General features: G+C 33.7%; 4 protein-coding genes and 2 long non-coding RNA genes across 11 annotated transcripts; 4 read left to right on the top strand and 2 right to left on the bottom strand.

Annotated features, from left to right (window-relative positions):
- The first annotated feature begins 8,461 nt into the window (after positions 1-8,461).
- LOC107490058 (glycosyltransferase BC10) lies at positions 8,462-13,134 on the top strand. Its single transcript, XM_016110823.3, has 11 exons — positions 8,462-8,684; positions 9,860-9,973; positions 10,330-10,430; positions 10,612-10,683; positions 10,854-10,935; positions 11,019-11,099; positions 11,368-11,406; positions 11,550-11,615; positions 11,767-11,916; positions 12,475-12,603; positions 12,763-13,134. The coding sequence occupies exons 1-11, from the start codon at positions 8,490-8,492 to the stop codon at positions 12,784-12,786; spliced, it is 1,053 nt and encodes a 350-aa protein (XP_015966309.1). The 5' UTR covers positions 8,462-8,489; the 3' UTR covers positions 12,787-13,134.
- A 25,675-nt stretch (positions 13,135-38,809) lies between these two features.
- On the top strand, positions 38,810-43,923 carry LOC107490057 (probable galactinol--sucrose galactosyltransferase 5). Its single transcript, XM_016110822.3, is given in 6 exon segments — positions 38,810-39,443; positions 39,446-39,658; positions 40,337-40,830; positions 41,516-41,693; positions 42,084-42,451; positions 43,129-43,923. Coding segments are annotated over 6 exon segments (2,283 nt in total). The 5' UTR covers positions 38,810-38,989; the 3' UTR covers positions 43,705-43,923.
- A 9,483-nt stretch (positions 43,924-53,406) lies between these two features.
- Positions 53,407-55,692, top strand: LOC107490033 (villin-4-like). 3 transcript variants are annotated; one of them, XR_008009578.1, is made up of 5 exons: positions 53,407-53,821; positions 53,928-53,993; positions 54,211-54,537; positions 54,652-54,838; positions 55,060-55,692. XR_008009578.1 is itself a non-coding variant. In XM_052262298.1 (4 exons), the coding sequence occupies exons 2-4, from the start codon at positions 54,495-54,497 to the stop codon at positions 55,100-55,102; spliced, it is 273 nt and encodes a 90-aa protein (XP_052118258.1). In that variant the 5' UTR covers positions 53,879-53,993; positions 54,211-54,494; the 3' UTR covers positions 55,103-55,692. The 3 variants fall into 3 exon arrangements, 1 of the variants encoding a protein (XP_052118258.1); XR_008009579.1 differs by having other exon boundaries at positions 53,423-53,476; XM_052262298.1 differs by lacking the exon at positions 53,407-53,821 and having other exon boundaries at positions 53,879-53,993.
- A 640-nt stretch (positions 55,693-56,332) lies between these two features.
- Positions 56,333-59,599, bottom strand: LOC127747751 (uncharacterized). Of its 2 annotated transcripts, XR_008009598.1 has the most exons (6): positions 59,227-59,599; positions 58,072-58,236; positions 57,433-57,625; positions 57,166-57,329; positions 56,858-56,969; positions 56,333-56,768 (listed from the first exon to the last, which is right to left on the bottom strand). It is a non-coding gene; the product is annotated as an uncharacterized LOC127747751 (long non-coding RNA). The 2 variants fall into 2 exon arrangements; XR_008009599.1 differs by lacking the exon at positions 59,227-59,599 and having other exon boundaries at positions 56,336-56,768; positions 58,072-58,276.
- Positions 59,600-61,929: 2,330 nt separating this feature from the next.
- On the top strand, positions 61,930-65,250 carry LOC127747755 (cellulose synthase A catalytic subunit 1 [UDP-forming]-like). Of its 3 annotated transcripts, XR_008009623.1 has the most exons (6): positions 61,930-62,304; positions 63,339-63,503; positions 63,950-64,142; positions 64,246-64,409; positions 64,605-64,716; positions 64,806-65,250. XR_008009623.1 is itself a non-coding variant. In XM_052262339.1 (4 exons), exons 1-3 carry the CDS (start codon positions 64,026-64,028, stop codon positions 64,635-64,637), a joined length of 306 nt encoding a protein of 101 aa, XP_052118299.1. In that variant the 5' UTR covers positions 63,832-64,025; the 3' UTR covers positions 64,638-64,716; positions 64,806-65,246. The 3 variants fall into 3 exon arrangements, 1 of the variants encoding a protein (XP_052118299.1); XR_008009622.1 differs by lacking the exon at positions 61,930-62,304 and having other exon boundaries at positions 63,110-63,503; positions 64,806-65,243; XM_052262339.1 differs by lacking the exons at positions 61,930-62,304; positions 63,339-63,503 and having other exon boundaries at positions 63,832-64,134; positions 64,806-65,246.
- Positions 65,251-65,881: 631 nt separating this feature from the next.
- On the bottom strand, positions 65,882-68,410 carry LOC107490030 (uncharacterized). Its single transcript, XR_001592325.3, has 5 exons — positions 67,753-68,410; positions 67,581-67,646; positions 67,037-67,363; positions 66,736-66,922; positions 65,882-66,514 (listed from the first exon to the last, which is right to left on the bottom strand). It is a non-coding gene; the product is annotated as an uncharacterized LOC107490030 (long non-coding RNA).
- Between the last annotated feature and the right edge of the window lie 3,679 nt (positions 68,411-72,089).

The raw sequence follows: 72,089 nt of genomic DNA, 5'->3' as shown, positions 1-72,089 counted from the left end.
TAGTTTATTTATTAATGAGTATTTATTATAATCTTGATGAAGTTATGTAGGCGTTTAGTATTTATTTTTAGTTATTTAGTTACTTTGTATTTATTTAGCTAATTAGGATTTATTAATGAGCATTTGTTATAGTATTTATTTTTAGTTGTTTAGGTGATTAATAATTATTTTTGGTTATTTAGTTAATTTGTATTTATTTAGCTATTTAGTTAATTAGGGTTTATAACTGATTGTTTATTACAGTATTTATGAAGTTATCTGGAAGATTAGTATTTATTTTTAGTTATTGAGCATAATTTGTATTAATGTGTTTGTATTTTTTGTAATTGAGTTTTAGATGATAACGTAATGTAAACCTTAGCTATATTATTATTGATGATGTGAGTGATGATTTAATATTTAATTTTGGTCATTAAACAATCATGTATTAAATACTTATGGTATGGCTACCTTCACGGCAGAAGTTCCTTTTGTTGCAGATGGTGAGATCATCGTGGAGATAGAATTCAGTTCCAGGGAAGCTGTTATTAAGGCGATGAAGGAGTATACCCTCTAAAGATCTGTAGACTACCGTGTGTATGAGTCGGAGCCGTTGACATTTTATGCGAAGTGTACACAGTACGGGTCAGGGTGTGATTGGCTTATCAGAGTTAGCATGATCAGCAGAAAGCACTGTTGGGTTATTAGGAGGTACAACGGCAGTCACACTTGTACCAGAGCAACCATTTCTCAGGATCATTCGAAGCTAGATTCAAATACGATTGCCGAAGCCATAAAGCCGTTGGTTGAGGCTGACCCCTCTTTAAAGGTAAAATTAATTATTGCAGAAGTGCAGTCGAAGTTCAATACACCGTCAGCTATCGGAAAGCATGGTTGGCAAAGCAGAAGTCCGTTGAGAAGATATTCGGAGGTTGGGAAGCATCCTACGAAGCGTTGCCCATATGGTTCAAGGCCATGTGTCATAAGGAGCCATCAGCTGTCGTACATTTTGAGACAATGCCTGCATATCAAGGGGATGACTTGGTAACTGATATCCGGGTATTGCATCGAGTCTTTTGGAGCTATTACCCGTGCATTAGAGTGTTCAAACATTGTAAGCCAGTTGTCCAGGTGGACGGGACTCACTTGTACGAAAAGTACAAAGGTTGCTTGTTAGTGGCCGTTTCGCAGGATGGTAACAACAATATCATCCCGATTGCATTTGCTATTGTCGAGGGAGAGACCTCTGATGCTTGGCACTTTTTCCTTAGTAACCTGCGTTAACATGTTGTGACTCGGGATGGTGTGGGGCTTATATCGGACCGACATGAGTCCATAAATGCTGCTGTGGAACGTAGTCACAGAGCTTGGTCACCTCCTAGAGCTTTCCACATGTTTTGCATCAGGCATATAGAATCGAACTTTTTGAGGTCAAGGCACTCTACCTACAAAAGCTTGTCATCAATATAGGTAACATTGATTCCTTCAAAGTTTGTTATTAATGAAAATGCGAACAATCTATACATCCTGAAACTTATTTGGTGTTTGGTATATGATATTGTTTAGGATATTCGTGGACGGTTTGCGAGTTTGAAGTGCGTTACCAACGTTTACGAGAGCGGGACGAGGCGTACACTAACTGGTTAAACCGTATTCGCCGTGAATAGTATGCGTTGGCCTTAGACAGTGGCTACCGATGGGGTCACATGACGACTAATCTAGTAGAATGCGTCAACTCAGTCTTGAAGGGTGCACGCAATCTCACTATCACTGCACTTGTGAAAGCAACGTTCTACAGACTTAATGAGTTGTTCACACAGAAAAGAGCAGAGGCGGAGGCGAGGATTAATGCAGGCCATGTTTTTACTGAGCATGTGACCTCCAAAATTCATGGAAGTCAACTTGCATCAGGAAACATTCAGGCTGATTGCTTTGATAGGCAGAATGAGGTATTTGAAGTGCGTGAGATGCCAAGTGGAGTAGAGTATGCGGTTGACCTCCGTCGTCAAAGATGTGACTGTGGTGAGTTCTAGGTGGACCGGATTCCTTGCCGGCATGTCTTTGCACGTTGTGCAAATCAACGACTAGATTGACAGGTGTATGTGCATGACGTTTATAAGATGGACTAGGTCAGACGCGTTTATCGGGCTAGGTTTAGGCCATTAGGGAATCCTACTACTTGGCCTTCTTACAATGGTCCTCGATTTGTACCGAACTCGTACCTGAGACGCGTTTTCAAAGGTCGGCCCAGGATGACGCGCTTCTTGAATGAGATGGACACACGTATGTTACACTGTCCGAGGCGATGTAGGCAATGTGGAGCTGAGGGACACAGTCGTTGTAGATGCCGTCAGGGAGGTCGTCCAGGTACCGACAATAATGCCCAGTAGATGTATATGATATTTGAATCATTGTAACCTATGTGAATGCCTTGTATGATAAATGAATCATTGCTACCTGTGTCATTGAACTTTATGGTAATTTTTCCATCGTAACCTGTGTTATTGTACTTTATGATAATTGAACCGGTGTAACATTTGTGAATGTACTTTATGGTGATCAAATCATTGTAACCTGTGCCAATGTACTTTATTATATTTGAACCGTCGTACATAGTTGACGGAACCGAATCGGTGATTGAACCGGTCAGAGTACTTTATGGTCCAAATGCCAGATCGGATCGATATAGGGTCTGGTTCATCGGTTTTCCGGTCGAACCAGTCGGTCCGGTCCGGTTTTCATAACAATGCCATCATAACCTGCTTCATTGTACTTTAATGAACATAAGGAACATCAACAGAAACATACAATACAATACTTAGTTGGTACTTATGAGACTTTACTCATAAGTAAATAGTTAAAGTATACATTAAGAAAGATTACTGATACATAGATAAAACTAACTACACAACAACTACTTTCTCACTGTCCACTTTCCAAAGTTCACGATGTTCTTGCATTTCTTCGCGGCCTTTTTGAACACAGACGGAGTGTATCGACTCGCGCTATGACGCGGTGGATCAATCCTGAGATTGTAGCCTTTGCCTGTCTCAGCTGGAATACATGTGTCACCTGTATATACAACCATCAAACCAAGCAAGTATATAGTATAATCAACTGAAACCAACATGAACATAATATCATCAATTGAGACAGCAGGTATATAGTATAATCAACCTTACAAAAACATACCATACATAAACATACTATCATCTATTGACCAACCAGTTATATAGTAACATCAACCTTAACCAATGTACCATAAATAAGCATAATATCATCAATTATATAGTTTAATGAACCCTACACAACACCCCATACAATACTATGATAACATCAACTAACGGGAAAAGCTTATATGATAATTGTACCTACATCATTACGGGATTCTTCATCCTGGTCCATGTCCTCATCATCTTCCTCCTCCATGTCCTCATCCTCATCCTCTTCGTCTTCCTCGTCATCTAGCTCATCCACTAAGTACTCAGCAGTCTCATGCTCAAAATTCTTAGCATTTTCTTCAATCATAGTCATTGAAACACGCTTCGGGTTTTGACTATTAAGCACTCCTCGACCACCGTCACTCCTACTAGAATCACCAGATACAAACCCTCTAGAAGCACCCGAGTAGGTATAAAATGGATACCTCGGTTCAAACGAATACCTACCCGCCATGAAGTCGGCCTGGTGGCTATATTGTGCTTGGCCAGCATCTGAGGCCATGAACCCAAGCAATTGGCTAAAAGAACCTCCTCCTGAGTCAAAATAAGGCTGATGTATCAGAAACGACGTAGGAAATTGTGTCTGAGGTACATACTGGCTTGTGGAATGAGGTTGTTCATCTGCCGCTGGAGGTGGAGGTGAAGGTGGAGTTGGAGGCGGTCGTGACTGTGGCTCCTGCTCTTCATTATCATTATCCATAACCTGGACCCTCAACATCCTCTTGGACCGCAAGATCCGACAAGTTCAAGTGATCGCCATACTTTGAATGGTACCAGTACATATAAGTATCTAATGGCTGCTGCGGAGTCATGGGGTCCTCAGTAAGAACGTGATTATACCTGTTTGTCCACTGCATCACCCAAAATGAATGAGTTGTGGCTGTGGCCCAGTTCAAATTCTTAGGACCTGTTAACACTTCTCCGTGTGCGCGATCTAGATTCCGTTTCTGATGAGGAACTCCCTGAACGAAACTGAACTGACGTCTAAACCTGTAGGTAGCATGCCATTCAATACACTCAAAAGATACCAGTGGCACTGTTGCACTCCAAATCACCGAGTGCATGTAGATGTCCGCAGGAATTATGTCCGGATCAACACGATCAACAGAATATGCAACCCACAAAAACTGGTAAAAGTAAAGCAAGCAAATAATTAAAATCCAAATAAGTAAATCACTAGACCTGACCCACATACAATGTCAATTCAAACACACCTGGCCTTCCTGAAGTTCATCCAAGGCCTTCCTAAAATGAGCAAGCTTAAGATATCTATAGACTCGGTCTCCACGCTCCCAGTTTCGCCACCTAATATAACGCATCTCATTAACACAATTGGTTTCTAAACATGAAGATACCCGGTAAATGTAAGATAGTCTAACCTGTTTGCAAGCGGAAAACTGCGAGGTTCTCTAGCAACCGGTGATAGATATGGTAAGCGCATCCATGCCCAACATAGTAGAAGTGTCAGCGGACCATCGATTTTCTTACAATCAAAACGTGAGGCCTTGCATAAACTCCTGTACAGGTGTGCTAGGCAGGCTGATCCCCAGCTATATTGTCCAATACTAGCAAAATCACTCAGCAGAGGCAGAAACTTCCAGTGGACAGATGCCCCAGACTTGTCTCCAAACAAGATCGTACCAATCAACAACATGATGTGGCACTTAACGTACACCTGTATACTGTTCTCATCAGTCAACTGTGACCGTTCTTTTAAATCCCGTAGCCACGTCAGTTTTATGCCACTTCCTCGACAATCCGACTTTCTCGGCGCCACCCCAAATTGATGCAGACACTCCGTCTCTAAGGTCTCAAAACTACTCAAAGTCATGCCAGTCACTGGAAGGCCTTCGGTCGAAAGACCAAAGATCATAGCCACGTCTTCCAGTGACACGACACATTCACCAACTGGAAGGTGGAAGGTATGTGTGTCCGGGTGCCACCTTTTCACTAAAGCATTTACCAGTGCTTTCTGACATTGAACTACTCCAATCTGACTAACAAGATAAAACCCAGTTGATCGTAAATACTCCTCCACTCTCTCATCGTACCGATCTGGAGGGACAGGGTGATCACATGTCATCATCCGTGAAGCTTACAAAAACACAGCAAAAGTACGATTCAAATTACACAACTATCATACATAATTTTAAAAAGCTAATTAAAAAATATAATTTTATTTAATCCGATTTACTAAGTAATAACATTTTCATCTCTAATTATAATTAATGTACATAGAGCTTATATCTAAGTTGCTACAGAAAATAATTACTAATACATAGTTTCACTTTCTATGTAACTAATAATGTTCTAATGTAATAATAATAAAATCTCAACTAAAATAACATACTTCTATACATTAAAAGGCTAACAAGAAACAACTTATTATTACCAAAATCGCAAATAAATTATACTTTACAAATCCTAATTTATTATTTAAAATTATCAACATTGTTCCAAAAAAATATACACCAAAAGTATCCTAAAATTATAATTTTATAATTAATTATAACAATTAACTAATTAATTATTAAATCTAAAACTATTATAAAAAATTATAAACAAGTCATTCTTAATACTAATCTATTATATTGGAAAAACGTCTAAACAGCAATTACTTATTTTTAAACACACATGTTGCTAACCATTATTTAAACATATAACCATAAATTCTTAAAATTAAACATAACAGTTAACTTCTTAGCTCTAATTACAAAAATTTATAAACAAGTCCTGAACTATTCATAACAAATCCTATTCAATACCGAACTATTCATACACTCAAAAAATTTCTAAACAAGAATTAATTATATTTAAACCCACTTATCTAACTATTATTTAAATACATATTTCTAAATTTTGGAATTTAATTACAACAGTTAACAACTATAATTTCTAATATTATTACAAAAAATTCTAATATTAATTTTTTTACTTCTAATCTGATATTAAAAAAGAATCTAAACAACAATTAACCACATTTAAATACATATATATTTCTAACTATTATTTAAACATATATTCCTAAATTTCTACAATTAACCATAACTTCTAAAATTATTCCAAAATTTTTTAAAAACTATTTTTTTTATAATTTATTATATTACAAACAACTCTGAACAAAATAGAAGTACTACACTTATACCTTCTTTATTTAAATATTTATTTTTAAATTTCTATCAATAAATCTATACACTAATTCATATATGTGTTCTTCAGATCAACTCCTAACAACCATAAATATCCTAACAACCATAAATATAACTAAATTTAAAAAAAATATTAAAAATCTTAAAAAATAAAAAAGATTTAAAAAAACTTACATAATGAGGGTAGCTCAAATATTTTACAATGTAAAATTCTGGACGACCAATATTTCTAAGTTTTGATTTTCTTGACATTTTAACTTTTTTTCCTCACACAGCAAAAAGTTCAGAACGTTGAGGGAGGAAGAAGATGGAGTTGTGTGTGTTGTGTGGGGAAGAAAAGGAAAGTGAACTCGGTTGGTACACATGCAAGCAATAACTCGGTTTGGTTGTGTTAAAGGGGCACCGTTTGTGGGGAGCAAGCATTCAGCGACGCGTAGCTTGGCTATACACAATTCGGATGGTCCGTTTTTGGACATAGAAATCAGAGGGTCCGAGTTCCCCTCACCTACTCACACGGTCCGATTTTTTTCTCTACTGACACCACTCAAAAGTAAAGCTCCCTCCTCTTCCGTAACTGAGTCCAACTCAAACTTGTCCTCCATATAAAAATTAAAAAACGATCTATAACACCTCTTTATAGATAGAAGTTTAGACTTTAGATCAAATAATAATAAAATATTATTGACCTAACTCACATTATTTAGTGAAAATATTGCACCTTTTATATATGGCTACTATTATATGCCCCATGTTATATTAGGGATGATAGGACATTCACGTTCATCATTGTTTTTATAAGAGTGGGAGTGTTTTAAGTGCATTTTGAAAAAAAAAAAAGGATCATGGGAGTTATGAGTTGTTTATTTCAAACCAAGTTCCAACATTGTCTTCATCTTTCTTTAACAAAACCCTTGACAAATTTCTGATTTAGCCTACTCCTTCGAATTCAGTCATCTTAAAATTTTCTTTCATCAAATCTATGGGATATAAAATAATTAGTATAGATCAAAGAACTTGAGAATTATAGTGACTACTTTATGAATAATTTGCATGTTCCAATACTCTATTCTTAATTTTCATGATGGGCACAAATCATATCATGTGGGTAGGCATTGTATTTTGATCAAACGTGTCCCAACAAATTGCTTATCATTGTTTTTATTAGTTGGTTAGAAACAACCTCCATTAGGTGTTATTCCCTTTTCTAACATCCACTTCTAATGAGTCAACTTATCCACCACCCACAAAATCCACCTTAATTGCTATTACAACCTAGCCATATGTAAATTTAACACACAACAAAATTGCTTCCTAACTATAAGAAAAAACATTTATGTTTATTTTAATTTTGAATTAGCTATTAATATATAAATTATCTTTTCAGACTAATTCACTTTAATTTAGTTGAAGTTTGTATAGAAAGTTAGAAACTTTTATTTTTGAAAGCTTGTATAGGAATTTATCTTCTTACTATATTCACCAAAATATATATGAATAAAATTTTATTATACATATTCTCAAAAACAAGAAATATTTTATAATTTGCTGACTACTTTCAAAAAAAAAATTTTAATATTATTTTTTGAAGTTTGGCAGCTGAAACAGCTCAAACCTCAGCAAATGAATCTGGAATGGGAAATCCCAATCATAGTACTTGTTTAATCGTTTTAGTTCCCCCTATTCTCACGCAAACACAAAAAGAAGAACAGAACTTGCAACTTTACGACACCTCAACTGAGATATAGGCGAAGGACAAGCATCACACACTTCACACATTTTCATTCCCAAAACTTATAAACCAAAGTACTTCACTTCACTTAACAAACACACTAACCCCCCTTCTCTCTCTCTCTCTCTTCTTCATCTTCATAGCTCAGTTTTTCATAGTTTCAACTCCAAAAATCACATGCTTTTTTCTAACACCTTACGAGAATCTTGAACCCTTCTTTGTGGACCTGTATTGCTTTCTGGGGTAGGGAAATTTTGGGGGGATTTGTGAATGTTGGTTTTGCCATGGATCTGGTTGGATCTTCAGTTCCAGATAGATTCCTACTTGGTTCATTGATTTGAGGCAAAAAGTTTTGTTTTTTATGGTTTGATTTAGCTTCTGAACTGGTGGAAGAGGAAGGTTTTGACTTTGATGTTTGTGGGAATATTTTTTGGAGGGTTGTTGTTTATGCAGACAAGGTGGTACACTCATGTTGTTGGGTTGGTTCCATTGAATCACCATCAATTCCTTGTTTCTCAGCCTCATGTTCAGAGCCCCAAGATTGCATTTCTCTTTATTGCACGAAATAGGCTTCCTTTGGAGATGGTTTGGGATGCATTCTTTCGGGTACAATCTCTTTTTTCTATTTTTTATTTGTTTTGAATGTATAATTATTGTTTATCTCTATGTCTTTATGTGTTTTTGTGTGTGGACTGTGTAAATTAATAGAAGACTAGGAGAGGGTGCGTCAATTGGAGCTTAGTCTAAACTACTTACTTAATAAAGTTACTTTTATTTTGGTTTCCCACGGTATCCCCAGTTCGGCAGGCCTAGGACTAATCCTTTGCGGATCGAAGTGGGTTGCTGCATGTATAAAGTTACTTGACAAAACCTTTTTCCCACTAGGTGTGTCAGCTACATGGATAGACATCATTGCATCGTGCCCATGCATTGGGATAGTCGCAGGCCTAACATAACCTTATATGGATCCAAAGACGTCATTGCATCGTCGCCATGCATTCGGATGCAATATAGTTTTACATTGGCTATTGCAGGCCTAACAACCCTCCTCGTTTTTTCTGGGATTGCGACTGGCTATGTAAATGCAGGCCGAGTTTGGAGTCAGTCTAAACTTTCAATGGTTAATTATAGCTTTGTCTAATCTTTATAGGCGTTTCTTAGATTGCTTAATAAGATTACTGGTAATCTAGATCACCACATTTTAAATTACCGGTAATGTTATAATGCAATGGAATGTTTGGAAGATCAATGATTCAATGGTAATCTAGATAGACACCTCTCACACGTGCGTGTGGGGTGTTGGGGGAATGTATTAATGTAGATTAGCTCTTGGAAGGTAATGTGGTTGTTTTGGAAATTTGGATTACCAATAATGTGTCTTTGGCAATCATTATTTGTGTCATTTAGCAATCTTGTAGTCCGAAATTTGCTGGTTTCAAGCTCCAGTGATGAACAATAAAATTGTTGACTGATGGTAGTGTAACATGTCTACTTGGTATGACACGGTACTATAAAATAGAGTTTTTTCCTCCAGAAATCGGCCAATATTATAAATGTGTGGTACTGTTATCACCAAAAATAGACAATGACTCCATTCTCTATGACATTAAATTGAGCAAGAAAAGTGATTTATTTGGAAAGTCATATTCATGTATAAGTGTTGTTATTTATGCTTCAAAAAGTCTCAAATGATGAACATATTAGTTAATTATTTGCATTTGAGAGGATGCTTATTTAGGGTGTGAATAATACCTAAAGAAACTGTTTCATTGTTTCTTCAGGGGGGTGATAGCAAATTCTCTATTTTTGTCCACTCGAGGCCGGGGTTTCTGTTCAACCAGGCAACAACTAGATCTACATATTTTTTGAATCGTCAAGTCAATGATAGCACACAGGTTGCTATTCTCTCCTTATTTTCAACAGTTCTCTTTATTTTAAGCTGTTAAACTTAGACTGCTCGATTTCAAACGTCGTTACCTGTTTTATGTAATTGCAATTCAGTGCAAGTGCATCTTTTATAAGTTCAAGTTTTAGGAAATATGCCTTCCATGCTGGCTCAAAGTTGAATTCTAAATATCTCCTGTTCTTCCGATTTCATTATGAAACATCTAGGCTATCTTTTGCTTTTATTAATGTCTAAAAGTGAACTTTGAATCATTCTGTTCTGAATTATATTATTCAATTCTTATAATCAATGCTTGTTATATCTTTCAGCTTCATCATAATTTAGTTCATGTGAATCTATTTCCAGGTAGACTGGGGAGAAGCAAGCATGATAGAGGCCGAGCGCATTTTGCTTAGACATGCACTTGATGATCCTCTAAATGACCGTTTTGTTTTTCTCTCAGATAGGTGAGGGTTTAATTTTGTTAACAGATATAAGCTTGTAATTCTAATACAATTTTCAAAGCATGACCACCTTTTTTCATTGTACTTCGGTTTGCTTAATTATTTGATAGAAAGAAAAGGTTCTGATTTTATTCAATTCTTGAGCCTAGCCTCACTATATTTCAGTTGATTGATCTTTTTTCAGCTGTATACCTTTGTACAACTTCAGCTACACTTATGATTACATCATGTCAACATCAACTAGTTTTGTCGACAGGTGAGGAGTCGCACTTATGCTGTTGCACAGTGTGTCTACTTTCCAGAAAAGAATGTATCCACCAACACTATATCAATTGATTTTTTTCTAGATTATCATTCTTAATTGGTCTAAATTAGTAGCATGATCTTATATTATTCTGTTATTTACATGTATCTAAATGTGAGCAGCTTTGCCGACACAAAAGAAGGCCGTTACAATCCAAAAATGCATCCTGTTATCCCAGTTCATAACTGGAGGAAAGGATCTCAGGTAAAGGTCTATTACAGTGCCGAGTTTAGTATGAAAATTCATTTAGAAACCTAAAATACTTGACATGATGTATTCTCTTGCAGTGGGTTGTTCTGACAAGAAAGCATGCTAGGATTGTAGTGGATGATGAAACGGTCTTGCCAATGTTTCAACAGTACTGCAAGGTAACTCATTACAAGGTTCATGGTCTTTGACGCGTGTGTTGTCGCGAGTATCACATAACATATTTCTTATCTCACCCTGAAATTCTTCTACAAGATGAAAGTTGTAAATCAATGAGGTCATGGCCTAATTTGCCGATGGAAGTTTTCGAAAGTTTTTTCTTTCTATGTTAAGTGTGACTGATAGATACAGGATCCAGGGTGTAACTTTAAGGTAATTTTCTTAAGCCAATCAAATGCATTTCTCTGACCTGTGGATTCAATAATGCAGAAAAAGCCACTACCAGAATTTTGGAGGGAACAACACATTGTAAGTGCTTTATTGCCTTGCTAAAATTACTTAGTGTTCTCTCTTTCTTGTTCTAGATTAGAATTAATTTAATATTTTATTGCAAAATGAGGTGATAATTGACAAAGTGATAATATTTAATGAAAATTATCTTCTTCATGCAGCCTGCTGACACATCAAAGTTGCATAACTGTATACCAGATGAACACTATGTCCAGACATTATTGGCTGTAAGGATCCTTTTGTCTTTTTCTTTTTCCTCCTTCAAACTCTTCGGCTGACGAGAATTGAAGCTGGTTTTTGTCACATCCACTTTTAAATTTACAAATACTTGAATATGTTCACTATGTTAGTTTTAACTCAGATTTTGTTTGTGTTCAGCAAAAAGACCTAGAAGGAGAATTGACAAGGAGATCACTGACACATACTTCCTGGGATCTTTCGAGCTCCAGGGAACGTGAACGCCGGGGATGGCATCCGGTGACTTACAAGTTCTCGGATGCTACACCTATGCTTGTAAAATTTATAAAGGTTTGACCTTCACTATGCTGCAACTGCAAAATCACTTCTTTTTTTAAAACCAGTAAACTTTAAATTTCTTATTCTAGGACTACTTTCTTTCTTCCAAAACAAGCTTATATACTAGGCATGATAATATTAGGAAATTAAAATGGAGGCTCTAAATAGAATCAAAGGCTTAAGTGACTCGCTTACCATGTTATATAATCATACTCCAAAGCTACACTAGAAACTCGGTTCGCCTTCTTCTGCAAGGAAATCGATGACTTAAAGATAGATGACATCTTAATCTTCTAATTCATATTATTCAACTAATGAAGCTGGTATCTCTAGAGAGAAGTTGCTTTTATTATTGCATCATTAGTTCAGATCAGCAAAAGATAGAACACTTCCTAGAAGAGCCGATCGTTGGTTATGAAATCAAGCTGAATATGCAGTAAAATTACAATGTTTGAGCTAGCCAGAAGGAATTTGCTGAATAATGAGAAGGAAAAGTGCATGTATCTTAAACTTTGATGAAAGAAAATATGTATAAGTTATATATATTTTTATATTTTTTTATTTTTGCAGGAAATAGATAATATTTATTATGAGACTGAATACCGAAGAGAATGGTGCAGCAGCAAGGCTAAACCATCCACTTGCTTCCTTTTCGCGAGGAAATTTACCCGGCCGGCCGCGATACGGCTTCTTAACATGGTAAGTACATTTGTTTTACAAGTTTTTTTCCTGAAAATTGATACTGAGCTTCTATATAATTTCAAGGGGAAACTTAATTTTCTGTTGTAATGTATGTATTTGAATATTTCAAGTCTTCTTGCTAATTTTATTTTATTTTATATTTTTCCTGTTGGACAGTCTGTTCTGGAATACTTAAATTAAGAGAACAAAAAGGCTCAATAATAATTATATCAGAGGTTGGTAGAAGCACAAAGGAGAAAAAATTTACTTGGTAAAGAAATAAGGTTGGGGGAATGAAAATAAAGCAGAAGCAGCTGAAAATGATTGATGACCATTCTGATCATATTGTACAATGAATTTTGTATACCTTAGAAATTGTGGCTGTGTGTGAAAATATTGTACTACATTCTTTTATTGGCAGAGTTGATGTACAATGTTTGAGATATGCTCTTAGTAATTAGTATAGTGAAATGAAAAAAGGGTGAAGAGAAAATTGAGTTATGTATACCTGCATGAAATTAATGATTTTGGTCCTCCATATTCCACATAGTTGTTTTCTCTTTTATTTTTTATTTTTAGTTAATAACTCAAATTAGTCTATTATTTGATTTCTAATAAATATTTATTATTTTGTCTTCAAAAATTATTCGTCATATGTGCATTAAACAAATAATAATTTTTTTTATGAAGGAATAATTTGTCTAGAGAATTTCCAAAATATTAAAAATTTGTTTAGAACCTAAATAAAATTCTTTAGGAATAATTTGGATTTTACTCTTATTTTTTAGTATAACTACTATCATGAATAAACACATTTTGGCACATTTTTGGGCCATTCAGTTGAACTTGGGCCAATGGGCTTGTGGGCTTTTTTGTCCTTGCCTATGTGGGATAGGCTTACCCATTTCATACTGTCTATTCAGATTGGCCGTTAAGCAATTTTAATTTGGTCCTAAATCTTTAAACTCTAAATTCTAATCCCTTTACTTAGATGAGCTAATTTTTAAATTCCAATAAAAGTCCAGTCTTATGAAATTATGCATTTCTTTGTTTGGAGTTTGGACATCCATTCCTGAAATTAGGGTTCATGAGCACACCTGATTCTTTGGAAGATTAGTTAGAATTGTTAATTTAATTTTATTCTATAAGCATTTCTAATCTATGAGATCTTTGAACCAAGAATATTACATTACTAGTTAAAAAGAATATTCTTCTAATTAGATTTAGTACTTGTTTGGGTATTATTAAATTATTTAAAAAATTAATAAAAAATACATATTTAAAATTTTTTTTATCACATAATAAATAAATAAATATTTTTATATTATTATATCTAAATATAATTATTAAATAAAAAATATTTAAAAAAATTTAAAAATTCAACCAAACAAGTTTCTACAATTTTCTTATGAAATCAAAAGAATGGAAGCCAAGTGGAGAGTAGTTACTACTTACTAGGTGGATGTCGGGCCCACCTTGAAAGACTAGAAGTTTGGTCCTTATTTATAGTTGGTCACCGTCCATCACTTTATGCCAACGATTCCCTTTGACCGCCATTAAAAACCAAGCGGTTAAAGCTACACTCCAAAATAATGATAATATGTATGAGGATAGGGAGACACGTTATTAGCGAGGACTTCAATTGCACCGTTTGTTGAGTACTAATGTTTAATTAGCTAGGGTCATTAGATTAATTAACCTTTTCCACCGACTATAACAATAACAATATTTTATGTTATCCAAATTGAGAAGTAAACACATTTATTAACCGCATCACTCTTTCAAATTTCATCTGTTTAGGACCCATTTGAATAAATAATTTAATAAATATTTTTAAAAATAATTTATAAATAAATTATTTTATATGCAATTTTTTATTTTAAAAATATTTTTTTAAAAAAATAATAAAAAGGTTTATTATAAAAAAATCATTTTAAACTTTTTTATAAATACTTAAATAACTTCTTTAAAAAGTTATAGGTTGATTTTAAAAATTATGCTAAATATTAATGGTATAATTTTTTATAAGTTAAAATAAAGAAAAAAGTTACTTGAGAACCTATTCGAATTATCTTTACTCTTATTATTAGAGGTTATAAAAAATAGATACTTTTTAAATTATTATTTGTATGTATCGGATATATTTTAGATACAATATTGATTCGATATTTATTTGACAAACATATCTTTTATATTTAATTAGGTTTTAATAAAAAATAAAAAATATTTTTTTAGACATATTTAAATACACGTAAATACTATATAACGTATCAATTGTATTTAATTTTATTCTTAATCTATATTTTTAAAATAAATTTAAAAATAATATATAATAAATGCATAAAAATATTTTAAATATTTTATATAATTAAAATTTATTAAAAATAACTAAATATATAATTATATTTTAACATAATAAAATATTAAACTATTATTATAATTTATTTAAAAAATACGTTGTTATTTTTTCATCTCTTATAAAAAAATTAAAATTTATGTATTTGTGTATCGTATTATATTCTTTGTTTGTGTCAATATCTTTAATTTAGGTAACATTTGTTTTGATGTATTGAGGTAGAGACTGAAAAACTGAAATTCAATATCATGTTTGTTGGCTCAGAGATTGGTATTAAAATTTTATTTTCGTCTACAAAATTTAAGTATCTCTAAAAAATAGGGACACATGAGACTAAAATTTTTAGGGACGAAAATTGAAATCTAACTAATATTTTCTGACTAAAGTACCCTCATTCAAATTAATTAATTCTAAGTTTATCTTTTGTGCAAATCAAATTAGGACTTTTGACAACTTCTCTTCTCATTCGTGCATCTTTCATACGCCAGCACACTACTGCTGCGTCATCGTCGTCGTGCATGTTCACCTTGGTAGGAACCACATTCTTAGCTTCTCCTCTTTTTTAAAGCAAGACAAGTGTCGAAGACCTCTTAACTACAGTCTCTACATCGCCGATGATAGGTTTGCCACGTCGTCGTAGCTATCGCGAGGTATAGAGATCGATAGCATCGAGACACAGATCACGAAAGAAAACGCGACAGAAAAAGATGAGATGAACATTTTCGTAAAAACTGTGACAAACCTTTCTTATCGAAAGCGAAAGCAACACCAAAAACAATATTGGTGGCAATATTGAAAGAGCCTAGCAGCAGAAACGACACAAATATCCAACACAAGAACAATATGGAAGCACTAACAATTCAATATGGCAGCAACTATAACAAGCAAATATAGCAAGTAAAGCAATAACAAGAACACACCGAGATTTTAACGTGAAAAATCCCCTCAATGTGAGAGGTAAAAACCACAGGTCGTCCAGAACAATGAAATAGCTCCACTATAATCAAATGAGGTACAAGAGAGTCTCAAACAAAGCACAAAAAGTGCATATAACCAACCAAAACATCAATGCACCAAAGCTCACAAATAATAGGCAAAAAGATGAAATGTACCCAAAAAAACAGAGCTTCTGTCGAAGCCAATTTCTCCCACTGCAGATCTCCAATTAAAATCTCCACCGTTTAGAATGAAGAAAAAGATGTGAAGAATCCACATTCCAAATTTTACGTCAATCCAACGGTGAAAAAATGAGAAAATGCTGTTCCAAAATTGCTACTCTGTGTAAAAATGGGAAACCTAATTTCTCTCTTGTGAAGCCAATTTCTCTCACTGAAAATCTCTAATCAACATCTCCACCTAACGGTGAACAATTGAGAAACTGCCATTTGAAATTTACTACTTTGGGCAAAAATGGGAATTCTGTTTTCTCCTTTCTTTCTCTCTTTTGGTGGCTACTCTATTTCTCTCAAAAGACCTCAAAAAACTGAATTAGAGTTGTGACACTAAGATGCAAGAATACACCCCTAAAAAAAGTTGGGCTTGGGCCTCACAAAGGAGAGAAAAAAACCCAACAGATCTTCCCCTTCTCGACTAGGTGGAGGCCCTCGCCATTCCGGCAATCAAACAACATGTTTCAAACTTTTCTCTTGACAATGCTTTTGTCATCATATCAGCACCATTGTCATCAGTGTGAACTTTCTCAAGTTCCAACAACTTGGAATCTAACACATCCCGTATCTAGTGATACCTAACATCAATATGTTTTGATCTTGGATGAAAAGTAGAATTCTTGGCAAGATGAATAGCACTTTGGCTATCACACAACAACACATAACGGTCTTGCTTGAAACCAAGTGCTGTAAGAAACTTCTTCATCCACAACAACTCTTTACATGCTTCATTTGCTGCAATAAACTATGCCTCTGTGGTAGAAAGTGCAACACACTTCTGTAACCTTGACTGCCATGAAATAGCCCTCCTGCAAACTTGACCAAATAACCTGAAGTAGACTTTCGAGAATCAATATCTCCTGCCATGTCTGCATCAGTAAAGCCAACTAGCAAAGGTTTCTTACCCTCAAAACTCAAACTCAAGTTAGTTGTACCTTTGAGATATCTCATAATCCATTTAACAACATTCCAATGTTCTTTACCTTGATAAGAGAGAAAACGACTCACAGTACTAACCGCATGAGCAATGTCTGGTCTAGTACACACCATAGCATACATCAAGCTTCCAACAGCTGAGGCATAAGGAATTTCATCCATTGCTTGTTTCTCCTCATCAGTGGTTGGACACTGCTTGGTGCTCAACTTAAAATGAGGAGCAAAAGAACTAGCTACACATTTGGCATCATTCATGCCAAACCTTTGAAGCACCTTCTTTATGTACTTCTCCTGTGACAAATAAAGCTTTTTGGAATCTCTATAACGAGTAATAGTCATGCCCAAAATCTGTTTGGCAGGACCCAAGTCCTTCATAGCAAAGAACCTGCTCAACTGTTTCTTTAACTCATTAATCCTCAAAGCATTCTTGCCCACAATCAAAATATCATCCACATAAAGCAAAAGAATGATAAAAAAATCAAGAGATGCTGCTAATCCAAGCACAGCACGAATGGATGACATCCTCACAACAGGAGAAAAGATCTCCTCATAATCAACACATTTTCTCTGGCTAAAACCTCTAACAACCAATCTAGCCTTATACCGAGGCTTAGAATTGTGTTCTTCATTTTTGATTCTGAATACCCATTTGTTCTTCAAAACTCGCATACCCTTCGGTAGCTTCACCAACTCATAGGTATCATTCTCAAGCAAGGATTTCATTTCTTCTTGCATAGCTTCAAGCCATTGAGCTTTGCTTTCATCTTCAACAGCCTCTCCAAAGCATTCAGGTTCTCCTCCATTAGTCAACAAAATAAACTCATGTGAAGAATACCTTGACGAAGGCTTCCTCTCTCTTGTAGACCTTCAGAGTGCATTTGCAGGAATTTCTAAAGCTGGTTCTTCATCTTGATCATCATCACCAATTTCATCAAGTATCGGATCAACTGTTTCATCTTCACCTGCACCTGTATCATGCTCATTATTTTGAGCTTCAACTATACTATCTTCTACCATAGGCATAGAGGGAGTAATATCCAAGTCAGAAAAATCATCACTAGGCTGAACCATTGGCTTCTCCGCATGATCAACATCCTTCAATGTTTGATCTTCAACAAAGGCAACATCTCTACTTTGAATTACCTTCTTACTAACAGGATCATAAAATCTGTAACTAAACTCATCCATGTCATAGCCAATAAAAATACACTGCCTAGTCTTTACATCAAGTTTAGATCTTTCATCTTTGGAAATATGAACAAAAGCTTTACATCCAAAGACTCTTAAATGATCATAAGAAACATCTTTACCTGACCATACCTTCTCCGGCACTTCAAATTACAAGGGAACACATGGTGTCCAGTTCAAGACATGAATAACAGTGCTCAAAGCTTCACCCCAAAAAGATTTTGCCAATCCAGATTGTGACAACAAGCACCTAACTCTTTCAATCAATGTTTTGTTCATCCTTTCAGCCAAGCCATTCAATTGAGGAGTCTTTGGAGGAGTCTTCTGATGTCTTATACCATGCTCTTTACAATAAGCATCAAATGGACCTGAGTACTCACCACCATTATCAGTACGAATGCATTTGAACTTCTTTCCAGTTTCTCTTTCAACAGAAGCTTGAAATTGCTTAAACACATTCAAAACTTTATCTTTGGTCTTCAAAGTGTAAACCCATAATTTTCTAGAATGATCATCAATAAAGGTTACAAAATAGATAGACCCTCCAAGTGTTCTTGTCTTTATCGGCCCACATACATCAGAATGTACCAAGTCAAGTATCTCCAGCTTCCTTGAAGGTAGATGGCTCTTAAAAGAAACCTGTTTTGTTTTCCAGCAAAACAATGATTGTACTTTTGCAAAGCAACCTTACAACCAGATAAAAGATTCCTCTTGGATAACATATTCATGCCTTTCTCACTCATATGACATAATCTCTTATGCCATAAATCAGTTTCATCAACAAACTCAGTAGCATTAACAACATCTTTCACAATCTTTGCTTGAGTTAAATAAAGAGTAGAGTATTTTGTACCTCTAGCAACAACCATGGAACCCTTGGTGAGCTTCCAACTATCACGAGAAAATGAGCTATCCAAGTCTTCATCACACAACTTACCAACAGAAAGTAAGTTCAACCGAATATCTGGAACATGCTTCACACGCTTCAAAGTCAACTTGGTACCGTTGGAGATTTCTAAGCAAACCTGTCCAACACCAGCACATTTTGCAACACCTTGATGAGCCATTTTCACATCATCAAAATCACCAGGAGTATAGAACGTAAACAAATCCCTCCTAGATGTAACATGAATAGAAGCACCGCTATCAATCACCCAATTAGTGCTATTATCAACAAGGTTAACAGATTCAAACTCCTCAACAACAAGAAAATCATCATGAGTTACATTAACATTGTCTTCCTTGTTACCATCATCTTTACTTGCCTTGATTTTCTCCTTCTTTAGCTGCCAACAAAATCTCTTCACATGTCCCTTTTGACCACAATGATGACACTCAATATTCTTATACTTTTCTCGAGACTTGCTTCTGTTTTGATCTCTACCTTTAGGACCTCGACTTTTGTTTCTCCCCCTAGACTCAGAAACAAGAACATCTGAATGTGTAGTTGATGTACCTTGTGACTTTCTTCTCATCTCTTCATTCAAAACACTGCTCTGGCAAGATCCATAGAGATTACACCATCAGGAGCAGAATTAGACAATGACATTCTAAGAATTTTCCACGAGTCTGGTAAGGAGCCAAGAAGTAACAATCCTTGAACCTCTTCATCAAACTTGATGCCCATGGAAGATAACTGATTCATAATTCCTTCAAATTATTCAAGTGATCTGTCATTAATGTCCCATCTTTATATTTCAAAGCCAACATTTGCTTGATAAAAAATATCTTGTTATTCCCAGTTTTCCGAGCATACAACTGTTCAAGTTTAATCCAAAGGGTCCGAGCATGTGTCTCTCCAATAATATGGTTCAACACATTATCGTCAACCCACTGCCTAATATATCCATAGACTTGTCTATGCAACAAAGTCCAATCATCATCAGATTTATCATTAGACTTCTCTGTACCAAAAACTGGTTGATAAAAATTCTTGACATAAAGCAAATCTTCCATTTTTGACTTCCGCAAATCATAATTAGGACCATTAAGAGTGATCATCCTACTAGTATTAGTATTAGCTTCCATTGTTCAAAGAATCACAAGCGCAGAAAAATACCAACAAGCTCTGATACTAGTATGAAAGAGCCTAGCAACGGAAACGACACAAATGTCCAACACAAGAACAATATGAAAGCACTCACAACACAATATGGCAGCAACTATAACAAGCAAATATAGCAAGTAAAGCAATAACAAGAACACACCGAGATTTTAACGTGAAAAACCCTCTCAATGTGAGAGGTAAAAACTACGGGTCATCCAGACCAATGAAATAGCTCCACTATAATCAAATGAGATACAAGAGAGTCTCAAATAAAGCACAAAAATATGCAAATAACCAGCCAAAACATCAAAGCACCAAAGCTCATAAATGAGAAGCAAGAAGATGAAATGTACCCAAAAAATAGAGCCTCTGTCGAAGCCAATTTCTCCCACTGCAGACCTCCAATTAAAATCTTCACCATTCAAAATGAAGAACAAGATGTGCAGAATTTACAGTCCAAATTTCACGTCGATCCAACGGTGAAAAAATGAGAAACTGCCGTTCCAAAATTGCTGCTCTGTGTAAAAACGGAAAACATAATTTCTCTCTTGCGAAGCCAATTTCTCTCACTGAAAATCTTCAATCAACATCTCCACCGACCAAAATGAAGAACAAGATGATAGGAACACGCAGTTTAAATTTCAAGCCGATCCAATGGTGAACAATTGAGAAACTGTCATTTAAAATTTACTGCTTTGGGCAAAAATGGAAATTCTGTTTTTTTTCCCTTCTTTCTCTATTTTGGTGGCTACTCTCATTCTCTCAAAAGATCTCAAAAAACTGAATTAGGGTTGTGACACTAGAATACAAGAATACACCCCTAAAAAAAGTTGCACTTGAGTCTCACAAAAAAGAAAAAAACCTAACAGATATGACCTTCTCTGATAATAAATTCCTACGTCAGCATTTTCGATAGAAGGGGAGCAAGAAGTGAAAGAAGAAATTAAAAATTTTAAGTGTTATATTTTAAAGATTTTATAATATTTTCATTTTAAAAATAAGAATAATTTGATTATTAGCCTTATTTTAGTTTTTGTATTTATTTTAAATTAAATAAAATATTAAAACATAATTTAATTTTATACACTTTTATATCAAATCTATAGTAAATTTTATTTTAGTCTTTATTTTTTAATCTTTTATCTTTCCGTGTTTCCATTTCAATATCTTCTAAGTGCTATCTTATAGATTAATACTTTAATAGTATCCATTCTATGACGGTTCTCAACGTACCCTATCTGCTTCAAACTAACCCTTTTCGTGTTCAGAAGCATAAATCATAATAGCCAATTAGCCACGTGTCTTTTTATTAGTTTAGAGTTGAAGATAGTAAACAAGACTAAGTCTAATGGATACACGTGTGATTTGTTCAAAGAATGAATAACAGATAACTAGGAAGCTTCATTGAAATACTAGCTCCAAATGTCTCCTATGCAGGAACTATTTTAATTAAAATTATTCCTAACAATAATTATCAAATTCTTATTGATGAACCTATTTTTATTAGGTGATTGGTAAGATGCTTAGCAAAAATTAGGGATTATTTATTTATTTATTTATTTATTCATAGTTTTGTGATTGCTTTGTAATTTGTATAGATATTTTGGACTTACTTAATTAAGAACTTTATAAAATTATTATATGACTCAATACAAAGTTTTTTCTTATTTCCCACAATAATAAATTAGTCAACTCTCATTTATTTTCTTAAATACTTTCATTGTTTGAAAGTGAAAAATCTATTTAAAAAAAAAACAAGTTTCGAGAATGAATAAACATGTTCATCTCTTTCAAATATGAATAATGAAATTTTTAATAATAAAAAATAAATTTAAAAATCAAATTTTTATTTTAATTTTTTATGCCTTTGCTAAATAATTATCTGGATATTCTTAAGTGTTTATCAAGTATAAAAATATTTACCATTTAAAAAAAATACATTTTTAAACTTTTTAGAAACATTTATTTAAACTTTTAAAAGTAATTTTAACTTTTTGAGAATTTTTTTAATTTGTCCTTTTTTATGTTTCTTGATTCGTAAACAGTAACACTGAATTGGAAATTGTCCAACTCACTCATGAACGCTCACGTGTCCCTAGATATTAAATTAAATTAAAAATGAATCTAAGCAACAATCACCGGTGCGAAATGTCGGTCTTTGGACCCATTAATACTATACATTAGCCACATATATTTTCTAAAAAAAGAAAAGATCTCTTTAAAAAATACATGCTATTGTGCATTTGTGCTAAGGCTTATATTTCATAGAATTAGTACATATATATGAGAAAATAATTTAATATTTAAATATAAATAATTATCTTATATAAGTTGTCCGAAAAATAAAAATAAATTATTCTTTTAACATTTTCACTTAGACAATTTTATTAGTATTTCTCACTTTAATATTTATTTTTATCTCATGCTATTATATTTTTTTATTTTTTATCAGCAGCCCGCGTTTTCAACCCGAAAGAAAAAAATTAAAAATGAAACAAAAATTTATGTTCATAGAAGAGCGGAATGACTATTCTTAATCACTTTTTCCCTATCTCTTCTTTGCTTTTTTTTTTCTTGCAGTCAAATAATTTACCTGTGTACTTGTCTTTTTTTGTGAATCAACGGGATTATAAACTCCAAAAAAAACAAAAACAAAACAAAACAAATTAAGATCCTCTCAATTTGAGACATTCAAACAAATTAAAGATAAAGTTGACATAAGATCAGAAAAAAGGGTGTTTAAAGTGTGTAATTCAAAGAAAAGTTTTTGTTCTTTTTATACTAGATAGTCTATTGCATAATTAGCTTCTTTAAGCGAACGACTCCATCTCATATAATGATTTTTTTTTGACAAATTTTTAATATCTTCCATCAAAGAACTACAAGGATGAGTGAAAGGACACCTTTCTTTACAAAATTTTATAGCCACAAGTGAATCAGACTCAACGATAATATATTGCATTCCTTTAATGATAGCTATCTGAAGTCCTTTAATAATATCTCATAATTCTGCATGCATAATTGAACAACTTCCAAAGTTACAAGAGAAAGTCGAGATGAACCTACTCAAATGATCTCGGAACAAGCCTCCACATGCTGTATTATAGTTATGTGTATAAAAGGATCCATCTGTGTTGAGCTTAATAAATTGCTTCGGAGAAGGTATCCATCTAATAAGACACTCTTGACTCTTTTTTGTAATTTTAAATTTCTTCATTACATTGAGGATCTCCTGTGTTCTTATATTAACCAACTCATAGATAGTTATTGGATGTGAATAAGCTCCTTCAAAAACTTATTTGTTGCGGCTATACCAAAGAGATGAGATTGTAACACCGAAACATATGGCTTACTCTTTATTCTTTGTCAAGTTACTAATGAACCAATCCTGAATGGATAAGTTGAAGAACTCTGAATCACTATTTTAAAAAAGTAGAAGTCTCCATATCTCTTTAGCTAGAGTACAATCTCTAAGCATCTACATGGTTGATTCTTCAACATCACCACACCTCGGACAATTAGGATTAGTTGACAAAAGCCTTCTCCTTTTCATGTTAGTTAGAATGGCTTCATGGGCAACTAACTAAATGAAGGCTCTAATTCTTTCTGGACCGCACCAGCTCTATGCCAACTTGAACAATCTATCTGAAGGTGCTTGCTCCTCAAGAATAGCGTTATAAGCTGTTTTTAGGTTAAACGTTTCATCGGTAGAGGGAGCCCAAACAACACGATCAGAGTTCTTCCAAGGAGAGGACGGAGATATGGCTAAGATGCTATCCACCACTTGTTTCGGGAGACACTCTTGCAGCTTCTTTTCATCCCAATCACCTGAGACATCAAGAAAATCTATTAGATTTGTATAGTTATCAGTATGAGTAATTACCTTAGTTGCATGTTGGTCAAGTTCCCCAATAGTTGGCACCCAATTGTGCTCCCAAAGTATGATTTGAGATCCATCACCAACTTTTCAAATTGTATTCTCTACCACCTTATCCCAAGTTGCACAAATGCGCTTCCACAAATTAGAAGAGTTCATTTTTCTTGTAATATTGGTAAAATATTACTCCAATAATTATATTTAGCTCTTATGACTCTTCTCCATAAAATATTTTTTTTTCAATGAGACCCCAACCTACTTTTATCATAAAAGCATGGTTGAAGTCTTTGGCATGATGTATTCTAAGACCACCAGCATTCTTAGGCTTACTAATTTTCTTCCAACTAACAAGGTGGATCTTCTTAACTTGTTCTGTATCACTCCAAAATTTTTTTTTGCATTTTTTGTCAATCAAATTACAAGTAAAAAAAAGACAGATAAACAATTTGCATAGTATAAATAGGAATAGAGAAAATGATAGATTTCATTAGGGTGGTTCTTCCAGCAAGAGATAAATTAAAGGCATTTCAACTATTGAATTTGGCATTGATGTTATTAATGATTCCACTATATGTAATATTTCTGACTTTTATGTGCAGGAGAAGAACTCCTAAGTATTTTCCAAGGTCATCAATTCTAGTGAAATTGAGAGTGTTACTGATTTCACTTCGAACACTATTGCTAACGTTGTCAGAGAAAAAGATGTGGGTCTTTTCATTATTCACTTTCAGGTCCGAGCTTTAGCAAAAGGCATAAAGAACCTTCTTAATGACTTCAGCTTGATCCATTTTAGCCTATGCAAAGAGACTAAAATCATTAGCAAAGCATATGTGAGACAGAATTAGTCCACCTTTTTTTTTATTAAGATGGACTTCCAAAAGTTATTCTCCACAGTTGTATTTATGAGGTGGAAAAGCCTCTCCATACAAAGTAAATAAATGTATGAGGATAGGGGGTCACCTTGACGAATCCCTCTAGACAGCAAGAATCCATCAAGAGCCCTCATTCCAAAGCACTCTCATTCTAACAGTGAAAATACAAGCAACAACAAGATTAATGATATGATGGTATATACCAATATCAAGGAGGGTGTCTCTAATGAAGTTCCATTTAAGCCTATCATAAGTCTTTTCTAAATCAATTTTTATCATTTGACTCTTATCATAAGGAGGGTGAAAACACATCCTTTGACTCCTTTCTTATTTCTCATTAAGTGAATAACTTTTGGGTAATTATAATATTATCTGAATTGTGCCTTCCAGGAATAAAACTGCATTGAGTAGGAGAAACCAATTTTCCATCACTCTTCTCAGACGCCTGGCTAGCAACTTGATAATAACCTTATAAGAAACATTACACAAACTGATATGCCTCAGTTGTTTGAGAGAGGAAATAGGTTCAACTTTTGGAATAAAAGTAATTAGTGTCTCATTTCTCTCTCCTATCTTATGAGGGTGAGAGAAGATGTCTTCAACTAATTTGTACAAATCAACTCCCACCAAATCCCACTTACTTTGATAGAAGACTGCATGTATACCATCCCTCCCTGGAGCTTTGAGACCATTCATACTAAAGAGCGAGTCCTTTACTTCTTTGGGAGATATGGAGCCACCAATAAAGTTCAGATCATTATCATCAAGAGAAGAAAAAACCTTATTAATGATAAAGAAAAAATCATGGTTATCATCTTTATATAAATTAATATAGTAAGAAGTAGCCATTCTTTCCAGAGAATCTCTATCAGTAATCCAATTACCCAAATCATCTTGAAGAGAAGTGATTTTGTTCCTCCTCCTACGCACCATAGTGATACCACGGAAATACTTAGTATTTCTATCACCAAATTCAATTTTCTTGCACCTTGATTTTGGAATCACAATAATTTCTCCTGCGTGAGAATTTCTTCATATTCCTTCCAAAGATTAGCCTTAAGATTATCCAAAATTTTGTTTCTATTTACCTTAAAGCCTACGAATGATAGTACTTTTTTTCTTTAAGATGTCCGTAAAAACATTAGTGTTCCATGTTCTGAGCACTTTTTGAAAGTCGTCAACACAACTAGACTAAGTATTAGTGATCTTTCAATTATCCCTCACCAAATCTTTAAAACTTGGGTGAGAGAGCCAAGCTGCCATGAACCTAAAGGGTATTCTACCTTTATTATGTGGAATAGAGCTAGTTAAATGGAGACAAAGTGGAGCATGGTCAGACTTAAACATCGGGAGGTGTTTTAAAATGGCTCCCGAAAAAGTAATCTGCCAATTCATATTACACAATCTTCTGTGAAGTCTTTCCACCAAATTTCCACGTTTTCAAGTGAATGGCCAACCTGAGTAGCCCAAATCTAGGAGACCATTTTGAGAGGCATAGTTTTAAAAATCTTTACAAGCACCATTTCTGTTATTCCCTGCACCTCCTCTCCTTCCAAATATTTTTACGAGACACCTTCTGCGGGATTCCATAAACTGCCGAAAGCAGCCAGGATTTTGAAAGATTATCAATGAACTTTATATGAACAATTTGATGGTTGCACATTAACACTTCAACCTTTCAAACTGCCTTGTCCCACAAACACCAAATACCCCCAGACTCGCCCTTAGCTTCTTCAATGAAGCTTCCGTCAAAGCCAATCTTGTTGCAAACATTTTTATCACAGTTTTCACCAATATGGGTTTCCAAGAGAATAATAAAATTGAGATTAAACTCTCTTCTCAAATCTTTAATAAGAGTTGAAAACATTCTCCCCTTGCACCACGACAATTCCAAACTAATAGATTCATAGATAAAAATAAGAAGAAAAGAGGCAGAAAACCGTGATTTAAGATTGAGCATTCACCCTCTTAGAGCCACTCACCTGGCCAGAGGAGACATCGCCCTCGCCATTCTGATTTGGAGAAACTTACTCCATGACTTCATCCGGTGGTTTCTCCGGTGGTTCAACCACCTTCTGAACTTCCATTGCTGTCACTTCACAGTTGTGGGTTGCAGTGAGAAATTTGTTTGTGACCACATGACTTTCAAGCATATTTTTGGACGTCTTTGTTGCCTCAAAGGACTCTCTCTGTTCTTTCTGTAATATACGCATGCTATGGAGAATCATCTCTTTCTTAACTTATTTCTCGAAATTTCTAAAAGAGGAGGTAGGTTGAACTTGCGTTTCTATCATATATGCTTGCTTGGATTTAGGATCAACAATATGTTTTAACTTGGACTTATTATTTTTCACTTGGCTATTTGGCCCATTCTTTGTTATATTGATTTTTTTTTCTCCCTGTGGATTTTTTCCACCACCAAGTCTAATAATCTTGGTTTCAATATGACTAGGTGAAGCTTTATCTTTTTGGGCTACAATGAAATTAGGCCCATTTTGCATATCTTTTTATGGGCATGATCTTCATGCATCTCTTTCGAAGAATCTTCATTCAAGATATTAAATCTTGATCCTTTATTTAATTGTTGGTCTATGCTAGTAGTATCACCTTTCATATTTTTTCATATTTCCTTTTTTATTTTGAAATATTTCTGTGTGTGTCACAACCTTTTCATATTTTTTCCGAATTTGCCTCCTAACCATCATCCAAGGCCCAAAATTAAGGGGATCTTGATTTTCTCCTTTTGAAAAGAATTTGAACATCCATTATTGGCTTCATGATTAGCATTAATTTTGGGACCCTTATCTTCCCCGACTCCCTCCGATTCTTTAGCTCCCACCTTCTCATGGTGATTCATCTCCACCTTTGGCAGCTCCGAGCATTGCTCAGACTTACGACCATATTTTTCATAATAGAAACAAATAAGGTGTAAGCCTTCATATTCTATGTTGAGAATTGATCTAAGAACAGAAATTCTAGGAACAAGTTGTTTTGTCCGGTCAATTTTCACACATAATCTTGCAAATTTGCCTCTCGAGTGAATTGACGTAGAGCGATCAATCTTGAGAATAGTTCCGATAGTGGACCCAACCCTCGAGAGAAATTGGTGATTGTATAATTCAATAGGCAGGTTTGGAATATGTATCCAAGCCACAATCTTCTTCACTGCTTTCCCAGAAGATAAAAAAAAATGGTCTCCATCTCTGGACTATGAGGTAGTGTCCTGCAATCATCCAGGGTCCTCCCATGAGTGCATACGAGTAGTCTTCTTCATCTGAAAAATGAATCAGAAAATAGTCACGATCCATGTCAATAACATTAATCTTACCTTTCTTGACTCAATCTCTCTGTAAAAGTTGCTCTATGAATCCTAGACCCACACGTTTGCCCAAGACTTTTAAAATTAGTGTCGCATGCCACGGCTTACACCATTCATCAAACTCATCTTTAGAAACCAGTATGACTGGACACGGATCAAATGGTTTCTCTTCCTTTTTATTGTCATAATCATTTTTATACCACCGGTCCTCGGGATCAAAGTAATCTTCTTCCACAACTTCCAAATGATGTGAGGATTCAACTATTGTCGGACCAATCAACATGAGCATGGATTCTTTGTAGGAGATCCTCGAAGGTTCATGATCAGAAGATGCTTCATTCTCGATCACCTCCATGCTATCACTAGGTTGATTAGGATCAACCTCTTCTCGCGTTTTAACTTTCTTCGTACTTCTTTGAACTATGTCATCCTCTTGGGATGAAACCCTAGGAGAGCCATCGTGAGTCATTTTGGTTACTTGTTTACTTGTTGGAGTAAGGAGAATTCATTTCTTTTTGTTAAGCTCTTCTTTAGCATGACACTACTCACATACAATTTCATAAAATTATGAAAAAGGTAAAAAAATAATAATAAAATAAAATAAAAAGAATAATGACATGTAAGAGAGAAGATGATTGATGAACTTGCTATGGAGGTAGGGGTCGGGATGGTAAATTAATCAGAGTTTGATAGAGAATACATAGCTGCAAGTGAAAAATTTAAAAGATTTTTTTAAGACTCTTCTTAATTTCAAACAAAAAAGAAATTGTAATTGGAAATTATGGGTTTTGAGATGGGATAGAGTGAGCCTGAAACTTTCAATGGAAGAGAAAACCCCGCTAATGGGAGACAAAATTCTTGAATCAACTGCTTGATGTCTTGCAATCTATGAGATTGATAGCAGAAAAACATGATAGAGTGGTGTAAAAATTTGACAAAGAAAGTGTTTATTCTACTAACTCATTTGCGCATGTCTTGCAGGAAGAGACTTTGGTAGATGATATTCTTAGCTACAGATTTACAAATAAAATTTAAAAAGGACTTGTCTCATCTCGAGTTGAGTTGCTTACTTGGTTTGTGCTAGTAGGTCGGGTTAATACTAAGGACCGACTGAGTAGATTGGGTATTATTGAACAAAGTGATAATGTATGCGTTATATATAGTAAGAAAATTAAAACTACATAATACTTGTTTGTTACTTGTGAGTTTTCTTGGTAGGTAAATTATGCATCAATTACTGATATTGGATGTGCTTAGACTATTCCAAGTACCATAAAAAATACTTTGAGAGTTAAAGAACTTTGTAAAAAATAATTAGTTGGTTTCTTTTAAGTTATATAGAATATCTGACTACATAGAAAATGATGCTGATTTTTCAAATCACAACTACCAGCAAGTGCACCAAGTCGTACCAAGTAATAAACTCATAGTGAGTGAGTGTCGATCCCACGAGGATTAATGGATTAAACAAGCAATAGTTGATTAATTATTCTAGTTAGACAAGTTGGAATGAGAGTTTTGAATATCAAATAGCATTAAATACAGTGAATAAAGAAAAACAAGCAGTAAATATGTGAGAGAATACTATGAGAAAAGAATTGAGGCTCCAGAGATGCTTAGATTTTCGGATTAACATTTAATGTCAACTACCCTAATCATACAAAGATTGAGTTTATGGCAAACCTTAGGTGATTGAATTCCTATATCTAGGTAATTCAATCTCCTCTAACCCAACCAACCGTTAGTTCCTTGATTAATCAATTGTGTTAGAAGGTTAAGTTCAAAAATCTGATTTATAAGCACATAATCTCTAAGAACTCAAAAATAATCCGATTATACGTCACGTATCACATTAAATCCAGACAATTAAGGAGTTGTGAGAAGAGGATTTTAAGCTTTAATTCTAGTGATTTAACTTTTCCATGATTCAAAAGAATTCAATTTAGATTAGTATTATTTTTCAATACACACTAATCCGTAGGATGAAGAATGAAACCACTTCTTAAACATAAATCAATGCATTAATCAAGAGTAGAAGAACAAAATAATTGTTAATCCATCAAAATAAACTGAGTTTCGAACCTTAACAATGGAAATTTGGTGACTCATAGTGCAAAAAAAATCCTAGGAGAGTAAAAGTATGTAAAAATTAAAATTATGGAAGTGGAAGAGGAAAAGAAGAGATCCCCCTACAAGGGCGAATCTCTATCCTATTTATAGTCCTAATCCTAGTTAATTTAAAACTTAAATTAAAATCTAACAAATCTTTTCTATTTTGTTATTTGATTTCAAATAAAATAAAAAGCCTTCCGTGTAATTTACTGCACGCATGGCCCCATACCATTACTTGCTATCGGCGCTAAACGTCAGGCTCGTGGTGTTTAGCGCCACCCATCCAGCAAGCTTGCACGTGATACGAGGTCCTCGACACTAAACGCTAGGTTGTGGCATTTAGCGCCACCTGTTCCGAGAAGAATTGGCTTGTTGAGCTTGTGCATTCGTGTGTGCACGCAATAGATGCATACACATGAGGTCCCTTGTTGCCTTAGTGATGCGTACACATGCATGATGCATACGCATGAGTCCTCCTTTGCTTCTTCATTAATTTTTCACCAAATCTTCATTCAAATGCTACCTGAAATCACAAAAGGCCACAAAAACTCAAAGTAACATCCATTAGGATATAATTCACTAAAATTCTCTAACAAGTCAACCGATTACCATATAAATCATATAGGAAAGACATTAATAATACTCACGCATCATAAAGGATGTCATATTTTAGAACAAGACAACAAATGCGATAGACTATGTTACTAGATTACTAGACAAAAAAAGAGTAGAAAAAAATCCCCAAAACAGGGGAGCAAAGCATTTCTAAGCTATATTCTCATTCTGGAGATACTCGTGCAATTCTCGTCAATGTTGAATCCATTCTGAGTATAGAATATTACTGAGAGCTCCTCTTTTGGCCATGGCATCCGCAGTTGTATTAGCTTCTCTATAGACTAAGTTCATTTGCTTCTCCCATCCTCTATTGATGAGCTCTTGAACTTTACCCACCAAATCATCATCTTCTTTATTAAACAAAACTGATAGGTGTTGAACAACAATAAAGGCTTCCTTGGAGTCAGTCTTATAAATCACCTTCTTCACACCACACTTCCAAGACAACACAAGACCCCTCCAAATTGCAAAAATTTTTGTGGAGCCACTAACTTATCTCCCCAAATGGTTCCTGATAACACAACCAAATCCAGCTAACTATCACTCAAGAAAGACATTGGCATCACAGTTCACCTTAGCCTAACCATCTGGCGGCTTCAACCAGGTATAGGGGTACAGTTGATTCCTCAGGTACTGCAATCTCATGATCGTTGCTTTCATGTCGTGAATCATCCGAAAAATATTGAAAAATTTTACCATAGACCATTCTTCAATGGAATTAAAAAAAATCTTGGTTCCTATGTTGCCATATCCACCATAGGCCTACGACATTGACTCTTACACCTAGGATTTAAAATTAGTAATTTCTGAAGGAATGGGGAGCATGAGTTGGCTCCAAATTTCTCTAGTTTTGTGACAGTAAAGTAGACAGTGAATAATGGATTCTGTCTCTCCTCCACACTTGGGAGAAAGCTCGCTACCCTTTATACCTCGCTAATGCCAAAAGGACGCTGTTGGAAGCGCCTCTAAAGCCCCTAACCAAATGAACAACTTTACCTTTTATGGAACATTACTATGCCATAACCAAATTCAATTAAAGTGTTCATTCTCTTGACATCTCTGAGATATAAGCCACTAATAACCCCCCTTTCACCAAATAGCTCCTGGACGAGTTTTCTCTCTAAAATAAGCCAGAGTGATTATTGTTGGACCAAAAAGGATTAAAGAATATGATAATCTCCCTTACTTCGTTGGGTATGTTAGGATTTGGTTGAATTAGTCCCACATTACTTAGAATAGCAAATGGAGTGGGTGGCCTAGGCTATAAATATGAGGCTAAGTTCTCCATTTGTTTTTGCACCAGTCAGAAACACTTTAAGCTTGTATTTGATTTTTCTTTTCCTCTGTACTCTTTGATTAGAAAGTGTTGTGAGGTGTAGTTAGATATTTGCTTTGAGAGAGTGTGGGTGTACTAGGGTGCCGGTGTGTGAGAGAAAGAAGTCTATGTGTTGTAACAATTTTCACATAGTGATATTCTCTGGTTGTCATTTGACAACGGCCGTGGTTTTTTCTCCGGTAATTGGAGTTTCCACGTTAAATTCTTGTGTTGTGATTGTATCTATTTTATTTCTCTGTCAAAGGTGTTTTCTCAAGGGGGAATGGTGTCTCTTTCCCAACAAGTGGTATCAGAGCTTCGGTTCAGTGGGATTTATTCTTAGTATGCTCTGTGGTTGCAGCCTAGTCTGACCTTCCACATCAGAAAAGAATTTTGTCCTGTGGCTTGAGGTTGATCTTTGGTTGCTGTTGTTGTTGCTGGAAGGCAATGTGACTCTGTGAGAGTGCAGTTTGGAAAAGGTTCTGGCTAAGGAAAGACTTGGTATTTAAGTGTGTCCATTGTGACCCGCCTCTCTTTCCTGGGGACCCTTCCTAGTGCACGGTCTATAGTTGAGTTATACTATTCCAGTATACGGTTGCAACAATGTCAGGATATTCAAGTGCTGTGAAACTTGAAATAGAGAAATTTGATGGAAGAATCAATTTTGGCTTGTGGCAAATACAAGTCAAGGATGTGTTGATACAATCAGGTTTGCACAAGGCGTTGAAGACAAGAAGTATCCTCATGGTATTACCGCACTGCCATGGATAAGGATGAGTTGTGGCAATCGGGTCCACAATTGCACACAGACATTGGTTGGCGTTGAGATGCAAGGTGTGTGGCGGAGTTAGGTCGATGGCTGAAGAACTTTCAGGAAAAGCCAATTTGGAAGTTGCACCATGAATTTTTAGCAAGGTTTCGATCTGTACCAAGGTGAAATGCTTGGAGTGGTCTAATTCCAAGTGAGTATACTTTCATGGTGGAGTATGATAGTTCTCTGAACTATGATTGTCGGTATAGACAATGGCAGCAAAGAATTGTCGGTGTTGACAATGGAAGCTGAAGATGTGTGACTATTTCAATCAAGGTGGAGATTGTTAGGATTTGGTTGAATTAGTCTCACATTGCTTAGAATAGCAAATGGAGTGGGTGGCCTAGGCTATAAACATGAGGCTAAGTTCTCCATTTGTTTTTGCACCAGTCAGAAACACTTTAAGCTTGTATCTGATTTTTCTTTTCCTCTGTACTCTTTGTTTAGAGAGTGTTGTGAGGTGTAGTTAGATATTTGCTTTGAGAGAGTGTGGGTGTACTGGGGTGCCGGTGAGAGAAAGAAGTCTATGTGTTGTAACAATTTTCACATAGTGATATTCTCTGGTTGTCATTTGACAACGGCCGTGGTTTTTTCTCCGGTAATTGGAGTTTCCACGTTAAATTCTTGTGTTGTGATTGTATCTATTTTATTTCTCTGTCAAAGGTGTTTTCTCAAGGGGAAATGATGTCTCTTTCCCAACAGGGTATGGGTGTAGCAAGGATGTCTATATATATATTCCAATTTCTATTCACCCAAATGTCTACAATAGTTAAATTAAGACTAACAATATGGACATAAGACAAAAGATCACAGAGTCTTCCATATGGAATTCAAGTATCATACCAAAAGGATTGCACCAATAGTCCAGTATCCCCATAAAAATCTTTTTTTAGATAAGCTAAAGCAGCCCCAATACTTTTCCAACAAGGTGAGGCAAAATTAAAAATGGAAAAGTCTAAGTTGTAACAATTTTTTAGGTATTTATTCTCCATAATTTGCCTTCAAAGCTTGTCTTTGTAAGTTTGAATCTTTCAAACTAACTTACCCATCAAAAGATTATTAGCACAACTATTATCCCTTATCTCAAGGCCTCCATCCTTTTTAAGATTATTAAGAGTACTCTATTTTACCAAAGATAAGTATCTCCCTTCATAAAAAAAAATTACCCTTTCACAAAAAATGCTTAATAATAAAATTAATTCTATCACAAGAATATGTAGAAAAACGATAAACTTACATTTGCTAAATAAGAATAGAAGAGACTATTGATTTGATCAAACACAATTTATTAGCTCTATTTAAAAGATGGCTCTTCCAACAGGCCAGCTGACCTTGGATTTTTTTCAATTGTCTCCTGAGCACATTTTCTTCTCACATGAGAATGCCCCAAATTGACACCAAAATATCTCCCAAATTATTAGAAAATCGAATGGAGAAAACTCCAGTAAAAATTTTTCTTCTAGCATTGGAAATAGCCTTAGAACACATAGCCTTTGACTTTCCAAAGTTGACCTTCATGTCGGAAGCCTTGTAAAAGATATCAAAGACCCTCATTATAGTTTCTACTTGACTTTTATGAGCTTTACAAAACAATAAAAGATTATCTGCAAATATTAGATGAGATACTCTAGGCCTACCTCTAGACACAGCAACAGGGCACCACTCGCCAAGATGGACCTTATGAGCAATTAAACAAGCTAATCTTTTCAGGTATAGGACAAAAATATAAGGAGACATATGATCCCCTTGTCTCAAGCCTCTTCTCAAGCTGAAGCCATCCAACTTGTTGCCATTCCAAATGATAGAGAGAGAATATGAGCAAACATAATTCATAATCAAATGAGTAGTGGTACTAGGAAAACCAAAATTGTGAAGAGTGTGACGAATAAATTTTCAATCAACTCTATCTAAGCCTTCTCCAAATCAATCTTAAAAGCTAAAGAACCCATTTTAGATTTTGGTAGAAAATTTTTTTAACAACAATCATGTTGTAAATAGTTCTCCTTCCAGGAATGAAACCTCATTGAAAAAGGTCCACCACCTCAATAAGAAAGGGGAGAAACCGATTGACAAAGATTTTTGTGATGATCTTATACACTACGTTGCATAAACTGATCGGTTGGAAATCTTAAAAGGAAGTTGTGTCCACTTATGGAATAAGAACAATAAGTGTCTCAAATACAGAAGGATCCACCAAATCACCCGAAGAGGCCATACTAACAATCTTGTGAATATCCTCACTAATAATATCCCAAAAAATCCTTGTAGAAGAAATACTAAAATCCATTAAAACCCAGAGCTTTAAAGGAGTTCATGCCCATGACTGTTGCTTTAACCTCAACCATAAAAATAGGCTCTATAAATTTCTGACAGGCCTCAAGACTCGGTTGAGGGAGAGAGATATCCCCAAGAGCATCAATTTTCACATCCTCAGTTTCACATAAAAGCTTCTTGAAAAATGAGTTAGCTTCTACCTTAATAATATCATCATTAGTTGACGAGGTCCCATCCTCAACAAAGATATCATGAATCTTGTTCCTTCTTTTTCGAATCACAATCTGTAGGTGAAAAAATTGTGTTTCTATCCCCAAACTTCACCCATTGCTTCCTTGAGTTTTGATACCAAAGCAGCTCTTCTTGTAATAGAATAGTATTATACTCATCATTCAGACTCTTCTCTTCTCTTTTCAATATCGGATCATCAGATACCTCCAAAGACCGCTGTAGATGGTGAATCTGATCTTTAAGATGCTTTTTTCTTATGAACATTATCAAATACTTCGTTGTTAAATTTTAGAGAACCTTGTTGCACCTTTCTAAGGCATCTCACCACATTTGGGGATCCATCCTTCCAAAAATTCTCAACTATCTTAAAGAAAGCCAAAAGAGTAGTCCAAGCAGCCTGAAATCTAAAGGACCTCTGAACATTCTTAGAAGATGAAGATTTCATCTACTGAATAAAAAGTGAACAACGATCAAAATGCAGCGTGTTTAACACTTCAGTATAAGCTTATGGAAAAAAAGCATTGTTGCTGATTAGCACAAGCCCTGTTTAACCTCTTTGTTATATCTCTATTGTCAATGACTCTCCTGTACCAAGTAAACTGTTTTTCAATGAATCCTAAATCGATTAACCCACATCTCTCCAAATTATCAACACAGATCTTAGCCCTTCTCTCATTAAAAGAGCGACCATTAACCTCATTTGACTGTAATATTATAGTTGTTGGCATGATTTGATAAGTGGTTCCACAAATCAAGTCTCTTAGAAGTATTAGGACTTCCATAAATAGCACCACAAATTCAACTCCGACTTCCTAAAAAAATTTTCACAGTCACACATTTTTCCATGATGCTAAGAGTCTTGCACCTATCGACAAAACCAAAGGACAAAATCCAAATGTCACCACTATGACCATGCGCTTATGAAACACTAACCGCATGATAACCCAAACAGTTCTAAAAAGATTTTAATTTATCAAACATCACGAGTTTTTAGAATTATAATAAAAGACAGATAAACGAACTATTTTTTTATTATGTACACGAGTTATTTTATTAGATGTTCCTCTCACATTCTAAGCTAAAAGAGATATAGAACTACTATTTATAATAATAAATAATAATAAAAAATTAAGACATAGCTTGAAATAGCCCAAATATACCTTAAGAAAGATTTCGCTGTCCTTTTTAGTAAGAAATTGTCCAAACACTCCTTAGCTTTATAATTTGTAGCTATCCTATTGTCAAATGGTGAATTCTAAAACAAATTCGGCCTAACCTTTAAACTTGGGCAGAATTATGAATTTTCATGGATGTAGCAATATTGAAAGTGCAATGCTCCTCTTTCAATTTTTTTTTAATTTTTTACTGACCTATTAGAAGACTTTTTATGCACTTGCTTAAGAAAAAAAACCTCTCTTAGACATATATTTTTTTAGCTTTGTATGAGATGGACCCACTTCATCATTCTTATGCACCTAAGCCTCGTCTTTTTGCTTTTTATTAATGATATGAGTCTATTTTTCCTCAACATCATATGATTTATCATGCTCAACGTGCACAATATCTTTCTGCAAAAATAAGTCTAAAAATTCTTTATTTTTATTTTTATCCTTTTTAGCAAGGGATTATCCAAACACTCCTTAACTTTATTATTTGTAGCTATTCCTTTGTCACATGGTGAGTTCCGAAGCGAATTCGGCCTAACCTTCTAACCTACTGATACATAAATTTAGACAAAATTATGAATTTTTATGGATGTAGTAATATTGGAAGTGCAATGCTCTTTTTTCAATTTTTTTTTTATTTTTCACTGGTCCATTAAAAGACTTTTTATGCACTTAATTAAGAACAAAACCTCTCTTGAACATGTGTTTGTTTGGCTTTATATGAGATGGACCCACTTCATCATTATTATGCACCAAGGCCTCGCCTTTCTGCTTTTTATTAATGACGTGAGTCTATTCTCTCTCAACATCACGTGATTTATTATGCACAACATCTTTCTACAAAGGTAAGTCCGAAGATCCCTATGTTCTATTATTGTTCTCATGTACTATTGGGTCTAAGAATATTTCCTTTTTTTATTCTTTTCTTTTGTTGTTTGATTCTTTCCAAATTCAAAAGGAGTTTGAATTTGTTGAGCCATTCCCTTTTGTTATCATTTATCACTGGTGGTTTCGATAATATTGGAGCCTCTTCCTTGTTCATCAATTTCATCTTTTGATGACCACAACGTTTAGGGCAGTCTGCATGCGAATGACCATAACAGCTACATATCTCACAAATGAGATTAAGATTTTCACAAACTATTTGGTACAAAACCTCATCAATTTTGACTATCTTCACCACCGAAAGTCTAAGGTCGATTTAAACATAAACTTTTTTCTCTCTCGTTCTGCTTCTTTAGTGATTAGATCAACTTTGATAGGAGTTCCAATCGCTAAAACAATTCTTCTCATAGCTCGCTCCTGATAATGCGAATTCAAATGGTAATTGCACCAAAAGAATTTATGCTTGGTCTGAAGGATGTAGACCAAAACTTTACAATCAAGTAAAATTTGCCGAACTTCTATAGATTGCCCAGCAAAATTATATCTCTATCCCATAATTTAATTTTCATAAACCTTTGAAATTGTGAGACTTTATAGAGAAATCGAAGAAAAAAAATATAAGATGAAAAGATACTACATTCAACTCAAAATCTTAAGATAATAGATTAATAAATCTTTCATTTTATAAACTTCTTACTTTTTTTATTTTTTAATATAAAACTAATTTTATATACTACTCCTCACACTTGTAATATTAACACTCTCGCAAAGTTCACTCCCTCTCACTCTCTCCATGGTCAACATATACGTGTCGCCATCAAAATGCTCCACATGTACTTTACTAATTGGGTTGAACTTCTTCTTTAAACAAAAAAGGGAACGACGTAGAAAAAGTTCATACACCAATTATAAAAGGAAAATAAATAAATAAACAAAAGTTTAAACCTTCACCTTCACCTTCGTTTTGGAGGTCCCACTTCTTCACCGGCGGACACACTATAAATATCGCACTTGCCTTCTTTATTCACTTCATTATTCCTACTACAAACAAATTAACACAATTCAAATCAACACAACATATTCATTCCCTTCTTTGCAAATATCACTAACATAATCTCTTCAGATCCTCATATAATTACATTGATTCTATTCTTTTTTAATTCTTCCTCTATAAATACCGATCAACCCATTTTTTTCATTCTCATACCTAATTTTCTTCAAAAAAAAATATATGTCCAAAATCAAATTCACCCAAATGGCTCCAAACTTGAATGAATCATCCACCGATCACCAAAACGGTTCCCACCACACTTCATCACCATTCACTATAGATGAGTCAAACCTATTAGTCAACGGCCACGTCATCCTCTCCGATGTCCCAAAAAACATCACTCTTACTCCCTCCTCCGTTGCCGCCGCCACTACCACCACCCAAGGCTGCTTCCTCGGCTTTAGAGCCAACGAGCCGAGAAGCCACCACGTGACATCCCTCGGAAAACTAAGAAACACAAAATTCATGAGCATTTTCAGGTTCAAGGTGTGGTGGACAACACTCTGGGTCGGTTCCAACGGCCGAGACCTTGAAACGGAAACCCAGTTTTTAATGCTGGACGAATGGAACGACGACACGTGTCATCGTCCCTACGTCCTTCTCCTTCCGATTATCGAAGGGTCGTTCCGCGCTACGACAGTGTCGTCTACGTGCACGCGGGGAACGACCCTTTTGAGTTGGTTAAGGAAGCCATGAAGGTTGTTAGGTCTCACCTTGGAACTTTTAATCTGTTGGAGGAGAAGACTCCGCCGGGGATAGTTGACAAGTTCGGGTGGTGCACCTGGGATGCATTCTACCTTACGGTGCACCCTCAGGGTGTTTGGGAAGGTGTTAAGTCTCTCGTTGAAGGTAATTAACAATAATCTTACTGAGAAATTTCTTAATTCAGTATACTCAATTTTGTGGATTTTTATTCTGTTATTTGGTGTTGATATTTGATTTTTCTTTTATTACTTTTGTTCTTTATTTTTTGATTTAATGTTGTGCAATAAATCATGAGATTTCTTTGATGAACTACTGCTTTCTTTTAATGTATAAATCAGTAAATCACTTTAGAAAGTTATGATAATTTCTTTTTTCTGGTAAAGTAAAGTGAAAATAAAGAAAGGAAATTACGAGAGTTTTCTACACCATGGTAAATAATTGTATATATAAATAACCATATTAGCAATATTTCCCTTTTTTTTGTGACTAGCAATATTTCCTTTATTTAAGAGTTAGTAAAATGATTTTAGAAAATAAATAATTTCTCTAAAAATATATATGAAGCATAAGCAACTTGTTTAAGATATATATATTTTTTTATAAGAGTTTAGTTTTAATGCAATCTCCTAATCACATTTTATATTTGTACATGATTATTTATGCGTTATTATATAATATTATATAATTGAATGTACATATAAAATTATTTTACATTTCGTTAATAGTATATCAAAATTAAATTTACTCCTTTTCCTTATATGATAGAGAATATGACTTAATCACTTTGCATCTGATGTAATTAAACAATAAAATGTTACACAGGTGGTTGTCCACCGGGACTTGTTCTGATCGACGACGGGTGGCAATCAATCACCCACGATTCAGACCCGATTACTAAGGAGGGGATGAACCAGACGGTGGCCGGAGAACAAATGCCATGCAGGCTCATCAAATATGAAGAGAACTACAAGTTTAGGGACTATGTAAGTAGCTCAAGTGACAAGAAAGGTTTAGGTGCCTTTGTGAAGGACCTAAAGAAAGGGTTTGAGACTGTGGAATATGTGTATGTGTGGCATGCCCTATGTGGTTATTGGGGTGGGATAAGACCTCAGGTTCCGGGGATGCCGGAATCCACCGTGGAGCGGCCGAAGCTGTCCCCGGGGCTGGAGACTACTATGGAGGACTTGGCCGTAGATAAGATTGTCAATAATGGTGTGGGGTTGGTACCACCACATTTGGTGGATGAAATGTATGAAGGGATTCACTCTCATTTGGAAAATGCTGGCATTGATGGGGTCAAAGTTGATGTCATCCATGTAAGTTTCTTTTAGCTCCAACCACTTATTTTTTTTTTCGAAGGAAAAAAGAAAAAAGTTTAAATAACAAATAATTTTTGTGAAATTATATTGATGAATTAGAGTGTTCGCTAAATATCATTTTTTATAATTCATGAAAATATGATTTATTTATTTATTTTAGTTTTGATGTCTCAAAAAAGAAAAAAAAATTGCATCGTTTTAGTGTACATGACGTATTTCCATTCCAAACTCATTTCTAAAAGAAACTCCACATTACAATTAGAAAGCATATATTTTCAGGACATAATATTTTGTTGTTCTTATATTTTTCACTTTAGAATGATGATCGTGTCTTTTGGTTTAATAAACCTTTTTTATTCGATTTTTAAAGTTCAACGTAATTGTTCAGTGTTAGCAAATAGCAACACTAAAACGCTAAATGCGTTGGTTTTCTTTTCTTTTCTTTTTTTTAAACGATATTTCGAGGGGATAGTACTCGTTACAACCACGGATATTGAAGGGCCCATCTGAATCTGATATTGTTCTATTAACTCCCAACAATCGCTGTTCAGTTTAGTTTGACTCTCTTATCTTTTTCCTTTTCTTTATTTTCGCAAAAAAAAAAAAAGAAAAATAAATGGTAGGGGATATCGTAGTTTTATTTTATCTAACAATGTATATGATTTTGACTTGGGTTAAACAGTTGCTGGAGATGGTGTGTGAGAAATATGGGGGTCGTGTAGATTTGGCAAAGGCATATTATAAAGCTCTCACTGCTTCAGTCAGAAAACACTTCAAAGGAAATGGTGTCATTGCCAGCATGGAGCATTGCAATGATTTCATGTTGTTAGGAACTGAAGCCATTTCCCTTGGTCGCGTTGGTATGTACTGTGTACCTTGACAACTAATTAAGATGAATATTGACACAAAAATATCTTCATGTAAAAATATAGTTGAAAATAGTTAAATAAGTTAGTCAACTATGTCAAAACATTTTATCAATTCCTAACTATCATCTTTATTTAGACACATCTTCATGTGAATAATCATATGAATTAATCCCTCTCATCTTTTCATTTCTCAATATCAATATTTTGATACATTATCATTTACATCAATTTATACAATAAGTAGTAATCATTTAGTGATATGCTATACTAAAAAATGACAAAATAGGAGATATAAAGATGTATTTAGTAAATTTTTTAAGAATACACAATGATAAGAATGCAAGTTTTTTTTATGTGAATTTCTATGAATTTGATAAACAGGTGATGATTTCTGGTGCACTGACCCATATGGTGATCCAAATGGTACATTTTGGCTACAAGGTTGTCACATGGTGCATTGTGCATACAACAGCATGTGGATGGGGAACTTCATCCACCCAGATTGGGACATGTTCCAATCTACACACCCTTGTGCTGCTTTCCATGCAGCCTCAAGAGCCATTTCTGGTGGTCCCATTTACATTAGTGACACTGTTGGCAACCACAACTTTGAACTCCTCAGGAAATTGGTCTTGCCAGATGGCTCCATCCTAAGGTGTCAACACTATGCTCTCCCAACTAGGGACTGTCTCTTTTCTGACCCACTTCATGATGGCAAAACTATGCTAAAAATATGGAACCTCAATAAGGTGAGTTAGATACCTTTTCCCCTCCTATTTTCCTATAATTGAATTGATCATTGGCAATCATATAATAATAAGAACAATAATGTCTAGGAGACAATAAAAAATCAGCCAAAACGGTCAAAACTTGTTTTATTTAACATTTATTAATCGTTGCTACAATTAATAAATGCTAAATAAGGCAAATTTGGACTGTTTTTGTTGTCTCCTTAGCATTACCATAATAAGAATTATATATAGGCATGAAATGTGGGTCATTTGGGATAACTTAAGGAAACAAACAAATTGAGTAATGACTCACCCCCACTTTTTAATACAAAGGTTAATAGGGCCTGAATTAGTCTGAGTTCCAAACATTGTAGTATATGGCTTTGTATGCTTTTATAATGAGTAATGACATTGTTTGATAAATGATAAGAATCTTCATTAACATTCAAATACTATTGAAGAAAATTAGATGAGTTCTAATACTGTTAGAGGTAAAAGAATGAACAACTTTATTCTGTACTTAATCACCCAACAAATTGCTTAGTAAGTTATCATTGTCTTCAACTTAGTTTACATTTTTAATGTAATAGTTGATATTTCAAGATAAAGATTTATCAACAAACTAAATTATCATAACACACATATTTGCAAGAACTAGAAACTAACATGATTTTTATGCATTTTGGTATATCTAGTACACTGGAGTTCTTGGAGCATTTAACTGCCAAGGTGGAGGGTGGTTCCGTGAAACAAGAACAACCAAATGTGCTTTGGAGTTTTCTCATTTGGTATCAACAAAAGCCAACATCAAAGACATTGAATGGAATAATGGCAACAACCCAATCCCCGTTGAAAATGTTCAAACTTTTGCAATGTATTTCAGCCAAGCCAAGAAGTTAGTCCTCTCATCACCAAATGAGTACCATGAAATCTCATTGGAGCCATTCAACTTTGAGCTTGTAACTGTGTCACCAGTTAGATCCTTGAACTGCGGTGGCAGCAACAAGGTTGTGAATTTTGCTCCTATTGGTCTGGTGAACATGTTGAACAACAGTGGAGCAATTCAAACATTGGACTTTGATGAGGAGAAGAATATTGTTGAGGTTGGTGTTAGAGGAGCTGGGGAGATGAGGGTCTTTTCCTCAGAGAGTCCTAGAGCTTGTAAGATTGATGGCAAAGATGTCGATTTTGAGTATGAAGAGGGAATGGTTGTAGTTCAAGTGCCATGGCCAAGTTCATCAAAATCATCCATCGTTCAGTATACATATTAAGCCATCATTAGGGAATGACTATCATATTTCTTTTACGGTTCTACTTTTCTTTCTCACAAAACTATTGTTCATAGAGAATGATCATGCTAAAGGGAGCTTCTTTTATATATCCCTTTGTTTAGGTGTGTGATGATTTGGTTTCTAGACTTATCCTCAAAGCAGAGGGATTATTTGAACTAAATATTATTGTCATTATATGAATGCAAGTTTGTTCTTTTATCCCATAAATGCCATTCATATCTATGTTCAATTCAATGGTGGAAACTCACGAACTGTTATTTTGATTGTTGAAAAATCGTTTTATGAAAATGTTGTCAAATATATCAAATCGTTTAAGGTTCTCAACCATCAACTTTCCACGAAGACAATTGCATCCGAGTCTGAATCTAATATAGGGGTTAGACAAATGATCAAAATTGCATGATACCAAAATCTTTGCCTTCATATCAATAGGTAAAAACACTGTGATTGGTTCCAAAACACAATAAATTTATTAAAGCAAGTAAACCTAATTCAATTCCAGATAAATAAAACCCTAATTCAAAGAAAAGATAAGAGAACTTAGCGGAGGAAAATCACGGTGTTCTTGTCAGCAAGGAGGGCTTCATTCGAGTGCAGGAGAAGAATAGCACCGCATGTAAGTTCCTCATTGTCATGAATCTCAATTGAAGAAGCGCCATGAAAACCCCTCCGAGACCCTTCCTTGAGGAGATTGAAGGCTCGTTTGGAATCCGATTCGCACCATAACTTGCGGTAACCTGCCATCCACGCGAGAGCGATCCCGTTTTTGATTCCCATGGCTTCAAATAAACCCTATCTTGAGAAATGAAGGAGCTAGATTGTGAATTCAGCTCATATACCTCAACAGTGTAGAAGCAAGCTATGAGCTTCAATTCTGGTTTGCTCAAATAGTCCTATGTGAAAGAAGTGTGGTAGGAATTAATGAGTTCAATACAATTTTGTTAGAAACAAATCACAGATTGATTTTTAATCTTTTTTTTTTAATAATTAGTCTCTGATAAATAGTCATATATGTATTGAGGTGAAATATTGAATTTTGGTTTGCCCCTAATTAAACTACAGAGGATTACAGTGCCAACATAGCATAATGGTAGTAAAATAATATGGCTAAGAGTAAGACTTCAAATAGATATTTTAAATAGAGTAATTAGATTTATTTTAGTTTTTACATCAAATTAATTAACTAATTTAAGGTACTTATTTAATTTTACTAAATTTTTAGTTTATTATTGTAATATTAAAAATAGAATAAAGTATCATTTTCGTACCCAATATTTGGAGTAAGTTCCAAAGTTGTCTCTAACGTTTTAATCGTCCTATTTAAGTACTTAACGTTTCAAAATTGACTCAATGTTGTCCTGCGTTAGGAATCCGTTAACAGAATTGACGGCGGGGATAAAATTGAGACAATTTTGAAACGTTGGGGACTTAAATAGGAAGAAAACGTTGGGGACAAAAATGATACATAAAAATAAATTTTAATTTTATCCTTCAATAATATCAATTTTTTACTATACATAGTATTCAATTATTTTTTAATCACATCTAAATAAATTACACTTAATCATATTACTTTTATTTTAAATAAATTATTTTTTTTATAATTTTACTCTTATAGATTTTTAGTTATCATGAAATATTTGTAAAATGACTAGTATATAAACTTGCAGAAAAAAATAATATATATACAATAAAATATAAATTATACCTTTTGTCTCTAATGTATCAAAAATCTTTAAAATTATAAAAAAATAAATTTATTTAAAATGAAAGTAATGTGATTAAGTGTAATTTATTTAGATGTAATTAAAAAATAATTGAATACTATGTATAGTAAAAAATTAATATTATTGAAAGATAAAATTAAATTAAAATTTATTTTTATGTATTGTTTTTGTTCCTAACGTTTTTGTCCTATTTAAGTCCCTAACATTTCAAAATCGTCTCAATTTTGTCCCGCTGTCAATTCTGTTAACGGATCCCTAACGGCAGAACAACATTGAATCAATTTTAAAACGTTAGGAACTTAAATAGGACGATTAAAATGTTAGGGACAATTTTAAGACTTACCCCAAACGTTGGGAACAAAAACAATACTTTACTCTTAAAAATATCATGTTGATATTTTAATACTTAAGGCTTCATGTCAACACTGTATAATAATAATTGAAGTAGAAAATTCGTTGTCATGTTTTAGGGTGTTTGGAAACTCCTAAAAATTCAATTCTTATCAAAATATAATTTAATTTCAGTATTTAAAATAAAATAATTAAATTAATTTAGATAAAATTTAATTTAATCTCTTTATTTTTTTCTCAAAATCCATTTCAATCCAAATATATTCGATTTAAAATTTTATTTCATTGGAATTTTATTTAAAATTTAAAATGTCTAAAATATCTTGATAATCAAATTACTTTTTAACTTTTTTCAAAGGAAACCCAAAATTTCTAACCATTTCTCAAGGCATCAGAGTCGTTCTCACTTTTTCAAATAAAATTTTAATTTTTTCTTACAATGTTTTTATTTTCATTTTTTAGATTAGCAAAATCTAAATTTATTTTATTGTAATTTCTTTAATTTTTTAACCTTTTTCATCAACAGATTTATAGTTGTGACTGTTTGATTTCATAATATTTATATACTTAAAAATTTGAAATTGATGGTATACCACACAAAAGATCAATAAAAAAATATGTATGAGACTAATTATAAGTTAATTGAATAAATCTAATTATGGAACAAGAAAGGTAAGTAAATAATCTTGTATATTTTTTGACGCAATATATTTGTTGAAACTTATGGTTGAGCACGACATAATTAAACTTTGTTAATTAGAGAGAATGAGTGAAGGATTGTTGATGAATATTTTTTAATAGTTAATTATTGTTAAAAATACATTCATGAGAATACTCATAATTTTTTTAAAAACAAAAGTTACTTAAGGATAATAATTGAACTTACTTAACAGGAATAATATATAGATCATTTGGTATATATTATCCTATTTTATATATCGAATAACTTGTATTCATTCATTTATTTTTGTTTGTATACTTATGGTAAAATGATTATGAAACTAATGGAAAAAATAAAATAAAGAGAATCTTGAAAATACTATTTATAGATCAAAATATACTTATACCACATGAAAAATAATGTTATCACTGTGGATAGGACAACGATAAAAAAAAATGTGATTTTACTAGAATCGATTTTACTATAATTGAGTAAGAAAAATTGTATTAAACATTTGAATGCCTCTTGAGATAGTTGTGATAAATATAACATGTGTTTGTATAATAAGAACATTGTCATAGTTCTTTTTAAAAAGTTCATTAATGAGAATAATGAAACCTCCTTATTTATGAGTGAAGTTTGTTCTCTTATACAGTAATTTAATTGATTTTAATAGTTAATTTATGTCTTCATCTTCGTAAAAAGCTCTAGAAATATCTCTGATTATTTTTTAATTTAGCTTATAAAAAAATCTAGAATTGGTTTAAATTTATTAAATGACTCAAATATGATGAATATAACATATATTAGCTCAAATAAATAATATACATATATATATACATTAAGTCAAGTTATGAGCTAACCAGTTAAATCAATCTTTATTCAAGTTCTACTCAATAATATATGGATCCAATTTCTTGAACTATTAATGAGTTTAGTTTAAATGAGCTCACAGATGCAGTTCCATTAAATCAAACTTATGAGTTAACTAAACTTGTCAAAATAACGATTTTAAAGTAGTTTTATATTTTATAGTAAAGTAAAATATTTTTTATATACGTGAGTTGAATTTATATTTAAGATTAAAGTAAAAAAGAGAAGTTACAATATTCATAAGATATACTATTCAAATTATTATTATAATAGAATAAAGTCTGTTTATATTATTGTTATATTTTTTTATTGTTACTCAACAATATAATTGTTACATTGTTAATAAATAATTTTTTTCTATTAGGTAAAAAGTTATTCATTAATTGAAAAAAAATAATAAGTAATTTTTAAATTATAATAATGTAAAAAAAGAAGGGAGTGCCACTAAATAGTAACAAAATTCAACATATCTTCAATGAAAAGAAAGAAAGTAGCTCAATAAAGCTTAACAAATATAGTACCATGGAATTCTTGAACGAGCTTACTCCACTCCGGGATTATATTGGACTGTTGAGACTACTTTTCTCTTTAAAATGAAGTGGTTTTAGTAGCTAATAGAGTAAATTTATAGTGCACTTACAATCTCCGTAACCACCCTATTTTTTATTTTATTTTTTTAATTTAAAAATTGAAATATAAAATTTGACATTTAGAGTAATATCCAAGTATTTTTAAAAATTGAATGCTCATAAATGTGATAACAAGTTTTTATATTTAACATTGAATTAAACGTGTACTAAATGACTTTAATTTATTATCACATTCCTTTTTCTATGTTTGATGAGTGATAAAATTTCGGAATACCTCAATTAATTTCACTCAATCTGTTTCTGTAATTGTTACTTTATAAAATCTATAACAGTGAGTCAATTGTAAACTCTTTTTGTTGTCAACCAACCTAACATTGTCAGCAATACGTTTTACAATTTCAATGACCATTATAGAGAATGTCACTGCAGTTGCACCTGATTTGGTCACAAATTCTAAGTAAATAAATTTACTTTTCATCGATTGTAATATTCATTTTACGTATATTTCCAGTTAATATTGCTAATATTTGGTTGCAGGGTTGAAGCTGAACCTTTTATGCGTATAAACGGTGTGAAATTTGTTGCAACGAGTGCAACTCCTACACAAGACCCGACATCGCCGCAAATGCAGAATGTTTCTATAGATGAGTTATTTCGTACAATTGAAATATGTTAGTCGTTAGATTATATTAATTCGTTAATCCAAAAGAATAAAATCATTTAAATAAGTCTCCACTCCCTTGTTCTGGTTTTTGAGGTATCGCAATGCTTCTCTAGCATCGCCTAGGACATGACACCTTCGCCTAGCAATCGCATTATACATTCCCTTAAGGTATAATTAACATTCTCGTAATCACTTATTTGATTAGCTAACATAGCATATATATGGAGTGTGCTAATGCCTGCATTCTTTATGTTGCTCATTTGACTAGTATCAATTTCTGCCATTTTTCTATGTGTAGGAAGAAAACCAACTAACTTAGGATTAAGATAATCATGATTGTAGGATTCAACAAACAAAGTCACGTGTCATCTTTCAGTCTAAGCCACAAAACAAACTACAAATCTATCAAGGCAATCACAACAAGTCTCAGATTTTGACTCCCTTTTTATGTTTTTCATATTATAATATTTCTCTAGTCTAAATTCTTCATGAAAGCACACAAATAATTGCTTCACATATTCTCTTTTGTTATTTTTTCAAGTCTTACTTTTTCTAGCACTAAAATCAACAGATTTTGTATAATGGTTATATAAATCAAATGCTATATGAAGATTAGAAAAATGAAAATATTCCATCTGATGAACACCTGTGTTTAGAAAATCAACTTTGGCAATATTTTTAATATCATCTATTCGATATACTTCATCCATCTGACGTGAAAAATCGTTCCTATCAAACATTGCTTAAAATTTTTGCTCTCCTAAATTTTCAAAATTCACAACTTTATGCTCAATTTTATCTTGATACATTTTTTAAAATTTCTTTGTATCATCTAATTCTTCGATCATCTCATCAAAAAATACTTTTTCTTCTATTTTATCATCCACTTCAAGATCCTAATCAGGAATTTTATTTATAACCAGAAAAACATAAAATAAATAGTATTCTAATAAATCAAAGTACAGAAACCACTAACATGAAAATAATAGCATTGTTCTAGTTTTATATTTTTTTTAAATTTATTAAATTTTAAAATAAGTAAAATAGAAGAAAGTGTTAAAATTATAAAAAAAATTTCTTGTGCTATCAAACTCAATATCGATTAAAAAAATAAAAGGAAAAAGAAACATTAATGTTTATGCAAGAAATATCGACAACTATATGTGCAAGAAACATATTTAAATCTATGAAAAAATAAACAAAAAATCATTAATGTGGAAGGAAGAAGAAATTCTGTGATAAAATACAACATTCATACATTAGAGAGGACTTACCGGTGATCACACTTTTCTTGTGCTATCATCTGAATCGCCACTGCTGCCTCGAATAAAATCTGCGTTCAGCATATGAACCCTAAAAGGTTTTAGGTTTCTGTTGTTTTGTTATTTAGAAGACTAATTATTTTATTTAATATTTAAATTAATCATTAATATAGTTTTAAATTATACAATAAAGAAGTAGGAATATAATGGTAAATGATCAAATTGAGTTATTCTTGTAATAAAGAAGAGATATAGTACTGATGTTGCAATAATAGGCTAAGGGTATTTTTGCAAAAAAAAAAAAATTCAATTGTGTTAGACAAAAATTATGACAGACCAACGTAAATGCCACCCTCTCAATGTGTCTCACCTTTCAACGCACACTCTCTCTTTTTTCACCACCTTCATTCCTTTTTTCCTTTCCTTCGACTTACTTAATATAATATATACTTTTTTTTAAAGATTTATTATGTATATTAAAAAAATATACACATATATAGATTTTAAGTGTTTAACTTGTATTAATGACACCAAGCATTTGCCAATATGTCCGAAAATTTCAAGTGAAGCCGTGTCAATCACGACACTAGTAAAAAGTTGCATAATTTTATTCCATTTTAATAACATGAATTAGTTGTCATAATTTTTTTTGTTTCTCATGATATCCTCCAACCTGATAGGTCAATGACTAATCCGTCGCGATCACTCCCAATACTTGCTTAAGCAGACAAGTGAGCTGACTACTCGACCAATCCAAATTGGTTAATTAGTTGCTATAATTTAGTATTAATAACTAGTCCCTTTTTTTACTTGCTATTCATTAGTTCACTAAACAAGTTGGTTCTTGATAGTTCATATTTGTTTTTTGTTGTTGGTTTGTCATTAAAATTAACCATAAAGAACTATTTAATTTTGTTAATTAATAATAATATTTTTAAATATAATATTTTTATCATGAAGTGAACGACTTCTTCAGTAATGATAATGTTATCCAAGCTATACCTTTTTGGAACAAAGCTATATTGAGTAGGATACTAAAAGCATTGTTGGAGTTCTCTGTTAAAAATATTGCTGGAATTTTTTACCATCATTAGAATTCTCTTCCGACTGTCACATTAGCATTTTTCGTTTACTGTGACATCATCTTTTTATGGTTTGATGATTTTGTCAAATTTTAAAATCTTTCAAGAGTTATTTTGTTAATAACAAAAGTCATGTACCATTTTATTAGCGTAAGAATCTTTTGAATATCGATTTGTTATTTACCTTAATTTAATAAATAAGTATATTTATTATTTAAATATAATGTTATATTAATAATGGATAAAGTTATTTATTATAAAATTTTAATTCATTTGATAAATATTTTAAAAAGTGAAATTCAATTCAATTATATAATATTATTAATTTATTTTAAACTCTAGAATTCAGATTGAAATTCAATTTTATATCATTAAAATTTTTTAAACAGACTATTAATCGAACTAATTTATTATAAATTTAAATTTTATTTAAAAATTTGTCGTTAACTAATATATTTATTTAAATAAATCAATGAGCCAACCTCACTCCATCCAACTTAGTTAACAACATAGATCACTCTAATACCACTCACATGTAGATCAGAAACTTGAGCTACGGACATAATTCACTTGATTCGGCAAATTTTGAAGGAAAAGAAAAGATTGGTAGGCCCAAAAGTTTGAGCCCGTCCAAACAATATTAGAAAGAAGCATGACCAAAAACATGTTGTAGTTGGAGGCTTGATTTTAAGTGATATATTTTATGCCAATGAACTTTAGTTTACATGGCATATCTTCTCTTTTTTATTTTAAAAGTCTAGGGTTCAAATTCTAATAATTGTAATTGAGAAAAAATATGATAAAAGTGTGAAAAATATATGAATATGTTGTATACTTAAGATTGGAAGTTGTCTAATTTATTAGAGTATCTAAGATTAGGAGTTGTCCAATGACAACGAAAAAGTTATATATTTTATACTTTTCAAATAATTACATTCTAATTTAAATCTTGTTTTAGCCCAGTCACCAAAAAAAAATTTGCTTTAGCAAGTGGTGGAAAAAGAAACTCATGTAGTGTTTATGAGTGTGTAGTGTAAAAATATTGTGTTGTAAAGACTAAAAAAAAAAGAAAAAAGAAAAATAATGTTAGAAACTAGAAAGAGGAAATTTTGTGTATAGTATTGGCCTCGATGTTAATTTGAATGTCCACATCCAAACTGAATTGACCATTCCACATAGGCCCATACACAAAAGTCAATAATAAATTCTTACAATAAATAAACAAGAGCAGTAGCATTGTGGAATTTGTGGTGAACTCTTCCAAAGTGAAATAGCTAATAGGGACATTCATTCATTCACCCCTACCCCCATCCTAAGAGACGGTAGAAAAAACAATTCACATAGAAACAGAAAGGTGTTTGCTACGGTACGATGATAAATTCATACGTACCGATACGTTAAAAACATGGACAAATAGTAACAAGCCACGTGGAATTTGTTTTCCACATCAGCATTTAATTTTTCTTTTTAAAATATATATTATTTCGCCACTTTTACTAATACACCCCTCCAATTAAATAAAAACAAAAATATATTTTTTATTTAATTTTATAAAAAGTCTTAAACATCCTTACTTTATTTGATTAAACAAAAATACCCTTTAAAATTAATCAAATTTTAAAATTCAATTAATCCTAATTTTATAGTTTCAATTAATTTAAACAACAAAACAAAAACATATAAAAAAAACAAAAATCAATTGTTCTTCGGCTTCTCCAATTTCTATAATCATTCTTGTGCCTTTTGAAGCAAAACAAAACAATCAAAAAAATAAAAAAATCAATCTGTTCTTCATCTTTTTCAATTCTCCTAATATCATTAGTGCCCCCTCCCCTCTCCTCTGAAACATGCCAAAACGGCAAAACCCTAGCCTAGATTCTTTGCCGCCGGCGTCCCGGGACTCAGCGCTTCCGCTTCTTCCTCTTCCCTCTGTCCGGAACCCAGGTAGTTCGGCACATCGTCCCATCCTCGCTGGCTTCTCTGTCCGTGGCTTGGAGCAGCTCGACATCGGGTCACCGCTTGCCGTCGTCTCTGCTCTCGCCGTCGTGTCGCCGGTTGCCGCCGTATCTCTGTCGAAGGTAAGTGGCCCTGCTTTTAATTTTGCTTTAGTTGCTGAATGCTCGATTTTTTCTTCTTCTTTTTAATTTCTAAGATTTTTCTTTTTTTTTTTCATCAGAAAAAAATTGATAAAAAAATTTTAATTTTTTGGTCTCAAAGATCTCTGTAGTGAAGCTAGTGGATCCTGAAGTGAAAGAACGCAACGATGAGGAAGAAGGAGGTGAAGAGTTGTCTGATATATACCACTCACCGCAGGTTTTCAAGCTGAACTACGCGGAGATGATGGAGAAGTTCAAGGTTTGTATATATGCTGATGGAGATCCCAAGACATTTTATCAAACACCTAGGAAGCTCACTGAGAAATACGCCAGCGGTGAGGGATATTTCTTCCAAAAAATTCGGGAGAGCAGGTTTCGAACCCTCGATCCTGATCAGGCACACCTCTTCTTCATACCAATCTCCTGTCATAAGATGCGTGGCAAGGTAAATATTTTCAGTATTTTTTGGTTTTTGCAATGTCTTTGGATTATTTTAACTAACTGTATTTACAAGAATGTGTAGCACTTTGTTGGATAGGGGAGCGTTGTTATTTTTTTAAGTGGTGGTTACTATTGAGATCTGAGAAGGTTGTGGCATTTGGTTGATGTCTTAGTGTCAATAGCTGTCTTGTTATGGTAATATGTTAATAATGGTAATGAATGGTTTTTTAAGGATTAATTTGTGAATAAGGAATGAGGATACGGCAAAGTGTTTGAACTTTGTTTCGGATATGCGGTATTAGCACCGTTCTTCACTTGTTTCTTCAAATGGGAGGCTGCAAAAGCTGCAGTAAGTTTCTCAGTATAATAGTTTAAATTATATTATTTTATATCATTTTGAATTTTTGTTTGTTGATCATCCACCCCTCCCCCCAAACCCTACTTTTTCTTGGCAGATGCTTGGAAATTCATTTCAAAGGAAGCCTACAATCTTGAGAAATGGGGGTACTCCACCAGTGGTTGTAAGGCATCTTTTCTTTGCTTCCCTGACAGTTCTTGAATTATAGTTCTCTGAAGATTCACTTTTCATTTTCATTTTCCTCACATAATTCTAGTGTACTTCATCTACTAATCTGCCCTACATTATTGCATAGTAGTGAAAGCATTGACCTTCATATTTATATTTTGTTTCCATTTTCATTTATCCTTTTGGTTGTTGAATACTTAACACGTTAACAGAAACCAAAACGAAGACCATCTTTACAATATGGTGATAAGTGCTAGCGTTCCTCGCGCAGCATGTCTGTTAGTCCTACTCCTGAACGTGTTCGTGTCAGGGGCGGTCGCCAGCATTTAACGCCATAGCATCCACTTTTGAGAAGCCTAAAGATAGGAACCTTTCAACCCCACCTCCAATTGTGAGAAAAGTGTATCCAAAATCAGGGACAGCAAACTTGAATACTCTTTCTCTTGGTCTTGGATCTAAGTCTTCAGCCATAGCTCGGCTTACTTCTAGTTTTGAAATGCCTTCAGCACGGGGAAAGTTGATACCTCAGTCGCTTAGAGGTATGAAATAATAAACTTGATGAGTTTCCTCCTCCATTGATATTTGATTTCAGTAATAGATTTTGCTTTAATGTAATATTCCTCATCTGTTTCTTGCGTTGTTATGGTGTAAAGTGACTTCCAATACACTCAAATCAAACCCAAAAAGAAGTGATAGTGAGGATTCTATGAGCAGCAGATTAGAATCTCTTACAGAGGAAGATGCAAAAGAAGGTGAAGCTGACGACGATGAAGGACTCCCAGTTTATCCGTATGGTAGCGTTAACACAGCTTCTAGCAATCCAGTACCAGACAACGAGAGGTATAAGCTTTTTCTTAAGGTGATTCAAAGATGATAGCTAAGATGTTACACATATTATATTAAACAGTTTAGTCAAACATATTAAACCATCTAACAGTTCTCAGCTATCATCTTCATATAAAATCACCTTCATCTTAGTCACCTTTTCTTAATACCTTCAAAACTGTATTTATAAGATTTATTCATTTTGGTTCTTACTTGTTTGAGCTACATGCATGCAGGCTTATCTGTCAGCTACAGAGTTCAAAGAAAAACTTGGCATGACGAAGACGAATCTTACAAGTTGCCGAAATGAAAACAAAACAAACTCAAAGTGACCGTTCAATTGTTCTGAGGTTTACATTATACTTTGCCTCGTGTTGATTCAATGCAGTTCAAGTTGCAAGTAGAAGGAAACTTTGCCTGTCACTGTCTACATATTTTTTAACTTCCACATTGTTGTCTTTGCTCTTTTTCTTATACACCTCAGATATGCTATCTATTCTGTAGTGATAAACTGGCATGGATTGAAAGGGACATCATCAGTGTTTTTTAACATAGCTACTTCTGCTCCTCCCAAGATGGATTTCATGATGTAGAGAGAAACTGGAGATTTTCCACCATTCTCCACCTTTATTTGTAGTGGTTTGATGATGTGCAGAGTTTTTTTCTTTGTTGAGAACTGCTTGAGGTTGCCTTTATTGAGTTCTCTCTAATCATTCTTTCATTCATTATTAATTTTGGTGAAGCAATTTTGAACTTGCAATTTGATAATATCTTAGGTTGTATTGATAATTGAGGATAACATTTGTACAGCAGAGTGTATAAACCACTCAAGTTATCTTTTTTGCAAATAAAAGTATCATCTTTTTCTCTTCTTATTCTTGTTTATGGCAACTCTTTCTTGCTTTTGTTAAACTTCAACTCTACAAATTGTACAAATTAAGTTTACAAGAAAAGTATCGCTTTTTAATTTGAATATGGAAGGAAAGGAGGTGTTGGACTCGCGTATGGGGAGGAGAGGTGCTTCACCTCGTTGTGGGATCAAAGGAATCAGAACTCGGACCCTGCGAGTTGTGTTTTTGAAAACAGACGGTCCGAGTTACGTTTTGCTCAACAAAATTAGCCAGAACAAGCAAAACGGAGGGTCCGAGTTGCGTGTTTCAGATTTCAAATTCCATCAGCTGCAAATCGGACCATGCTATTTGTGAAGCAAAATTTCATTTCCAAAGAACTCGCATGGTCCGAGTTGTTCTACCTTTGGCTCAGAAAAATCTGTCCCACAGTTTTGTCTTGTACGCCATAACTCCACATCTGGGAATAGCACACCCAAGCCTTTCATATCCATAAAATTGAGCCGAAAAGTATCTTTATAAAGTTGACGGCGTCCTAAAAAATAGCGTATATTTAATTATTTATTTATTTATTAAAAAGATAATTAAAACATAAATTAATACGAAGAATAAACACAGATAATTAGAAAAAATTTTGATTTCAAAATATTGATAGACTACTGAAAGAAAATCTTGGAACAACGATTAATCGTCTTTGTAATCTCAAAGTCTCTATAATTTCAAAATTACGATTTCAAGCCATAAAATTAACTACGGTCTCAAATTCTGAGTTAATGCAGAATGCTATGTTTATAGACTACTGGTCTACTATAAGAATATCATTTATTAAAAGTAACATATTTCTCGCTAAATATTAAAATTACTGTGTCCATATCTTTAGTTTTCCAATTCCAAGACAAAGTCACCATTTTGAAGTTCTTCTCCATTGGAACCAGTTCCTTCAATATCACCTTTCCCCTCATTATATCTACTACCATTCACATGCACCACATTCTTCTCCTGCTTGAGTTTCCAACTTTCAACCCTTTCTTTCCAGTCAACATTTCCAAGACCATGAGAATTTAAGTCCTTTGATGGATCTACAATTCTTACTGGAGCTGTAACAAGAAAGATATTATCAAGTAAGAATCCATAACAACCATGAAAATATAATATGGTATATCATCAGTTCAAGCCAAACCCACACCTGGTTGCATTTGATCAACATATGGAAGTGAGTGAACCTTGTCAGATGGACCTAAAGGGCCTGATGTAGTTCGACCTGATTACGTATCAGGTGTAGCAGTCTCCCTAGAAATCTGTACAAAAACTTGTTCAGTAAGTGATATTACAAATGAAGTAGTATGAGAAGTTAACTAAACATTATTACTTCAGAATTATGGAAATTGCTAATCATAGAAGCAAGAGCATGGAAATGCACAATATGAAGTAAGATCCAACCAGGGAAATAAGTTATTATAGTTAGAATCTAAAAATCCAAGTTTGATGCATTACTTGGTGTCGATGAGTCAAAAGTGGAATTGGTTGTTCATGTCTTGAAGAGGAAGAGATGTCAGCATCTTCATCCCACTGCGGCCGTGCCTTGGCCTTTCCTTGGCCATAACTTAACTCATTCGCCAAATCATCAACATCATCCACATCATCCACTCGAGGACTCCCTGAAATCCAAAGATGATTCTTTCAGTTCAATTCAAAGTTAAGACAAAGGATCATCAGAGTCCAAAACAGAAAAAAAGAAAACACATGCACAAAGTAAACTACCTTTACACCTTTGTATCTAGTCTTGCACTGGAGGCAACACTGGTATATCCTTTCGCTCGTATTCATAACAAGGACGACAAACTGGAAATGCACACTCATTGCAAGCAACAAGGACATCGCCGCTGTCTGTTAATCCAACAGTTTCACCACAAATTTGACAGATTGATCCATTCAAATTCTTCAGGGGTTTAGGCTACAGAATAAAAGGCATTTCACAAGTTGAATTGCATCAGTAGAATTTAAACCAGATTAGCTTCATCAAACTCTTATAAACTGATAAACAAAACTAGTCATTTACCATCCAAAGGAAATGCTCAAGCAGGGCTAGTTCGAATCTTAGAATGGAAATTAGTTTGACTTCGTTACAATCTTTGTGATGTATAGTAAGAAAAAAAGTTTAAGTTCAATTCATTAACAATTATCAATAATATCACTGTATAAGTACATAGATCTATAAGAAAAATATCCAATCTCATTCACATTCACATCAATCGCAAAACTCCATGAAAAGAAACATATCAATAGCATCACATTCACATCAATCGCATTATGTGACTTTTCTAAAGTCAAAACCAATCCAAAACATATTAAGATACATACATGTGAATCTAAATACACATATGAGCTGAGTAAGTTTACCTTTTTTCTCTGATCAGACAGCATCTTCAAAGTTGAGCATAAATGAACTTTTAATTATTTAAGCAAAAGCTGCATCAACCAGCCCCTTCTCTCGGGTATAATCCAAATCACCCGAACTCCCACTTCCACTTCAAACCCCAGAAAAAAGGGAAAACCAGAGTTGCACTAGAACTCCCGCATCAAGAGGGAATGATCAAAATGTAAAGAAATATCCCTCAGAGCTAATAAATAAATAAGATAAAACAAAGGTAAAAAGAAAAATCTTCACTTCAAATCCCAACAGAGTTCAATTCATATATCAAAGATACTAATATTAGGTAACATGTATTGATTCTGAATCCATCTAATTATGATCAAATCAATCATAATATCAAAATGGCATAATAATAAGCACCACTAGCAGAAAAATCATAAAACATAGAAGTAATAATGATGGTCAAGAAAACCCACCTTTAAAAATAATGCTTCTTATATCTCTAGTCAAATGGAGACATTAAATAATCCGGCAAACAAATACGAACACAAACGTAAACAAAATATAATGCGTATGTCACTGAAAGCATATCATGAGATAGGAACAAATTATTAAAAATAAAACAAATTCTTAAAAAATGAGACCAATAAAAGCCATTCCTAAAACATGAAGCGGTGAAATGAACAAATTTGCAGCAGTACAAAACCTTAGGACAACCAACACAATACAATTTTAGTATGCTCATCAAGATTTTCAACATAGTTTTAACAAAACCTCAGATGTCCATGATGGAGGAAGTGGCTTCAAGGGTATAAGGGACTTCAAAAACACCACGAATGAGAAACGATATATGAAGTAAAGTAGCATTAGAACACAGGGTATCTTTCACAGTTCAAGTTTCAGTTTGGTATATCCTATCTATCTATCTATCTATCTATGTTACTTATAACAAAATTTCCAACAAAATTTTAATAAAGTTTCAACACATTTTTAATAAAGAGTAACAAACTTCTCCAAATCTTTCTGATGTTAAGCATATTAGAAAAAGAAACCCAACTTTTAGGAGCCAGAAACAAAATCATGAAATTTAAACATGATCAAATTCAGACCAAAACCATAATCAGAAAAATCAATGTCTAATCTTATTATCTCAAACACGACGGAAGAAGCATAGGCCTCACCATTCGCGCGCCTCCTCCTGCGACCTCCACCCCTTCTTTCCCCTTCGCAGTGCATTCTCTCTCTCTCTCTCTCTGTCTGTGTGTCTCGTCACTTAACGATGACTACGACGATGACGGACGGCGACAGTAGTGCGACAAAGCAGACAAAGACGAGGACTGAGATCGGCTTGAGGAATAAGCTGTGATTGTTCGACCAGAGGAGGGTGGAGCATATGCGGAGCGACGCGACGGCAGAGATGAGCTGCGACGACGCTGAAACAGTAGGGACGACGACTGGACCAGATTCGACGGCGGCGGTGACGCAGCTTAGAAGAGTGTTGAGGCTAGGGTTTGAAAGAGGGAAGCAAATGCATGAAACGGAGAGGCTGGTTCCATTTTCCTCTAATACCAAAACGGTGACGTTTTCGGCAAAAAAGGGAAAATCGGCCGGGTCCTGGTTCGGCCCGACTGGCCGGTTCTCGACTAGTTCAATGGTTTTAGAGCGGTTTTTGAATTGCCGATTTTACCTATTAAACCGAATTGGAATTGTTGGCGGTTTTTAGTTGGACTGGTTAGATCGGCCGGTCCGATATGATTTTCAGAGCCATTATCTTTACAAAGAAATTCTTCAGGAACATTAAGTTTTCAACAACAGAAACATAAACCAAATAAGCTCTTTTACAAAATTAACATAAACTCACAAGCTCTAATTTAATAAGATGATCACATAGGTGAAACCCGCGATACTTCAAATTCACTGCAGACAACAAAAACAATGAAAAGGGGCATAAAAGAATGACAAACAATGACAAACAAAATAGTTAGGGTTTCGAAGTTTTAAAAATTCATATATGAAGTCTTTTTTCAATCCAAGCGGCGCTATTTTTGGCTTTTTGCAAAAATTTAGAAAACCAGCCGGGTCTCGGTTTGGTTCGATAGACCTATTTTTTTACTGGTTCGACGGTCTTATATTGGTTTTTCAAAATACCGGTTTTAGCATCTGCCCGAGTCGTTTTCTCTATCAGTTTACGGTTCGATCGGTTTGACTAGCCGGTTCAAACCGGTTTTTAGAACCTTCAGAATGAATGAAGGAAGGAAAAATAGGAACGAAAGGGGGAGTGTCACAACACAGAGCAACGCGTTCTTCGTTTTCCCCCTATTTAAAAAACCGGCAGGGTCACGGTTCGGTCCGACCGACCGGTTCCCAGTCGGTTCAACAGTTCAATCACGATTTTTTAAATTGGCGGTTTTAACATTTGTCCGAGTCGTTTTTCACAGCGGATCACGGTTCAACTTGTTCTAACGGCCGATTCAAACCGTTTTTCAGAATATTGATTAAAACCATTACTTGTCCAGCTTACAACACAGAAGTGGTTCAAGGAATCGAAATGCAAGAGTGAAAATAAAGCTTGACCTAAGTTCAACTATAATTGAACTAAAGACAGAAACATTAATTTTCAAAAAGAGTCCATAAAAAATATAGTGCATAATAATTTTTTAAGTAAAAGAGATGAAACTAACAACTCTTAATTGAACTAAAGACATAAACATTAATTTTTTAGTTTATATTAACTATTAAGAATTGTTAGTTTCATCTCTTTTACTTAAAAAATTATTATGCACTATATTTTTTATGAACTCTTTTTGAAAATTAATGTTTCTGTCTTTAGTTCAATTATAGTTGAACTTAGGTCAAGCTTAATTTTCACTCTTGCATTTCGATTCCTTGAACTACTTCTGTGTTGTAAGCTAGACAAGTAATGGTTTTAATCAATGTTCTTAAAAACGGTTCGAATCGGCCGTTCGAACCAGTTAAACCGTGATCCGCTACGAAAAATGACTCGGACAAATGTTAAAACCGCCAATTTCAAAAATCATGATTGAACTATTGAACCGGTTGGAAACCGGTCGGTCGAACCGAACCGTGATCCAACCGTTTTTTGAATAAGGGGAAAACGAAGAACGGGTTGCTCTGTGTTGTGACACTCCCCCTTTCGTTCCTAACTTTCCTTCGTTCATTCATTCTGAAGGTTCTAAAATTTGTTTTGAACCGGCTAGTCAAACCATCGAACCGCGAACCGATAGAGAAAATGACTCGGGCAGATGCTAAAACCGGCATTTTGAAAAACCAATATAAGACTGTCGAACCGGTCGAAAATAGGTCTATTGAATTGAATTGGGACCCGGCTGGTTTTCTAAATTTTTGCAAAAAGCCAAAAACGGCGCCGCTTGGATTGAAAAAAGACTTCATATATGAATTTTTAAAACTTCGAAACCCTAACCATTTTGATTGTCATTGTTTGTCATTCTTTTATGCCCCTTTTCATTGTTTTTGTTGTCTGTAGTGAATTTAAAGTGTCGCTTATAAAATTAGAGCTTGTGAGTTTATGCTAATTTTATGAAAGAGCTTATTTGGTTTATGTTTCTTTTATTGAAAACTTTATGTTCCTGAAGAATTTCTTTGTAAAGATAATGGTTTTAAAAATTGGACTGGACTGACCGATCGAACTGGTCTGACCGAAAGCCGCCAACAATTCCGATTCGGTTTAATAGGTAAAATCGGCAATTCAAAAATCGCTCTGAAAACCATTGAACTGGTCGAGAACCGGCCGGTCGGACCGAACCAGGATCCGGCCGATTTTCACTTTTCTGCCAAAAACGTCGCCGTTTTGGTATTAGAGGAAAATGGAACCAGCCTCTCGGTCTCACGCATTTGCTTCCCTCTCTCAAACCCTAGCCTCAACACTCTCTTCTAAGCTGTGTCACTGCCGCCTTCCTAGCGCCGCCGTCGAATGTGGTCCAGTCGTCGTCCCTACTGTTTCAGCGTCGTCGTAGCTCATCTCTGCCGTCGCGTCGCGCCGCATCTGCTCCATCCTCCTCTGGTCGAACAATCACAGCTTATTCCTCAAGCCGGTCTCAGTCTTCGTCTTTGTCTGCTTCGTCGCGCTACTGCCGCCGTCCGTCATCGTCGTAGTCATCGTTAAGTGACGAGACACACACACAGAGAGAGAGAGAGAGAGAGAGAGAGAGAGAGAGAGAGAGAGAATGCGCTGCGAAGGGGAAAGAAGGGGTGAGGTCGCGGGAGGAGGCGCACAAATGGTGAGGCCTATGCTTCTTCCGTCGCGTTTGAGATAATAAGATTAGACATTGATTTTTCTGATTATGGTTTTGGTCTGAATTTGATCATGTTTAAATTTCATGATTTTGTTTCTGGCTCCTAAAAGTTGGGTTTCTTTTTCTAATATGCTTTACGTCAGAAAGATTTGGAAAAGTTTGTTACTCTTTATTAAGAATGTGTTAAAACTTTATTAAAATTTGGCTGAAAATTTTGTTATAAGTAACATAGATAGATAGATAGATAGATAGATAGACAGACAGATAGATAGATAGATAGATAGATAGATAGATGGGATATACCAAACTGAAACTTGAACTGTGAAGGATACCCTGTGTTCTAATGCTACTTTACTTAATATATTGTTTCTCATTCGTGGTGTTTTTGAAGTCCCTTATATCCTTGAAGCCACTTCCTCCATCATGGACATCTGAGGTTTTGTTAAAACTATGTTGAAAATCTTGATGAGCATACTAAAATTGTATTGTGTTGGTTGTCCTAAGGTTTTGTACTGCTGCAAATTTGTTCATTTCACCGCTTCATGTTTTAGGAATGGCTTTTATTGGTCTCATTTTTTAAGAATTTGTTTTATTTTTAATAATTTGTTCCTATCTCATGATATGCTTTCAGTGACATACGCATTATATTTTGTTTACGTTTGTGTTCGTATTTGTTTGCCGGATTATTTAATGTCTCCATTTGACTAGAGATATAAGAAGCATTATTTTTAAAGGTAGGTTTTCTTGACCATCATTATTACTTCTATGTTTTATGATTTTTCTGCTAGTGGTGCTTATTATTATGCCATTTTGATATTATGATTGATTTGATCATAATTAGATGGATTCAGAATCAATACATGTTACCTAATATTAGTATCTTTGATATATGAATTAAGCTCTGTTGGGATTTGAAGTGAAGATTTTTCTTTTTACTTTTGTTTTATCTTATTTATTTATTAGCTCTTTGGGATATTTCTTTGCATTTTGATCATTCCCTCTTGATGCGGGAGTTCTAGTGCAACTCTGGTTTTCCCTTTTTTCTGGGGTTTGAAGTGGAAGTGGGAGTTCGGGTGATTTGGATTATACCCGAGAGAAGGGGCTGGTTGATGCAGCTTTTTCTTAAATAATTAAAAGTTCATTTATGCTCAACTTTGAAGATGCTGCCTGATCAGAGAAAAAAGGTAAACTTACTCAGCTCATATGTGTATTTAGATTCACATGTATGTATCTTAATATGTTTTGGATTGGTTTTGACTTTAGAAAAGTCACATAATGCGATTGATGTGAATGTGATGCTATTGATATGTTTCTTTTCATGGAGTTTTGCGATTGATGTGAATGTGAATGAGATTGGATATTTTTCTTATAGATCTATGTACTTATACAGTGATATTATTGATAATTTTTAATGAATTGAACTTAACTTTTTTTTCTTATTATACATCACAAAGATTGTAACGAAGTCAAACTAATTTCCATTCTAAGATTCGAACTAGCCCTGCTTGAGCATTTCCTTTGGATGGTAAATGACTAGTTTTGTTTATCAGTTTATAAGAGTTTGATGAAGCTAATCTGGTTTAAATTCTACTGATGTAATTCAACTTGTGAAATGCCTTTTATTCTGTAGCCTAAACCCCTAAAGAATTTGAATGGATCAATCTGTCAAATTTGTGGTGAAACTGTTGGATTAACAGACAGCGGCGATGTCCTTGTTGCTTGCAATGAGTGTGCATTTCCAGTTTGTCGTCCTTGTTATGAATACGAGCAAAAGGATATACCAGTGTTGCCTCCAGTGCAAGACTAGATACAAAGGTGTAAAGGTAGTTTACTTTGTGCATGTGTTTTCTTTTTTTCTGTTTTGGACTCTGATGATCCTTTGTCTTAACTTTGAATTGAACTGAAAGAATCATCTTTGGATTTCAGGGAGTCCTCGAGTGGATGATGTGGATGATGTTGATGATTTGGCGAATGAGTTAAGTTATGGCCAAGGAAAGGCCAAGGCACGGCCGCAGTGGGATGAAGATGCTGACATCTCTTCCTCTTCAAGACATGAACAACCAATTCCACTTTTGACTCATCGACACCAAGTAATGCATCAAACTTGGATTTTTAGATTCTAACTATAATAACTTATTTCCCTGGTTGGATCTTACTTCATATTGTGCATTTCCATGCTCTTGCTTCTATGATTAGCAATTCCATAATTCTGAAGTAATAATGTTTAGTTAACTTCTCATACTACTTCATTTGTAATATCACTTACTGAACAAGTTTTTGTACAGATTTCTAGGGAGACTGCTACACCTGATACGTAATCAGGTCGAACTACATCAGGCCCTTTAGGTCCATCTGACAAGGTTCACTCACTTCCATATGTTGATCAAATGCAACCAGGTGTGGGTTTGGCTTGAACTGATGATATACCATATTATATTTTCATGGTTGTTATGGATTCTTACTTGATAATATCTTTCTTGTTACAGCTCCAGTAAGAATTGTAGATCCATCAAAGGACTTAAATTCTCATGGTCTTGGAAATGTTGACTGGAAAGAAAGGGTTGAAAGTTGGAAACTCAAGCAGGAGAAGAATGTGGTGCATGTGAATGGTAGTAGATATAATGAGGGGAAAGGTGATATTGAAGGAACTGGTTCCAATGGAGAAGAACTTCAAAATGGTGACTTTGTCTTGGAATTGGAAAACTAAAGATATGGACACAGTAATTTTAATATTTAGCGAGAAATATGTTACTTTTAATAAATGATATTCTTATAGTAGACCAGTAGTCTATAAACATAGCATTCTGCATTAACTCAGAATTTGAGACCGTAGTTAATTTTATGGCTTGAAATCGTAATTTTGAAATTATAGAGACTTTGAGATTACAAAGACGATTAATCGTTGTTCCAAGATTTTCTTTCAGTAGTCTATCAATATTTTGAAATCAAAATTTTTTCTAATTATCTGTGTTTATTCTTCGTATTAATTTATGTTTTAATTATCTTTTTAATAAATAAATAAATAATTAAATATACGCTATTTTTTAGGACGCCGTCAACTTTATAAAGATACTTTTCGGCTCAATTTTATGGATATGAAAGGCTTGGGTGTGCTATTCCCAGATGTGGAGTTATGGCGTACAAGACAAAACTGTGGGACAGATTTTTCTGAGCCAAAGGTAGAACAACTCGGACCATGCGAGTTCTTTGGAAATGAAATTTTGCTTCACAAATAGCATGGTCCGATTTGCAGCTGATGGAATTTGAAATCTGAAACACGCAACTCGGACCCTCCGTTTTGCTTGTTCTGGCTAATTTTGTTGAGCAAAACGTAACTCGGACCGTCTGTTTTCAAAAACACAACTCGCAGGGTCCGAGTTCTGATTCCTTTGATCCCACAACGAGGTGAAGCACCTCTCCTCCCCATACGCGAGTCCAACACCTCCTTTCCTTCCATATTCAAATTAAAAAGCGATACTTTTCTTGTAAACTTAATTTGTACAATTTGTAGAGTTGAAGTTTAACAAAAGCAAGAAAGAGTTGCCATAAACAAGAATAAGAAGAGAAAAAGATGATACTTTTATTTGCAAAAAAGATAACTTGAGTGGTTTATACACTCTGCTGTACAAATGTTATCCTCAATTATCAATACAACCTAAGATATTATCAAATTGCAAGTTCAAAATTGCTTCACCAAAATTAATAATGAATGAAAGAATGATTAGAGAGAACTCAATAAAGGCAACCTCAAGCAGTTCTCAACAAAGAAAAAAACTCTGCACATCATCAAACCACTACAAATAAAGGTGGAGAATGGTGGAAAATCTCCAGTTTCTCTCTACATCATGAAATCCATCTTGGGAGGAGCAGAAGTAGCTATGTTAAAAAACACTGATGATGTCCCTTTCAATCCATGCCAGTTTATCACTACAGAATAGATAGCATATCTGAGGTGTATAAGAAAAAGAGCAAAGACAACAATGTGGAAGTTAAAAAATATGTAGACAGTGACAGGCAAAGTTTCCTTCTACTTGCAACTTGAACTGCATTGAATCAACACGAGGCAAAGTATAATGTAAACCTCAGAACAATTGAACGGTCACTTTGAGTTTGTTTTGTTTTCATTTCGGCAACTTGTAAGATTCGTCTTCGTCATGCCAAGTTTTTCTTTGAACTCTGTAGCTGACAGATAAGCCTGCATGCATGTAGCTCAAACAAGTAAGAACCAAAATGAATAAATCTTATAAATACAGTTTTGAAGGTATTAAGAAAAGGTGACTAAGATGAAGGTGATTTTATATGAAGATGATAGCTGAGAACTGTTAGATGGTTTAATATGTTTGACTAAACTGTTTAATATAATATGTGTAACATCTTAGCTATCATCTTTGAATCACCTTAAGAAAAAGCTTATACCTCTCGTTGTCTGGTACTGGATTGCTAGAAGCTGTGTTAACGCTACCATACGGATAAACTGGGAGTCCTTCATCGTCGTCAGCTTCACCTTCTTTTGCATCTTCCTCTGTAAGAGATTCTAATCTGCTGCTCATAGAATCCTCACTATCACTTCTTTTTGGGTTTGATTTGAGTGTATTGGAAGTCACTTTACAGCATAACAACGCAAGAAACAGATGAGGAATATTACATTAAAGCAAAATCTATTACTGAAATCAAATATCAATGGAGGAGGAAACTCATCAAGTTTATTATTTCATACCTCTAAGCGACTGAGGTATCAACTTTCCCCGTGCTGAAGGCATTTCAAAACTAGAAGTAAGCCGAGCTATGGCTGAAGACTTAGATCCAAGACCAAGAGAAAGAGTATTCAAGTTTGCTGTCCCTGATTTTGGATACACTTTTCTCACAATTGGAGGTGGGGTTGAAAGGTTCCTATCTTTAGGCTTCTCAAAAGTGGATGCTATGGCGTTAAATGCTGGCGACCGCCCCTGACACGAACACGTTCAGGAGTAGGACTAACAGACATGCTGCGCGAGGAACGCTAGCACTTATCACCATATTGTAAAGATGGTCTTCGTTTTGGTTTCTGTTAACGTGTTAAATATTCAACAACCAAAAGGATAAATGAAAATGGAAACAAAATATAAATATGAAGGTCAATGCTTTCACTACTATGCAATAATGTAGGGCAGATTAGTAGATGAAGTACACTAGAATTATGTGAGGAAAATGAAAATGAAAAGTGAATCTTCAGAGAACTATAATTCAAGAACTGTCAGGGAAGCAAAGAAAAGATGCCTTACAACCACTGGTGGAGTACCCCCATTTCTCAAGATTGTAGGCTTCCTTTGAAATGAATTTCCAAGCATCTGCCAAGAAAAAGTAGGGTTTGGGGGGAGGGGTGGATGATCAACAAACAAAAATTCAAAATGATATAAAATAATATAATTTAAGCTATTATACTGAGAAACTTACTGCAGCTTTTGCAGCCTCCAATTTGAAGAAACAAGTGAAGAACGGTGCTAATACCGCATATCTGAAACAAAGTTCAAACACTTTGCCCTATCCTCATTCCTTATTCACAAATTAATCCTTAAAAACCCATTCATTACCATTATTAACATATTACCATAACAAGACAGCTATTGACACTAAGACATCAACCAAATGCCACAACCTTCTCAGATCTCAATAGTAACCACCACTTAAAAAAATAACAACGCTCCCCTATCCAACAAAGTGCTACACATTCTTGTAAATACAGTTAGTTAAAATAATCCAAAGACATTGCAAAAACCAAAAAATACTGAAAATATTTACCTCGCCACGCATCTTATGACAGGAGATTGGTATGAAGAAGAGGTGTGCCTGATCCGGATCGAGGGTTTGGAACCTGCTCTCCCGAATGTTCTGGAAGAAATATCCCTCACTAGCGTATTTCCCAGTGAGCTTCCTAGGTGTTTGATAAAATGTCTTGGGATCTCCATCAGCATATATACAAACCTTGAACTTCTCCATCATCTCCGCGTAGTTCAACTTGGAAAACTGCGGTGAGTGGTATATATCAGACAACTCTTCACCTCCTTCTTCCTCATTGTTGCGTTCCTTCACTTCAGGATCCACTAGCTTCACTACAGAGTATTATTTTGTTGATTTTATTTTCTATAGAAGAAAAAGATAGAAAAAATAGAAAATGAGAGAAAAGAGAGAGAAAGATAAAGATGAAGAATGAGAGTGAGAGTGGGAGTTTGTTAATTTTGGAAGAAAAAATTTTATTTTAATTATAAAAAAATCGGATGACATATTTTGATTTGTCAAATTACTAATATAAAATATAAATTATATATATAGTGAAAATGGTAGAGAGAAATAGAAAAATGAAGAGAGGTAGATGAGAGAATTTAGAAAAGGAGTTTATTAATTTTAGAGAAAAATATTTTCTCTCAATTTTTATAAGAGAGTATCATGTGACATATTTGATTATTAAATTAGATAGTAATAATGATACATAATATAGATATATTTCAATTTTAATTTTAATTTTAATGTAATTAAAGAATGTCATGTTGCACATTTTAATTGTCAAATTAATAATTAGTCATTGATATTGATAATGATATCTAAAATAGATAGAGTGGTTGAATAAATGAGAGAGATAGAAATTAGAAAAAGAAAGAAGGAGGAGAGAACCCTTTAATTTTGGAGGGAAAGATTTGATTTCAATTGCAATGAGGGAATGACATGTCACATGTGACACATTTTGGTTGTCAAATTAGTATGGAAGAAGGAAGAATTCTCCTTATTACATTGTAAACAAGATAAGACAGGTGGACGCGAATGTATTTCGTTTACAGTGTAAACGAGATACATATATTTTTTAAAAAAATAAAAATAATAAAAAATATTAATATTATCAATAATCCAAACTTTTAGCATACAATTAGTACATAAAAAGGTTTATACAAAAGATTAAAATGGATATGTTTGATCAATTAGTATTCAAAAAGATTGATGGGTTAGTGGGAAGAGAATTGAAACAGTTATCTCTCACGCTATCCCCCACTATCAACGCGAGAGATAACCGTTTCAATTCTCTCCCTACTATTCCATCAATCTCTCATAGCAATTGCCAACGGTTATTTTTATTTTTCATATTTAAATCAATCTAATTGGATCATAATTTAATTTAAAATTTTTTAAAATGGATATATTTGATCAATTAATACTCAAAAAGAATACATAAAAAATTTTATTCCACTGATCGTCATTCTATTCCTGGTTATTGTTTATTTCTTGGCAAATCTCTCATTTTCTGGTGAGTTAAGACGCAAACGTTCACTGCTCGATCAAGTACGAAAGTTGAATACCGTAGTTTCGCTGACACTACTATTGAGGTTATCTCGATTCGTTGGCTTTTTAAGATTTGGGTGCACTGCAATTGTCTTCCACTGATTTTTTTTGTGACAACTTCAGTGTTATTTAAATTATCCATAATAATGTGTTTCATGAACGCACTAAATACATTAAAATTGATAGTCACTTTATTCGATAACACATTTTTATTGATATTATTCGTCGCATCGCTGTTGGAACATTGGATCACACTGCTCATAAAGGCTCGTCATCATCCGATTCGTTTTTAATTTTTTTCCAATGCATAAGAAAATAACAAGAGGTTAGTGTTAAGCTTAGAAATCATCTTTGAGATTAATATTTACACACCAAAAAAATCTCGAGTTTTCAATTGCACGTAAATATCTTTTAATTGAAAATATAGCATTACATTAATCTTCTATTCCTTTTTCATCGAGGAGTTCGAAAGTGAAAATGGATCAGGTATCCGACGAAGATTCGTGGCTCGACTCGATTTAAGATGGTTGATTTTATTGAACAAGTTAGGTTTGGATTTTTTTTTTAAATTATTAATTAAAAAAGTCAAATAATAAATTTTTAAAAATGTCTATAAAAATCGTTGGGCTGGTTCATTAATTTTTTTTATAAAAATAAATTATTTTTAATTTAGCCTTTAACTATTTATTTGTATTAAACACAAAACAAAATTAAAAAAATCAATAGTCAATATTAATTAAGATTGTATTTTTTTTAAGAAAAATTTATAAATTGTAGGTATGGTTATGATATGTGACTAACCATTGATATATAAATGAAGAGTAAAGTACAAAATTAGTTTTCTAGGTTTGGGCGTAATATTGTTTTGTTCTTTAAAGTTTAAAGTGTTCTATTTGAATCCAACAAAGTTTCATTTAACTTCAATGTAGTCCCAGACTCCCAGTATGAGGTCAAAGTTAAATAATTAAATAATTAACGGAATGTCTTACATGACAGCAGTACATGACAGCAGTACAAGAACAAGGTCGATAATTTAGAGAACAGGTATAAGCTCTAGAAGCACATAATTAACCGTGGATGCATCAATACATTTATTTATCATTCTCCTTAGTTTTATAAAAAAAATATTTCATTTAAATTGTAAGAAAAATGATAAATAAATGCATTGATGCATCCACAGTTGATTTTGTGTTTCTAGAGTTTGTACTTGTTTTTCAAATTATCGACCTTGTTCTTGTACTGTTGTCATGTAGGACATTCTATTAATTATTTAACTTTGACCTACAGTAGGACTATATTAAAGCTAAATAAAAATTTTTTGAATTCAAATAGAACACTTTAAACCTTAAGGACTAAAACAGGATTACGTCCAAACGTAGAAGACTAATTTAGTACTTTACCCTATAAATGAATTATGTTTTATAAATGATGAATTATAAATTTTGGAATACATTTAATGTCAATTTAAAATTTTTAAATTTATTTTTTTGAGTTATAATTCATGAAACAATTTTTTTAAATAGGTTTGTGGATTTGTCCGGCTTTAAACAAACCGAATTCGAATCTAAAAAAATTATAAGAGATAATAAATCTAGGCTTGAGCCATCTATTTACGATATGAAATAGACTCTTTAAAAATAATGTTTGGTTTGACTCAGTCCATTTTCATTCGTAGACCATTTTAAAATTTAAGTCTTTGATATTATTTTTGTTATTCACAATATTTTTTAGTTTGACAAATTACAGACTAATTTATTATAAACTAGTATTAAACTCGTGCGATGCACGGGTTTACATTTTAATTTGACATGTTAAATCGAAAATAATATTTTATAATCATAAATTTTTTGAGTTTGGTATAAGACTATCATTGTCATTATATAATAAACGTACTAAATATATTATTTTATCTTTATTTAAAGTAAGATGCAAATAGAATAGTTTGAAGTCTATTCTTAAACCATAAGAAAAGAGACCTGAAAAAATAAGAACATATATAATTGTAATAGTAGCATGTTAGTTTTACACTAAACTTTATATCAAAAGGCCAACATCGACAACTTAGTATTTTACTAACCTCACATATGATGTTGTGCTCCCTATTACACATTTCATTTCAAGTGTGAAAGTAGAGTTATAGATAAATTAGTTATATCTATAGTAAGTATTTGTATAAAAATGTAATTATAACATGTTATTAAAATAAAAATACTATTTTCTTACCTAAATATTATTAAAAACTTTTTTGAACATGACATTTGTTATTGATGACTTTGGATTGCCGTCTTCGTCCAGAGTTAGAACCTTGAGGCCACTATGATTATTAACTCTTGACAAAGTAATGTAAAGTTGTCCACGGGTGAACACTCATTTAGTAAACCTTACATGTGATAATGATTGACCTTGACTCTTGTTGATGGTCATTGCAAAGTACACTGTTAATGAAAATTGTCTCCGTTGAA

This window comes from Arachis duranensis, chromosome 5 (genome assembly GCF_000817695.3).
Source record: "Arachis duranensis cultivar V14167 chromosome 5, aradu.V14167.gnm2.J7QH, whole genome shotgun sequence".
NCBI lineage: Eukaryota > Viridiplantae > Streptophyta > Magnoliopsida > Fabales > Fabaceae > Arachis > Arachis duranensis.
Note: the sequence above shows the minus strand (reverse complement) of the source record. Positions and strands in the feature narration are given on the sequence as shown.

Bases quoted from the DNA above. Each gene is read 5' to 3' on its own strand.
- LOC107490058 (XM_016110823.3), top strand. From the start codon at position 8,490: ATGTTTGTGGGAATATTTTTTGGAGGGTTGTTGTTTATGCAGACAAGG. The intron at 10,936-11,018 runs GTAAAGGTCTAT...ATTCTCTTGCAG, and splicing joins ACTGGAGGAAAGGATCTCAG to TGGGTTGTTCTGACAAGAAA. The intron at 11,917-12,474 runs GTTTGACCTTCA...TTATTTTTGCAG, and splicing joins TGCTTGTAAAATTTATAAAG to GAAATAGATAATATTTATTA.
- LOC107490033 (XM_052262298.1), top strand. From the start codon at position 54,495: ATGCCTTCAGCACGGGGAAAGTTGATACCTCAGTCGCTTAGAG. The intron at 54,538-54,651 runs GTATGAAATAAT...TATGGTGTAAAG, and splicing joins GATACCTCAGTCGCTTAGAG to TGACTTCCAATACACTCAAA. The intron at 54,839-55,059 runs GTATAAGCTTTT...ACATGCATGCAG, and splicing joins CCAGTACCAGACAACGAGAG to GCTTATCTGTCAGCTACAGA.
- LOC127747755 (XM_052262339.1), top strand. From the start codon at position 64,026: ATGTCCTTGTTGCTTGCAATGAGTGTGCATTTCCAGTTTGTCGTCCTT. The intron at 64,135-64,245 runs GTGTAAAGGTAG...TTTGGATTTCAG, and splicing joins GTGCAAGACTAGATACAAAG to GGAGTCCTCGAGTGGATGAT. The intron at 64,410-64,604 runs GTAATGCATCAA...GTTTTTGTACAG, and splicing joins TTTTGACTCATCGACACCAA to ATTTCTAGGGAGACTGCTAC.